Raw genomic sequence first — 72,089 nt, forward strand, 5'->3', positions numbered from 1 at the left:
GTCATGCTTGGGACAACTACAGTTAAGGACTTAAAGAGATGAACAGTGAATACACTGCTGAGGTCCATTTTTCTAAATATTCATACCACAATGTAATTACTACCTGGAAGATGACAGTGCTACTTGGGAACAGAAGTACTGTACAATTTTTACATTGTAAGGCACTTTTACTCAGCATTATGGTGGAAACGTGGAAAGACAATAGAAAGATTGAAAGTTTACAGCCAAAGGTGAGTTTTCATGTGACTTCATTTTACATGTTCATTTGTAAATGAATGACCGTTCAGCCAATCACACCACAGTGAGAAAAATAGGTAGCCAGCCACTTACCTAGCCAACCAAAGGTAAAGTGCTATTCTGGTTGCTAGTGGCAGAGAAAAGGTTGCAGAAACCCATACCAAAAAAAATCAGACACTTGTTTACATGTGAAACTCCAAAACTGACAATCTCTAGTATTTGATTCCTTGACATGCGCTATGGACTGGCCATTATTACCCCTGCACCTTCTATTTTTCCAAAAAATAAAATATATATACGTCATTACAGTAGTTGTCCAAAAAAGGAATGTGCGCTCCTGTTCCATGGGTAAGTCTGATGGCACAATGGAAAAATAATGAGAACACAGTGATTCAAAGAGTGAACAGAACTGGTTTCAAGCTATTGGAAGGAAGTCAAATGCAGATCCTTTGGGAAAAGTCAGAGCTTGGTAAACAAACATCTAGATCTGTCTTTGCACTTCAAGTCATGGTGAATTTTGAAAAAATCCATCTCACACACGCGCACACACACACAAACACACATACACACACCAATGGCAGACTTAGAGCAAAAGGAAGAAACATACAGGGTAACCAACTAGGATCACTAGTTTCCTTCTAAGAACAATCCAAGATGGTTAAAAGAAAGCAATCTTCACAGCTGTCCCTTAGGTCAAAGTGTGAAAACACACCGGGGGGTGGGGGGGAAACGTGATTTTCAGGGACTAGCATTTAAAAAATAAAATCAGTCATTAAGCATTAAGCACAGTGTAATTTTCCACCTGTTACATTTTTTTTAAAAAAATGCTTTTCCATCCGTCATAGAATTATCTTCATGTACAGTCAAGTTACTATGATCTTCCTGGTTTGCTAATTTGCTTTAATGCAGTAAGTTAACTAATAACTCAAGAAATCTCAATCCCTACCCTTGATATTGAGGTGCTATGGTAATATTAGGCAGACCACCAACTAAAGTTTTTCTTTTTTTTTCTTTTTTTGGTTTTGCAATTAAAGAAACATATTAACAAAAATGTGCTTCAGCAGGTAAGTGGAAGATCACTGGCTGGAAAGGCCAGTGTCCCGAAATCCTTTCCCCCAAAAGCTGGATTCTGAGATGTCCAGAGACCATTCTGACGGAGCAGTGACACAGCATACGGCCTCCCTGTGGAAGGGGAGAGGGCGTGAGAAGCTAGTGGACAGAGAAGCTAAGCAGTGAATGAGTGAAAACTATGCCCAAATAGTGGTCACGAAATCAGAAGGAAATACTGTTTGATGCAAAGATGGGTTTTACCGCCTACGTCACAGGAGACCCCCCTCCACCCCCGGCACACTCTGGGCCAATGGATGGCATGATCCACACCCCACTGCTGAGGGGAGAGCTGATTTCCGACGCGGTGGCTTGAAGTCCTTAGCGAGCCGGCAACCCTTTCCAGCCGCCAAAGGTGTCACTGCTGTGGCCGCAAGGGAGTGGAGCTTGGAAGGATCCGATCCTTTTGCATGAAGCTCTTTGCATGACAGGGACAGAGGTGTGTCAATAGAAGAGTTTTGGCATAAAGGACCGGAGCTCTGAGCTTAACGCTAATCACCAGATGTGGAGTCCATGCTGGTCAGTGAGAAATAAGTTGAACAGGAACTAAATGAAAAGCTTTAGCACACTTTTTGGAAGAGATTTTCTTTTCTTTCTTTTTCTTTTTCTTTTTAAAGCCAGGACTATCAAGACCAAGGAAGGGGAAAAAAAGAAGAAGGTTCTCTTCATGTCTGGCCTCCTTGACTTGAGTGTGGGAAGAAGAAGGACAAATAAAAATAAAAAAAAGGAAGAACATCACCAATCCCCATGCCTTGTCATGAGGCATGTTTGCACTGTCACGTGGAAATCGTGTCTGCGTTCCTTTGGGACCGAATCCACGACACAAACTCAGACACGCTAAACAGCACAAGTTTGTTCAGTCCCAAAATAGAGCTTAGTTCATTTCAACGTCTCCTTGAAGGGTTGACACTATACACAGGATTAATAGTGTTTCAATTGCTTCCCAGAAACTGCAAACTACAGCTATGTAATATTGACACGTCAAACTCTGCCATCTAGTGACGGGAGACGGTTTCAGGCAGTTCAATGAAGGATCTAAGAGCTGGGCAGTAAAAAGTTACAAACCCTTTTTGGAGTTTAGAAAACAGTGGAAAAAAAAAGAATAGTAGTTATGGATGTCAAAGTCATTCCCAGTTTTCTAACTCTGTCCCATGAACCTGTTTAAAAGATAAGAAACATGTGACATATGGTACTTAAAGGGAACACAGTAAAAATAATGCTAGCGAGGAACGAGGTTATCTGACTGGTTTGTTATATGAGTACATTCATTGATAAAGCACACAGGTTTGCTTTGGACTGTTGCAAAATGAGCGAGTTAAAGGTGAGCATGTCAGCCTTCACATCATTAGCATTCTAGGAACATACTTTAAAACGACATGCATTACAAAAGCATGCTCCACACCGTGACTTAAGCGTGCTGATGTCCTCAAACCGAGGCCAATGCCACGAACTTCCGTACCTAGTTTCCATTAAGTTGTTGTTGGTTTAGTTGCTGCTGATCAGTTTCTAATTTTCCTCGACTTTTGTTCTCTCGTTCCTCGTCTTCCTCATCTCGCTCGTCGTTCCCACTATGATTCTTACAATACAGCCTACGATGGAAGGAGAGACAGAATCTCAAGGTGTGTCAGTCATTGGCAGACGCTGTTCATTGACAAACGAAGTGAACAGTAGGAGCTTAACTCATCCCCTTCTCAAAACAATCACAGCCTTAAGTGTGGGTCTAGTTCTGTCCAAAAGAAAGAGAAGGCCAGTGCTCTATTCTGAAAATGACAGAGGTCACTGGGAATAAGACCTTTGTTGTAGGACAGTAGTCAGCATCCAAGGTCCCATCGAAGGAAAATACTTCATTTTGCCCAGTGAACTGAAAATTCGAGTTTGTGATTAATTTGCAAAACAGCAATGTGCCAGTAGAGAGCGGAAGTTGACAAATTAGTGGGAATATCTTTATTTATCTATTTATTTTTGGTTTGGGGGCACACCTGGTAGTGCTCAGAGGTTATTCCTGCCTCTGCACTCAAAATTGCTCCTGGCAGGCTTCAGGGACCATATGGGATACTGGGGATCAAATCCGGGTCAGCTGCAAACACCTTACCCACTGTGCTATAGTTCTGGCCCAAGGAATATCTTTATATACAATTGAAAAGCATATTTCAGAAAATAATAGTCATATGAACTGCTATTACCCTGTCACATATCATGCTATTCTAAAGGCCTTCTCATCAGAACACCGTTAAGATAGCCTAAGGCCTTTCTAGCCATTTTCCTGTCCACCTCCCACCCCATCTCTCTCTCTCTTTTTTGGTTTTTGGGCCACACCCAGTGACACTCAGGGGTCTCTCCTGGCTATGCACTCAGAAATCACTCCTGGCTTCGGGGACCATATGGGATGTCGGGAGATCGAAACGCGGTCTGTCCTAGGCTAGCGTGGGCAAGGCAGACACCTTACTGATTATGCCACCGCTCCGGCCCCATCATTTCTTTCTGATTTGGATTTTGACCCTTACCTACCTGTGCTTGGGAGGATTTTTTACTTAGGGGGTACCTGGGACACCACATGGTCCCTCCAGGTACTTTGCAAGTTATACTCTGCTTGTGTGCTTACAATGCTTTGCAAGAATTCAGTTCAGAGTTATAACTATGTCTCCCTCCCTTTGGGGAGGGAAAGGGTCGAATTTGGGCCACATGTTGTGGTGCTTAGAAGCTGCATTCTGTGGTAGCTGTATTCAGTGGTAGCTCTTGGTGGTGCTTGGGAGGAATACTGAGATGCGGAGTATCCAACCTGGGCCTCTGAAATGCTAAATATCATTCAGCCTGTTGAGTTATCGCTGCCTCTTGAACTGAGGGTCGAGGGCCAGGCCAGCGAGATAGGAGAACTGGAAAGGGTTTGCTTTACATTCACTTGGCCCAGGTTCAGTTCCTTCCATAGCAAATGGTTCCCTGAAAACTTCCACGAGTGATCACTGTACACAACTGAGTGTGGTCACCAAACAAAGCAAAACCTAAAATATGGGCCTAATGAATATGAGGTTATCAAAAAATGGTCTAAAATAGGGTCTGAGAAATACATATTACAGCAGGCGGGATTTTTTTGTATCACATAGGCCAACCTGGGTTTGATCCCTGGCATCCTGTTTGGTTGCCCAACCACCTCCAGGAGTAAGTCCTGAATGCAGAGCCAAGAGTAACACCTGCCGGAGAGATAGCACAGTGGTGTTTGCCTTGCAAGCAGCCCATCCAGGATCTAAGGTGGTTGGTTTGAATTCCGGTTTGAATTCCTGTGCCTGCCAGGAGCTATTTCTGAGCAGATAGCCAAGAGCAACCCCTGAGCACCGCCAGGTGTGGCCCAAAAACCAAAAACCAAAAAAAAAAAAAAAAAAGAGTAACACCTGAGAACTGTATATGTCCCCCACCAAAAAAAAAAAAACCCTAGAACAAACTTACTGAATATCAGTATTTGTTCTGAGTATCTATTTTATGTACCTGGAGTCACATAAAAATTCTTGGTTAGGGGCTGGAACTATAGTACAGTGGTAAGACTTGTGTTTATCTTGCATTTGGTAAACACAGCACAGATCCTGGTTCGAATCCCAGGATCCCATATGGTCCTCCCGAGCCTGCCAGGAGTGACTTCTGAGCACAGAGCCAGGAGTAATCCCTGAATGCCGCCAGGTGTGGGCCCCCCCAAAAATCTTGGTTAAAGGGAGTCATGAGTGGAAAACACTGAGGCAGCCTTAAGCTTGCTTCACTGTGGGTCTGTCTACCTTTACTGGTGGACATGCCCCCCACTTCCAATTTCCTAGATGAGGAAAATCTGGTCTTTGGGGAAGCATATTTAGTTCTCATGCTAGCTTTTGTTTTCTGCAAACTTGGGGTGGATGTCATTTCCAAAATCCCTGCTACTAGTGATGCTTCCTGGCTTTCTGTTGGTCTGCTGCTACATGCAGAACTAGTGGGAGCTACTCTTAATGGTGCTCAGAATTAAGTTAGGGCCTTCTACATGCAAAGCCTGCACTCCAGGCTCTGGGTTTCCACCCCCACCAAATTTGGGGGTCCAAGCCTAACAATGCTCAGGGGTTACTCCTGGCTCTGCACTCAGGAATTACTCCTGGTGGTACTCGGGGGACCATATGGAGTGTCGGGGATCCAACCCTAGTTAGCTACATACAAGCTCCTACCTAATGAACTAGTTCTCTGACCCTGCAAACTTTCTAAAAAATGCTGGCTAGTGATGTTGTTTGGTTATCTGGATAACACAGTGGTGATTGGCAGATTTCTCCATTTTCAAGGTAGGGAACTCCCCTCTTTAAAATTTACAAATTAGGGGCCAGAGAGTAGCACAGTGGTAGGGCATTTGCCTTACATGCAACTGACCAGGGAGAGACCTGGTTTGATTCCTAACATCCCATATGGTCCCCCAACCCGCCAGGGGCAATTTCTGAGTACAGAACCAGGGGTGACCCCTAAGCTCCACTGGGTGTGGCCCAGAAACAAATCAATCAATGAATAAATAAAATTTAAAAAAATAAACAAAATTCATAAATTAAAAATATCAAATCAAATTAGCAAATAACCCAGTATTCTGACATAGCGCTTTCCTGACCTTCTCTTGGTTGTATTAAACTGTGTACTTGAAAGCCACTTCATTGTTAAAAATGCAGGTGATTTTTTGACAAGGGCTCAGTCACTTTACTGTTTTACCACCAATATATGAATTTTAATTTTTTGAAGTGCTGGAGCTCAAATTGAGGACCTCACACATGCAAGGTAAGAGGTTCTACTGTGGAGCTACATTCCCGGTACCAGATTTTTTTTTTTGGTTTTTGGGTCACACCGGCAGTGCTCAGAGGCCACTCCTGGCTCTACACTCAGAAATCGGGCCCCGGCAGGCTCGGGGGACCATATGGGATGCCGGGATTTGAACCAATACCTTTTGCATGTAAGGCAAACACCTTATCTCCATGCTGTCTCTCTGGCCCCCTGGTATCAGATTAAAAAAAATAATTTACCACCACCCTCCCACAGTCAAAGAAGGGACACCTGATCTGAATTGTTTTAGGTAAATTATATACAAGATATAAGAAGGAACAAAGCAGATCCCAAAAATGTTCCGTGGGTGCCCCCTTGTGGCAGCTATGGATAAGAGCACAGAGAAACACATCTGTCTTAGGATCTAGAGTACTAAGTATAGGATGTATGTACAAAGGAGGGTTTTTTTTTTTTTTTTGCTATTGTTTGCTGGGGAAACAATCACAACAGTTTAACTCATAAAAAAGAAAATTGTTGGGGCCGGAGCGGTGGTGCAGGTGGAAAGGCGTTTCACTTGCATTTGCTAAACTAGGACCGACCATGGTTCGATCCCCCGGCATCCCATATGGTCCCCCAAGCCAGGAGAGATTTCTGAGCGCATAGCCAGGAGTAATCCCTGAACGTCATCAGGTGTGGCCCACAAAGCCAAAAAAAAAATAAATAAAATTGTTAAACTGGGGCCTGAGTGAGAGTACAGCAGGTAGGGCACTTGCCTTGCTCAGGGCCAACCCAGACTTGATCTCTCGCACCTCATAGAGTGCCCTGCACTCTAGAGTGATCCCAGAGCACAGAGCCAGGAGTAAGTGCTGAGCACTGCTGGGGTGGCCACTAAATCCACCCACCCAAATTTAATAAGTCATCTCGTATTTTCAATAACTATAGAGAAATTTTATCTGCACACACTGCACATTAAGAATCATTGAAAAAATTGCATTGGGCTGGAGCAGTGTTTCTCAAATAGTGGGGCATTCCCCCCAGGGGGGCGTGAAGCTCCATAAAGGGGGGTGCATTTGACCTCGGCAAACACTGTCCTAACAAGCTAAGCCCTGTGTTTATGTCTCTGTATGTCTCTGGAGCTGAGAGTTGCTGTGTCCTGCTTCAAACCCCTTTTCAAAAAGCTATGCACTGCAAAACGTGCTCATTGTAGCCATTTAATCTAGACATCACTCTGATTAAAAAATCAGCTCAAATTATTTTATATATTTTTGTTTTGCAGGTTAAATTTTTTAATAAAGATACTATTTACAGTCGTGTGGGGAGAGGGGCGCGAAAAATGTTTTCTTCTTCCTAGGGGGGGCATGACAGAAAATAATTGAGAAGCACTGGGCTGGAAAGACATAACACTGGCTATGCAAGTCAGGGTAGATCCCAGGCAGTGAATCTGGTTCCTAATTTTACCAGGGGGCGCTCATGAGCAGAAGAATAATCCCACCAGATGGAGCCCAGAAACAAAAATTTTTATAGTGACCCCCTGGTGCACCGCACAATTACTTAAGTGTCACAACCAAAGTTCACGACTTCTGTCAATCCAACAACTGCTTCTGGGAGTTAAAATCTTGAGTTCAATAGCAAGAGTTTTGCCTATACAAAGTATTTGCCCTCAGATTAGCACCTGGATCGAATTAATAAGGCTTTGAAATCAACCCTTAATGGAGCTGTTTCCCTCTTAACTCAGTCGGACTAAGGAAAAAAAAAAACAAAAGCCTCCACATGGCTCTAGTTCTTTCTTTAAGTGCAGTGTCTAGTATGCTACTGAATACATGCACCAAGTTAGGGCTCCCGAAAGATACTCTGGTTCTTGTTGCTATTGAGAACAGGGTTCCCCACCATTTTGTACGAGAATTTCTTTTTGCAGGCTATTTTGTGTTTGGCGGTCACACCTGGCATGCTCAGGGGTTACTCCTGGATCTGCATGTAGGAATCACTCCTCACGGGCTCAGGGGACCATATGGGATGCTGGGGGATAGAACTTGGGTTGGCTGTAAGGCTTCCCCACTGCTATTGCTCTAGTCCCTTGCATGATAATTTGACCTCTGCTAACAGTCTAGCTCTGGCAATTTAAAAATTGGCTTGTCAACTCTTTTTATAAAATTATATGCCTTAATTTGTTTCAGGGGGTGGGGGAGGGCACCTGGCTGTGCTCAGGGCTTACTCCTGATGACTCTGAGAACCATATGGGGTGCCAGGGATCAAACCCACTATTCTCTAATTTGAAGGCAATATTGCTTGGAATTGGGGGAAAAAAGAAATATTCTGTCAAGAAGCACTGTCTTTGATGCTTTCAGTGCAGTAAAAGTTGAACAGCATCCCTGCCTATGCTCTTCCCTTGAGTATCGGCCTCTGAGGCCACCAGGACAGGCCCAGGCCACCCCAGGCAAGTCACCCCTCAGGCGACTCATGTGAGTTAGTCTACTGACTGCTGTAGGGGCTCCCTGGATACTTGTTTAGTTAGTAGCAGGCTTGAGCTCTTGTCTCCAGCACTAGCAGATTTGAGGGGTTGGTTGGCCCCAGAACAGAATTTCCTAGAAAAAGAAACTCAGCCACCCAGCCAACTCCCAGTGTGGGGGCGGTGCTGAGAGCAGAAACCCCAAAGGGAGGGTGCTGCTCTCTTTTTGAGGGTGCACGGAAGTGACTCATTGCTTCCTCTTGGCTTTGTGCTCAAGGACCACTCCAGCTCAGGCCTCTGGATCGAGTTTCAGTGGGCCCTGTGCAGAGCAGGGGCTCGATCCACTGTGGACTTGTGTGGGCCCCATCTGTCATCTTTTGGTCCCTTTCCGCCCAGTGAGGTGACCCTGACACCCCTTATTGTCCACATCTCATGTTCAGCCCAAGGCCTGCAGGAAGTTCAAAGCCCTAACAAACAGGCAGGTCATGTCAGATGACTATCACAGTGGTGGTTTGCCCTGTGACATCTTTGGTTGTAGGGACAGGGCCCAAAGTTTCTTTTCTAGTTTTTTGGGGGCCACACCCAGTGGTGCTCAGAGGGTTATCCTGGATCTGCACTCAGAAATCACTCCTGACAGGCTCAGGGGACCACAGGTGATGCCAGGGAGCAAACCTAGGTAGGCCACGTGCAAAGCAAATGCCCACCTTGCTATGCTACTACTCTGCCCCCTCCCAAGTCTTGAGTTCCTACTTAGTTGTGGCCTATTGCCTGCTCCCTCCCTAGTTCTTTTTTCTTAGTTCCTGTCCCTCTTCTCTCTCTGGAACCTGGGACTTTGGCAGTACAGAGTAGAACTGAGCTTGGCAGTGCATCCAGGGCAGTAGTGCTCCTCAATCCTGTGGCGGGGGGTAGGATGGGGAGTGGGAAGAAGATGTGAGTCACTGGTAAAGACCTCCAGAGCCTATTAATGTCCTCTCATCTTTTTGTGGTTGTTTCATAGGTCACATTCAGCAGTGCTCAGGGGTTATTCCTGCCTCTACTCTCTATACTGTGTTCAGAGGATGCTGGGATTGAACCTGGGTCAGCAGCATGCAAGACTGTACTATGGCCCCAGCATTGGCCCTAGGCTTTGCCTTCCTAACAGCACAGTCACAGGGCTGCAGGAATCTTAGGGGGATTTCAGTGTGGAAAGACACAGAGAACAGCCACCCCAAGGCAGCCATCACTGCCAAAAATGCTCTGAAACCTTTCACAGGGACTTTTAGTATCTTTTGGGGAATTTACAGAGGGTCTGGATCAGAGGCCTCTTCTGGCAGTGCTCAGGGGATCATGAGGTATAGAAATTGAATTGGAGCACCTGCATGTGGAGGTCCAACTTGTGGCTCTCTCTGGTCCAGTATTTGCTTATACTCTAATAAAAAGGTACTTTTACAAGGCCAGAGAGACAGTACAGTGCACTTGTCTTGCATGAGGCAAACTCAGGCTTGATTTCTGGGACGCCATATAGTCCTCCACGCACCACCAGCATGATCCCTGAGTACAGAAACAAGAGGCAGCCCTGAGCACAGCCAGGTGTGACCCATTCCCTCCAAAAACCATATTTCTTGAGGCATGTGGAGCAATAGCACAGCAGGTAGGGCATTTACCTTGCAAACAGTCAACTTGAGTTTGATCCCTGGAACCCTATATGGTCCCCCAATCCTGCCAAAAATGACTTCTGAGGGCAGAGCCAGGAGGAAGCCCTGAGCACAGTGGATGGTTATGGTCCAAAAAACCAAAAAGAAAAGTATTTTCATTTTTGGATTGGAGAGATACAAGAGATAAGGTACTGGGTTGGCACTGTTCAATCCCCAGCACTGGATATGGCTCCTGAGTGCCATGGAATGCAGTCCTGGAGTTCCCTGAGCATGGCCTGAGCAGTTGGGGTAATTCTTGGCTTTGTAAACCCTCAGTTCTGATGTACCAGCTTAGCTGGCAGCTGAGACTATCTGGGAGGGACCCAGACCTGAGCACTGTGAGGGATGTTACTGATACATACATCGACAAGCCTAAGACTGGAAGCCACTGCACCAAGAGAGTTTGGCCATTTATTTTATTTTTTTGGTTCTGGGCCAGCCATGCTCAGGGCTTATTCCAGGTCTGTGCTCAGAGATCACTCTTGGCAGGCTCAGGGGACCATATGGGATGCTGGAGGTCGAATGTGGGTCAGCAGTGTGCAAGGCAAATGCCCTACTCACTGTGCTATCACTGTGGTCCTGAGTTTTGTAATATTTCAAAGAACCAACTCAAGAGGGCCAGAGAGCCAGTGAGCTCTGCTAGCTGATGTCATACTCTGGGGTGTAGGAGACCCAGGTTCCATCCTAAACACTGCTAGGAACAACTCCCCCAGCAACAAGCCAGAAGTAGCCCATGAACACTGCTGGTGTGGGGTGTCCCCCAACTCAAACACAAATGCTGAATGACATATTTTTCACCATGCCAGAGAACACAATGGGACTTTTATTAATTTGAATGGATAGCATCGGTATATGTCTTTTGAACTATCTGTAAATTGCTAACATAAAGCACTCATTAGATTGTCCTACTATCTAACATGAGGTTTTGGTCTCTATATTTCTAAAATATTTGCCTGGCAATTTAAAAAATGTTTGGTTTTAATTTGCTCTGAGCGTAATCACTGTCAGTTTATAACAAGTTTTATTGACTGAACCAAGAAGTTTTCCATCTTGATTTATCAAACCTCTTTATTTGGGGGCAGGGGAGTTGGAGGTCACACTTGGCAGCACTCGGGGGGCCATATGAGGTGCTGAAAATCTGACCTGTGTAGGATATATGCAAGGCAAGTATTATTCTCTCTCCAGCCCAAGCCCTGCTAATAATGTTTTCTGCTGACTGGAAATTGTGATATTTGAGATAATGCCTACCTATGGCGTATTTTAGTATTAACACTAATAGCATGCTCACAAATTTAATTTATTGCTTTTTAACTACTACACACATTCTTTACTTTAAGAATACATCTATTAGGGCCGGAACAGTGATGCAGTGATAAGGCGTTTGCCTTGCATGCGACGTCTGACCTAGGACGGATTGCGGTTCGATCCCCTGGCATCCCATTTGGTTCCCAAGCCAGGAGCAATTTCTGAGCACATAGCCAGGAGTAATCCCAGAGTGTCACAGGGCGTGGACCAAAAACCAAAAAAAAAAAAAAGAATACATCTATTATGGGGGTCAGAGCAATAATGCAGCGGTAGGGAGTTTGCTTTACACACGGCTGACCCAGGATGGATCTAGGTTCGATCCCCGACATGCCATATGGTCTCCCCAGCCAGGAACGATTTCTGAACACATAGCCCAGAGTAGCCCCTGAATGTCACTGGGTGTGGCCCAAAAACAAAAAATTAAGAAAGAATACATCTATTATGAAAAGTAAATACTAGCATCTTTTTTTTTTTGGTTTTTCGGGCCACACCCGTTTGATGCTCAGGGGGACCATATGGGAAGCCGGGGGATCGAACCGTGGTCCTGATCCTTTGCTAGTGCTCGCAAGGCAGACACCTTACCTCTAGCGCCACCTTGCTGGCCCCAAATACTAGCATCTTATGGTGTCTATTAACATGTCTTTATTTTACCTACTGTATCTCTCTACACCCAAATAAACTGAATCTGTTTTTTTTTTGTTTTTGGGCCACACCCTGCAATACTCAGGGATCCTTCCTGGCTCTGAACACATCAATTATTCCTGGCAGTGTTCAAGGTGCCATATGGGATGTTGGGGATCGAACCCTGGTTGGCTGTGTACAAGACAAGCTGTACTTTTGTTCAGACCCCAGGACTGAACTTCTTTAATGAACATGTATCATTTGTTCCTTGAAGGCTTGACAGAACTCAGTCACAAAAAACCTGTGTCTTTATATTGAAATTAGGCTGGCATTTTTCCCCACCCTTCATGCCTCTGTCTAAGGCCAGAGAGGTAACACAGGATTCAAACCTCGAACCACTTCTGGCTGATGCCAGGACTGCCAGGGCTCACTCTAGAGCACAGAGCCAGCAGTAGGTCCTGAGCACTACTGGGACTGGCCCCAAACCCCTCCTCAAAAAAAAACAAAAAAACATACTCCTTTGCCATTCCTCTGCTCAAACACTATTTCCTTAAAGAGATTTTTTTTTTCTTTTTTCTTTATTCTTTGTGGTGGGGGGACTCACACCCAGCAATGCTCAGGGATTACTCATGGCTCTGCACTCAGGAATCACTCAGGGAGAGTTTGGGGGACCATATGTGATGCAGGGGGTTGAACCTGAGTCAGTTGCATGCAAGTCAAACTAAAAACTGCTTAGCCACAGTACTATGGGCTCCAGGCCCTCAAAGGGATTTCTTTTCATCTTGCGATCAAAAAAATTTTTTTTAATGTTTTTTTTTTTTTTTTTTTTTTGATTTTTGGGCCACAGCCGGCAGCACTCAGGGATTACTCCTGGCAGGCTGGGGGGACTATATGGGATGCCCACTGTCAGTCCTTGATCGCCTGTGTGCAAGGTAAACACCCTAATGCTGTACTATCTCTCTGTCTCCACCCCCAATTTTTTTTAACTCAAGGAGATTTCTTGTTTTTTTTTTTGTTTTTGTTTCTGTTTTTTGTGGTTTTTGGGTCACACCCAGCAGTGCTCAGGGGTTATTCCTGACTCCAGGCTCAGAAATTGCTCCTGGCAGGCACAGGGGACCATATGGGACGTCGGGATTCGAACCGATGACCTCCTGCATGAAAGGCAAACGCCTTACCTCCATGCTATCTCTCCGGCCCCTCTCAAGGAGATTTCTAAACACATCCCTGCTACAGCCTGGGTCAGATCTTTCTTATTCTGCACTCTCATAGCACGCTGTCATGGACCCTATATAGTTTATATATATCTATATCTATAGATATATCGATATAGATATATATCTATATAGATAAGCAGGTAGCTTGCTTATCAAACATAAATACGTTTCTAACTTGTCATTTGTGGTGCCATTTAATAAATGTTTTTCTCACTAGACTGTGGGGTTCATAAGGTCACAATGTCTGTTTTGATCTCTGCTCCTTGCCCAGTTCCTAGCATGGTACCCTGCAAAGCATAAAGCATAAGCCTGTTCATAGAATACAGGTTCAGAGCTGGAGAGAGAGGTCAGGATGGTAAGGCGCTTGCCTTGCACACTAACGACCCTCGTTCTATCCCTAGCACTGTAAATGGTTTCTCCAGCCCCACCAGGAGTGATCCCTGAGGAGAGCTCTGCAGGACGGGGACCCATAACACCCCCTTTCCAAGTGGCAAACCTCATTTCCCGACTGAGCTCAGACTCTATACTTGACTAAATATGACCTGACAAAAGATCAGACTAAAATTTAGTTCAGGCTGCCCCTACTGACAAGTTTAGGGAAATGAACAAGTAGTTATTTTCTTACTTGTAAATCCCTCGTGACATGTTTTCAATGTACTTAGCTTTGTCTTGAACGCCACAGTGGTAATGGTAAGTCTTGACACAAGCTTTTATTTCACATCCGATGGTAGCACCGGGCTGACTGCAGAGTGTACATTTCTGTTTAAGGGAGGAGAGAACCATCATAAGCAGTATTTCAAGTTTACGCCAACTTATTTATTCTACTGTTAAGCTGTATTGCAGCCAAACATTTACAGCTGACAAAGAAAATTGCCAGTTTTCGATTGAAAAAGCTTGCTGATAGCATATATATATAATACTGCAATTTCCAGCACACTTGGATAAACTTTCTATTTGTCGTTCCCTGCTGTTTCCATAACTCAACCATCCAAACAATAGGTTCCCTGACACATACACATTCTGAACACCACAGTAGTGCCGAACACACACAAAAGAAGATACTGTTGACCTCTGATCCTCCCCAGGTTCTGTTCCTTACCTATTGTACAGAGGGGGGAAAAGAATGAGAAGACAGAAAAGCAACTCTGCCCCAGAAAGAGACTGCTACTGCGCAGGTGAAAGGGCAAAGAGAGACAACAGACCAAACTGGTAGAAATCTTTTCAAGGCTTTCCAATTCGCTCCAGATCCACCTCACCTGACAACAAGAATAGTCAGAGATTGAAAAGTGATTGCTTTTCACAGGGTGGCACAGTCAAATCTAGCCAAGCCTGAGCAAGGCTGCTTTCACCAGACAGAACTTCTCCACTTTTTCTCCAGGGAGGAGGAAATAGCAGACTGTGGCCAGCTTCAAGGAAATTGGTCCATCAAGATGCCCTTTGATTTTTAGGAGGGATGAGGTGAAGGATGAAACTCCTTTGGGACACCCTGGAAGTGCTCACTTAAGTGTTGACCCTAAGGGTCAACAGCATGAAAACAACTGGATCGTGAGAACTAGTTCTAGGATCTCTCTTGTCAGGGAAAGTGGATACAGGGAATTTTAACCTGTTATTTCCCCTCCCCTGGTCACCCATTAATATTTTAGTCATATGATAGGGTGAATAGAGCATTTGCGTTTTTTGTCTCTTTCCTGAGAGTAATCCATGTATCAATAAACAGAACAGATTCAATAGGGGAAGGGATCTGTCACTTAAGAAAATGCAGCTCCAGTGACTGCTCATGGACCCAGGCAAAACGCATCCCTGGTGGCAACCTCTAGAGCAGTATTTCCCCAACTGGGCGAACCCTATGGGGTGCCTTCCATTGGCTCGCTTCAAAGAGGTAGATTTTCCAGGGGAGTCGCTGAGTATTTGTCTGAAAAGGGGGTGGAATGTGTAGTTAGCCTGGGAAACTGCACTACACACAAGAGTGAATCTGAGGATCAGCCATGACAACTTGTCTTGGGGCTCAACTATGGGGCCACCTGGGAAGGATTAGTAGAGCTTCCCCAACCAGATGTGGAAGCTAAATCTCAGCAAGTCTTTACTGCTATCTCGCTTCCACCTGCAGAGAAAATCGGACGAATTGAAGGAAAAGTAAAAGGCCATTACAAAAAAAAGCAAGCAAAACATTTCTACATTTCTTCAAGAGACCAACGGCATACATAGAATGGAATAAAAATAGAGATAACAAAGGCAGGGAGAGGGAGTACCCAGCACAATTTAAGGGGTACAAAACCCCCACAAATGCAATGTGTGAACCTCCTCTAGAGTTGGAGTTACATAAGTAACCCTTAAAAAGCTTGCTGAGAGACAGCTGGGGAAGTACAAGTGCAAAGCAGGTGGAAAGGGCACTTTGGACTGACTTCGTTGTTAATGTGAAGTGACCTGCGTGTGGTTGGGTAAGAAAGTGGCCCGTTTTGAAGTGGCAATGTCCTGAAATTTGGCGAGATGAAGTGATATGAAGAATTAGCGCTGCTTTAAAATACTTCCAGCAGCCAGAATAAAAGGCACAGGCAGTCCGGACTGAAAGCTGCCAATTCTGGATAATAGATGAGTCAAGGTGATGGACTTATTGTTTTTCTAATTTTGATACTTTTGCAAATGTCACAAATAATTTTCTTAAATCATTTCTAGAGACAACTATTAACGTACCCAAAATTCTGCATTCGATCAACATTTCATAATACTGACAAACTGTCAAGGAATAAAACAGTGCTCCAAGAAGATGCTGATTTATGAAGCTAAGTACTAGTGATTCAGTGTGTTGAAGAACAGAAGATCCAGACCCATCTGTAGAAAGGAAACTAATGCTATGCTAAATGTGTTAAGAGACAAAATTGTCTCTGTGTCTTAACTGCACAAATTTGGGGAAATACTTTCTTTTATCAAAAAGATGGGGATATTCTTCATGCTCTATTAGTGTACAGAATCTTTCTTTAAGCAAGCTCATCTTCTTTAAGCAGTGCCATTTGAGACTTAATGGTGTGGCATTCGCATTGTTTTCATAAAAAGCTTCAAGTGTTCTGAAGCATAAGACTCAGTATCATCATTTTAAGCAATGAGGTCACAAAGAAAGAGGCATTAAGTTTTCAGCAATATCAAACATCTTTTTTGTCATTTGATTTTTGGGGGGACACACCTGGCTATGCTCATAGCACTTACTCAGGGTGGATTCCGGGGACCAAATGGGATGCCAGAGATTGAACTCGGGTCAGCTGAGAGCAAGGCCTTTTCACTGTACTAACATAACATCAGCATCTTTTTGCTTAACACAACTAAGTCAACGCTAGATACTCTGTAACACATAAACTACTTTATATTAATTGTTTGGTGACTGGATAAACTGAGATGTGTTCGAAATTTAAAACAGAAAAGGAAGAAAAATTTTGAGTAATAGAAAACCACAGACCATTCTTTTTCCCCGCTTAATCTCCTGAAGCACAGTTTTAATATCAAAATCTCCAAATTCTGCTCTTGATGTTGTTGTGAGCTGGACTGTACCAGAAGAAAATAACTAGGGAAGAAAAATGCAAGTATATTTAATATTCAGAACACTTGTGATAAAAAGATTAACTTAATAATAAATGTACTGTATTATGTGGCTATCTCCCAGAGTTAATTTTCTTAATAATCAAGAACTGACTCAAAGATTTTTTAAGGAGGCGGATTTTTTGTGTCACACTGACCCTGCTCAGGGGTCCCTCCTGGAGAGGCTCAAGGGACCAACCATATGTAAGACTGAGGACCAAACCAAAGCTGGCTGTGTTCAGGGCCAGAGCAATAGTACTCACCTTATACATGGCCGACCTGGGTTCGACCCCCATCATCCCATACTGACCCCTGAGCCCAACACGAGTAATCCCTGGGAAGAGTCAGGAATAAAACCTGAGCATTGCTGGGTGTGGCCCCCAAACAAAACCAAGCTGGCTGTGTGCAAGGGCAATACCTGAACCCCTGAATTATCCATCTCTCTTGACCCTGGATTCATAGATTTTAATGTCTGATAAATATACAATCCAGAAAGGAACAACAAAATGAAGGGGAACTGGTGTGGGGTCAAAATTAAATACTTCATTAAACAATGAAGATTTCAACGTCATCCTGTGATGATCTCGACTACTTTCATTTAGAGATTTTTTTTTATTTTTTTTTTTATTTTTTTTTTTTATTTTTTTTTCATTTAGAGATTTTTTAAAATTTAATCTTGGCTTTGGGGCCACAGCCATTGGTGCTTCTGGGCTTACTCCTAGCTCTGAGCTCAGTGATCACTCCTGGCAGCATTTGAAAGGTCATATAGGGAAAATCTACGAAACTATGCCTGCCCAGTGGGGTCCAACCCTGAGAAATTGTAAGTGCTGCCTGTGTGTGTCTGTCTCCTGTTCTGTCGCCTGAACCTCTTGGGAGTGGGCAGAAAAGTGGCTCCAGCAGAGTACTCCGCTTCGCTACACGGTTTTCTAAGGAAAGAACGCCATTGAAACAAGAAGAAAAAATCAGACCAAGAACTGTGCTGGATTACTGAAGCCCAGCATTTCTCCCCAGACTGGCTTCTCTGCTGTATGCTTGGGCCTAAGATATGATCCTGTGTGAGGCTTCATCCACAGAGGACACCCCTTCCTTGGAGGCAAGTCAACCCACCCATAAAGGGCGGAGCCAGAGGAGCATGTCCGCATATATCATTTAGCCAATGAATACCACCACAACACGTAGAAAAACCCACAATACAAGTGTGACAATAGGGAAACAACGCAGGCCATCATCAGACATAGAGAATGAAGATGACAGTTCTGATGACCAGAAAACAATCAACCAACTAATCAATCTCTCAGATAAGGAGTTTAGACAAGCAATATGGAAGATGCTCAAAGAACTCAAAGAAATCATGGATCGAGTTGAACAGAACACTAATAAGAACCAATAAAATATGAAGACAGAAATCACAAAACTCCAAACTGAAATAACAGGTCAAATAACAGGCCTGAAAAAATCAGTAAACGAATTGAATGACAAAATGGATAAGCTCTACACCAGGGTAACAGAAGCTGAGAATAGAATTGGTGCTGTGGAAGATGAGATAAATAGCATCTCCATACAGCGGGAGAGACTGGAAAAAAAACTTAAAGCAAATGAACAGACAATGGAAACATTAGTCAAAGAATGGGAACAGATGAAAATAGAAGTTTATGATAAGCTCAACAGAAACAACATAAGAATCATTGGAGTCCCAGAAACCCAGGAAGAAAACTTCCAGAGCTAAACAAATCCTGTATGCCTAAAGAGTACCAACCAAAAGAGACCCCAGAAAAAATACCCCAAGACACATCCTAGTCACAATGACGAATCCCACAGATAGAGACAGAATTCTGAAAACAGCAAGATCAAAAAGGAAAATTACATTCAAGGGAGCATCCTTGAGATTTACCGCAGACCTGTCACCAGTATCACTGAAGGCCAGAAAGCAGTGGTTGGACATAGTGACAAAACTCAATGAAATAAATGCTTCACCTAGAATACTGTACCCAGCAAAACTCACTTTCCGGTTTGATGGAAGAATACATGGTTTCACAGACAAAAAACAGCTCAGAAACTTTACAGACTCAAAACCAGTCTTAAGAGAAAAACTGAAAGACCTAATTTAAGACAAGACTAACTAAAAGACACACCAAATTTCGATACAAAGATGGCATTAAATCCCAAGACAATTCTTTCTCTCAATGTCAATGGACTAAATGCACCAGTTAAGAGATACAGATTGGCTAAGTGGATCAAAAAATTCAATCCAACCTTCAGCTGCCTACAAGAAACGCACCTGAATAGTCAGAACAAACAGACTCAAAATAAAAGGCTGGAGGAAAATTATCCAAGCAAACAACACCCATAAAAAAGCTGGAGTGGCCATACTAATACCAGATAATGCAAACTTTATACTCAGGAAGGTTGTAAGGGACAACAATGGACATTTTATATTAATCAAGGGGTATGTACAGCAGGAAGAAATCACTCTCCTAAACATATATGCACCGAATGAGGGTCCAGCAAAATATTTAATACAATTGTTGACAAATCTGAAAAATAATATCAATAACAACACAATAATTGTGGGCAACCTCAACACAGCTTTGACAACACTGGATAGGTCAACCAGACTGAAACCCAACAAGAATATACTAGACCTGAGGAGAGAAATGGAAGAAAGAGGCCTAGTGGATATATATAGAACACTCCATCCCCAGAAACCTGGATACACATTTTTCTCCAATGTACATGGGACATTCTCCAGGATAGACTACATGCTGACATATAAAACATACCTCCATAATATCAAGAGGATAGAAATCTTGCAGACTACCTTCGCTGACCACAAGGCTCTGAAATTATATGTGAATTCTAAAGGGACACAGAAGAAAAACTTTAACACCTGGAAGTTAAACAGACTCATACTTAATAACCAGTGAGTCCGAGATGAAATCAAAGAGGAAATCAAAACTTTCCTGGAAACAAATGATAATAAAGACACAAACTATCAGAACTTATGGGACACAGCAAAAGCACTACTGAGAGGAAAATTTATAGCTTTGCAAGCACACATCAGGAAGGAAGAAGGGGCTTACCTGAGTAGCTTAATAATGCAGCTCATGTAACTAGAAAGTGCTCAACAAAAGGATCCAAAAAATAGGAAGACAGAAGGAAAAAACAAAGCTGAGAGCAGAAATCAATGAAGTGGAAACCCAAAAAAACAATCCGAAAGATCAACGAAAGCAGAAGTTGGTTCTTTGAAAAAATAAACAAGATTGATAGACCACTGGCAAAATTAACAAAGAAAGAGAGAGAGAAACTTGATAACTCTTATTAGGAATGAAAAAGGAGAGATCACTACTGATATGGCAGAGATTCAAAGGGTAATCAGAAACTACTTTGAGAAACTCTATGCCACTAACAATGAGAACCTGGAAAAAATGGATAAATTCTTGGACTCTTATAATCTTCCACAGTTGAATGAAGAGGATGTAGCATATCTAAACACCCCCATCATTATTGATGAAATTAAAAGGGTAATCAAACATCTGCCCCAAAACAAAAGCCCAGGCCCAGATGGATTCACTAATGAATTCTTTCAAACTTTCCAAGAGGAACTACTACCAATCCTGGCAAGACTCTTTCATGAAATTGAAAAAAAACGGAAACACTTCCAAATAGCTTTTATGAAGTCAACATCACCTTGATACCTAAACCAGACAGAGATGCTACGAAAAAAGAAAATTACAGACCAATATCGCTGATGAACACAGATGCAAAGATCCAAGATACAAGAGCCACACACTGAGTGGGAGATACTATTCACCCAATACCCATAAGATAAGGGGCTAATCTCCAAAATATACAAGGAACTGACAAAACTTTACAAGAAAAAACATCAAAATGGGGGAGAAGAAATGAACAGACACTTTGACAAAGAAGAAATACAAATGGCCAAAAGACACATGAAAAAAATGCTCCACATCACTAATCATCAGGGAGATGCAAATCAAAACAACTATGAGGTACCACCTCACACCACAGAGATTGGCACACATCACAAAGAATGAGAACAGTGTTAGCGGGCATGTGGAGAGAAAGGAACTCTTATCCACTGCTGATGGGAATGCTGCCTAGTTCAACCTTTATGGAAAGCGATATGGAGATTCCTCCAAAAACTGGAAATCAAACTCCCATACGATCCAGCTATAACACTCCTAGGAATATACCCTAGGAACACCAAAATACAATACAAAAATCCCTTCCATACACCTATATTCATTGCAGCACTATTTACCATATCAAGACTCTGGAAACAACCAAGATGCCCTTCAACAGACAAATGGCTAAAGAAACTGTGGTACATATACACAATGGAATATTATGCAGCTGTCAGGAGAGATGAAGTCATGAAATGTTCCTATACATGGATGTACATGGAATCTATTATGCTGAGTGAAATAAGTCAGAGAGAGAGAGAAAGACGCAGAATGGTCTCACTCATTTTTGGGTTTTAAGAAACATGAAAGACATTCTTGCAATAATAATTTTCAGACACAAAAGAGAAAAGAGCTGAAAGTTCCAGCTCACCTCATCAAGCTCACCACAAAGAGTGATGAATTTAGTTAGAGAAATAACTATGTATGAGGGAAATGGAAAGCCTGTCTAGAGTACAGGCGGGGGTTGGGTGGGGAGGAGGGAGCTTTGGGATATCGGTGATGGGTTGCACTGGTGATGGGTGGTGTTCTTTACATGACTGAAACACAAACACAATCATATATGTAATCAAGGTGTTTAAATAAAATTAAATATATTAAAATATGGAAATAAAAAATAAAGGTCATATAGGGTGCTGGAGACCTAACCCAGGTCAAACAGGTGCAAGGCAAGTACCTTCCCCATGGCATTCTTTCCAGCCCTAGACACAGATTAGAATCACCTAAGGATTTTTAAAAACTAATTATTGTATTTATCATTTATGGATTTTGTTTTCAAACTTGGTAAGTTTGAGATCTAGTCCAGGAATGTACTAGGTGGACGCATTTTGCAAAAAGTTCCCCAGGTAAATCGGTCAAATTTTCTGGTTGGAAAACTCTGGGAAGGCAGGAAATGAGTTCAAAGGTGTATACATGTGGTTTTCAGGCAGTAAGCCTGGGTTCTTTCTCTGGTACTACCAACTCTCACAGGTGCATCCTCTGAGCCCCGCTGGATGGGACCCACTGCCCCTCCAAAAGAGAACCTCTGACATACATCGGATAAACAACTCACTATAATCAAATTCAGAGACATTTATGTAGTGGTGTACTAGACTTGGCTGTCATGTGGGAAACTAGGAGTCTACTGGGTGGGGTGGTTCAGTGGCAAAAGTGGTTCAGTGGCAAAGTGCATGTCTTGCATGCATGAGATCAGGGTTTGACCCCTGGCACTGTAAAAATGAAAACCCCCAAAACAACTGCTGGGGAACAGGAGTTCATCAATGAGTAAATGTCAGGCAGTTTGTAAGATAATGAAGACATTTTCTAGGCTATGAAACAATCTTCATTATAAACTTACACAGTTTAATTTTGGGTGACGGGCATAGCTTACACAGTCAGTGAAACCTGAACATTGGTCTGGATTTGGGACTAGAGGAAATACCATTTATAATTGTAAAAAGCGCAAAAGTGTTCTATTTGGTTATTAACAAAATGATTAACATATTAATGCGGGCACTGTAATTTGTGTTAATTAAGCCGCATTCAAGTTTGAGCCACAAGCAACAGGATGTTGAAAAAGAAACAAAAAGCCTTAGGTTGGTTACTTGGTTTGTGGGCAATACCTGGTAGTACTCAAGGCTTACTTCTGGCAGGCTCAAGGGACTTGGGGTGCTGGGGATTGAATCCAGGTCAGCCATGTGCATGGCAAGCACACTACTTGTTGTATGTACTATTGCTCCAGACCCAAGCTTTGGGATTTAAAGGCAAATAAAAAGAGCCACGGGGCCTTTCAAGAAATAGCAGGGGATAGTTCCTGCCTTGCTCTGGCCACCCTGGTTCACACACAGTCCCCCCCTTCCTGCCACCCCAGCACCATGTGCAGCAGCCCAGAAAGTCCTCTAACATCACTGGGCTAGGTCCCAGGGCTTCCTTAGCACTAACTGGGAGCCCCAGACAGAGACCTGCACTTACCATGCACTTATAATGCGCAGCTGCCTTCTTGGCGTTAAATATATGCAGTTTTCCTCTGGCTTCGTTCTCTTCCTCTCCTACGTGACAAAACCCACACTTTGGTCTGGTGTCATTTGGGCTGCTTCTGTGTGGAGACCTATCTCTCTGAAAACACAGGGAAAGAAACAAAGGGTCCTTTCAAAATCCAGGTACAGGTGCAGAGGGCCACAACCGCACCGGGCCCCAACTTCTGCAGCCGCAAATGCACAGGGTGCGCTGGGCTACATACATAGGAACTGCTCTCCGTCTCGTCCGTGCCATGGGAAGACGTGGAACGGCTGTCTTCCATCAGCCCTTTGAAATTGGTTTTTCGGGGTCGTCCTTTGCGGCTTTTCTTTCTACTCTTCGGTGACGCGGGATCCAGTTCATGCTCGTTGAAACTTTCTTCCAAATCGGCTGTTTAGAAAGGAAACAGAAGCTTTTACATGGTTCAATCTGAAAACGTGCGTAGATCTGGGGTTCATAGCCCCGGGCTTTCATGGGTATGCAGGCAGGCACCTTCTGAAATGAGTCGAAACGGTTAGCTTTATGATCAGCAAGAGCTACCTGGAGGATCCTCAAACTGCCACCAAATACATATACCACAATCACTCTTCTCATCTTTGAGGTTTTATTTTCCTTGTATTTAGAATGTTTTAGTTAGTTCTGGGATCTAGAGTATATATGCACATAATCCCAATCTCCAATGTCTAATGTCCTGCTTTTAGAATAGGCTCCTCTCTTATTGCTGTTTATTATTCTTATTACTGGGGGATTTTGGGGTTACATCGGTGGTGCTTAAAGGGTCATGGGTCACTCCTAGCTTGGCAGTTAGGAATCACTCCTGGAAGAGGTTAGGGAACCACATGAGATGCTGGGGATTGAGTCCGAGATGGCTGCACGCAAGGTACAATGGATCTGGTCCTATTTATTATTATTCCTTATATATACCCAAGGAGTCCCACAGTTGTACCTCAGAATGTTAGTGACAGCTGAAACAATTTCAAAAATAAACTGAAAATAAGGTCCCTGTACTGTCCAGGATAGAGAGCACAAATGTCTGGCATTAAATCCTAAGTCACTTTAAAGAAAAATGGAAGCCAAATCTTGTTTCTACATCAGAGACACATTTCTAATGACCTGGGACTAGTTACAATTGGATCATGGTCAAGAAAAGTTCAATTGGATAGCATGACTCTAGCGTCAGGAGTGGTGCAGAAAGGCTGAAAACCACTGCATTACTGTAGACCAGCAGGGTTCTAAGTGCAGGACAGGTGCTGAGCTGTGTGTATGTGAGTTTGTGTGTATGTGTTTTCAAGAGACTTCCCTACCACTCTTCAAATGATTGTAAAACTCAAGGGGTGGGGAACAGAGCAATAGCAGAGTGGGTAGGGCATTTGCTTGCCTTGTCTGTGGCCGACCTGGGTTCGATCCCGGTCACTCCATATGATTTCTGATGGTGGAACCTGGGGTGATCCCTGAGTGCAGAGCCAGAGTAAGCCCTGAACACTGTTGGCTATGGCTCCAAAACAGAAACCACCCCCAAAATGATAATGCTGTGACAGACCATGCTTCTGGATAAACAGAATCAGAACTGTTGAAATATTGGTTCTTCATTAACCTAAGTTAGGGATACTTTAGTAAAATGGAACTGAAAATCCAACTCATGGTTTTGTTTTTGTTTCGTGGAGTCATGGAGCAAATACAGGGGCTCACACAAGAAAAGGCATGTGCTCTGCCACTGAACCACATGAAAAAGAAGTTAAATATCGGCATGGGACATATTATTTGCCAATAAAAATACTCTGCACAGAAGAGAAAAGCAAGGCTGAGAACAGGTCAAGGGCATCTGGGAATTTAAAGTAACGTAGGCATTTCAAAAGAGGGAGGTATAAGATAAGTCACAATACTGGTTTTAAAATATTGATTGCTTTACTTTATTTGGTTCTTGGGTCACACCTGGCAGTGCTCAGGGTTTAAACCTGGCTCTCGAGACTGAAATACTCAAGGCAGTTCTCAAGGAAGCATATGGGATGCCAGGGATAGAATCTACGTCAGCCACACAAACATCCAACCCACTGTGCTATAGCTCTGCTCCTGATTCATTTTCTTATACCAGATTAAAATATGAAATGGGTCCAAAATCAAATAGGAATATCACAAGCTATAAATAGAAGAAAATGAGACCTTTTTATTTTAATTTCTGGTGGCTTTTTTTGTCTATTTTGGTGTGTTTGTGTGCCACACTTGACAATGCTCAGGACTTATTCCTGACTGTGCTCATGCAGGGAAAGTGCTCTACCTAGTGTAGTATCACTCTGGCCCCCAGACTTTTCCATAATCTCAAGTCTCAAGGTTGTAGACCACAGAAACAAAGTGAAAAGATTGAGACTGGACTAAAAGTGACCAAATTTTAGTTTGTAAAAGCCCATGTAGCAGTGCTCAGGACTGAATCTACTGTGCAAAGGACCATTGAACTATCCCTTCGGCCCCCAACTTGGGAACTTTTACATAACAAAGGCATCATAAATTAAGAGGCAAAGGATAAACTGGACACTCATTTGTTTAGTGACAATATTTACATTACAGAAAGCACTACACACTAAAAAGGCTTTATTTTCTTTTCGCTTTGGGGACACAGCTGGTGGTTCTTGGGGACTATTCCTAGCTCTGCTTGCTTGCGGCTTCCAGTAGGACGCAGGGAACCATGCAGTGCTGGAGATCAAACTGGGCCTGGCACACGCACAACCATCTCTCCAACCCTACAAATCAATTTTTAAAAGACAAACCTCAAGAGATAAGAATGACAATTAGCAGAAGAAACAGAAATGACTGCAAAACATGAAAACAGAAGCCCTAACTTACTAATGATAAAGTAAATTGAAATTAAATGAAACAAAGGGATGGCAAAAATTAAAGACTGATAAAACTGAGCTGCAGAACATTCGTGTACACTGTTGGTGAAAGTATTTGGTTCAAGTCACAGTACCTATTCCCAGTGCTATTTCTCTCTCTCTCTCTTTTTTTTTTTTTTTACTATTTTGGGGCCACATGTGAAGTGTTAGTTCGGGATGTATGTGCAGATAATGCTATGGATTAAATCTGGACCTCCCACTGTAAACAGGCCCTTTGAACAATCTGGCCTCATATTCCTGGTGTTAAATGTACACATTCTTTTACCTGGCCATCCCATTTCCAGAACTTTCTACTACAGAAAGTAAGTACACACCCACAGTATATAAAAGGAGAAACAATGCCGTTTTCTTTATATTCGTGTAAAAAATACAGGTATAACTGATTTGGAAGGGTGGAACTGGAGTCACTTTCAGCAGTGCTCAGAGCCAACTCATGGTTGGGGGCTAAAATGCAGTGGTGCCGGCAAGGATTGAACACAAGGCAAGTGCCCAATCCACTGTATCATCTCTCTGGCCCAATAAAGTTTATTTTGTTTTGGAGCCACACTTGATGGCATTCAATGGCTACTCCTGTCTCTGCACTCAGAAATCACTCCTGTCAGGCTTGAGGGACCATATTGGACACTGGGTTGGCAGCCTGCAACATGCAAATAAAATAAAAGCCCTACCTGGCTGAGCCATCACTCTGGTACTATATATATAGTAAAGAAATTCAAGTTTAAGCTAAATTAATCAATCCATAGTGGTCCACCTCAACAAGGCCCTCAACTTAATTGGGAAACTTTCCATTTATTTCTTGAGACTGTCTTCCTCTACCAGTCTTCAAAAACTATTCTTTCAAACGTTTTCCTTCACAGAGAAACAAAAGATCAGACATGCACATTAAAACACACACACACACACACAGACACACACAACTTCACAAAAAGCAATCCAGGGAACAGGGAGATAGAGTGGGTAAACTGTATATTATCAACCTAGGTTTGATCTCTGGCATCCCTTAGTGCTCTCTCAAGCATCCCTAGGACTAACCCGTGAGGATCACTATATGTGGTTTCCAAACGCAAACACCCCCCTAAAAAACCCACCTCTCTCTTCCTTCCCTCTATTCCTGGAAGTTCTCAGGTGTCAGGGATTAAAACATACGATGAAAGCACTTTACCTACCTACTGTACAATCTCTCTGATCCCTTAAGCTGTAATTTAAGTGAAACCTTTTTATAGGTCTCCCAAACACTCTCTTCAGGTACCCTGTATTCTCATGAATTTAATTAGTCACAATAAAAGCAAACTGTACAATTATTTACTTAATGTACATCTTAAATGAGACTTGATGCTCTTTGAGGACAGGGAACCATCTAGTTTAGCACTAATGCCACTGTCACCAGTTACTGCAACAGGCCCAAGCACATGGTACTTGAAGTAACATTTACTAACCTGTGTCTAACTCTAAAGGGATGTTCTCAGCTATAAACACCAATAGAGGGTGTGTGTGCATAGTTACATACATGTACACAAACATCCAGAGAAATCTGTGTATGTATATCAGAAATGCTTTATAGCATGTCTTAAATTGTCACACACAACCTACGTAAAGTCATATCCCAACAGGTAAATTGTATATGTAACAAATGTTAGCAACAGGCATTCTTGTAATCTAGCAGCATAACAAGAGCTATGGACAACTATTTTGGACTATAGATTTAAAGGTAAAAACTGCTTTGGCAAACTCAGTTTCTTCTTTTTGATTTTGGGTCACACTTGGTGGTGCTCAGGGGTTACTCCTGGCCCTGAGCACAGGAATTACTCCTGGCAGGCTTAGTAGACTAAGACTAGATGCCAGGGATGGAACTCAGGTCTGCTGTGTGCTAGGTAAATGCTCTAACCACTGTGCTATTATTGTTCCAGCCCCTCTTGGTCCCTTTTCTATTTTCTAAAATGAAACTAGTAGATTGGGCTGTATGCATTTAATAATCAGTAATTTTATTTGTTTTTGGTTTTTGGGTCACACCCGGCAGCACTCTGGGGTTATTCTTGGCAGGCTCGGGAGACCATATGGGATGTCAGGATTCGAACCATTGTCTGTCCTGGATCTGCTGTGTGCAAGGCATACGCCCTACCACTGTGCTATCTCTCCGGCCCCCTATAATCAGTAATATATTTTGGGTCACACCCGGCAGCACTCAGGGGTTACTCCTGGCTCTATGCTCAGAAATCGCTCCTGGCAGGCTTGGGGGACAATATGGGATGCTGGGATTTGAACCACCGTCCTTCTGTGTCTAAGGCAAATGCCTTACCGTTGTGCTATCTCTCCAGCTATCAGTAATATTTTTTTTTGTTTTTGTTTTTGGGCCACACCCGGTGACGCTCAGGGGTTACTCCTGGCTATGCGCTCAGAAGTCGCTCCTGGCTTGGGGGACCATATGGGATGCCGGGGGATCGAACCGCGGTCCTTCCATGGCTAGCACAGGTAAGGCAGGCACCTTACCTCCAGCGCCACCGCCCGGCCCCTCAGTAATATTTTTAAGGTAGAAAAGTTAAATCTCTGTCATGCATTCGTCCTCTAATGTGAGTATTTCAAAACAATTCTAATTTTATCAACCTAAAATGACAGGGTAAATTATATGTAACATTATTTTTTTTTTATTTATTTAATTTGGGGGTTGAAAGGAAACAGTTGATGCTTAGGGCTCCGCACTCAGGAATCACTTTTGGTGGTGCTCAGGGATGCCAGGGATTGAACTTGGGCTGGTTGTGTGCAAGGCAAGCACCCTATCTGCTGTACTATATTGTTCCAGCCCCAATCACACTGTGTTAATACAATTTTCTTTTAAGACAAGGTAAAAATACTTGTTTTTAGCCCTTCAGGAATGTTGCCCCTAGGGAATTTCTTAACTGTTAAGGAATCAGCTACTGATAACAGACTACAAGTGTGAAATTCTCAGTGGTTTGTGGTAATTGTAGTGTTTTAAACCTCTTAACATCTGTACTTTAAAATAAATAAAAGCTCTTAGGATTAAAAAAAAAGGCAAGGTAAAATAGTCTACTTTAAGTCGTCTGAAGTGACATTTCTCTACCACTAGATGGTAGTATCAGCTTCCGAAATCCAGGGACTAAAAGGGAACTTGTCTACATTAGTCCTTGTTCTAGCACTCAAACGCCTTGCACGCCAGTATGCGCAAACACTTGACTTTCAGACAAGTTTTCAAACTCTAACTTAACACATATGGTCATTTCAAGTCTTAGAAAGAATCAAGTAAGAACTCTGTTAATATCTGAATAATGAAACTTGGAAAAGCTTTAGTCTTCGTCATTCACAATGGTTTTTCAATTTTAGAATTAAATGAAGGAAAAAAAGGCAGGAAAGCACCTTAAAGACTTATCAGTTGTACCTTATCACCTCAAAAAATATTCTACTTTGGGGCTGGAGAGATAGTAGAGAGGGTAGGGTGCTTGCCTGGCATGCAGAGGACTCGAGTTCAATCCCCAATACCACATATGGTACTCCGAGTTGTGCCAGAAGTGATCCCCAAATGCAGAGCCAGGAGCCTTGACACCAATCAGCCAAAAAAATTCAATTCTTTTAATTTTTTTAGTTTGGTTACCTTATTAAAGCAAGTTTCGAGCCAAAATTGGCTGTGCTCAAGGTTTATTCCTGGTTCTGGGCTCAGGGATTCAGTCCTAGCGGGGCTTGGGGGACCATATGTGGTATTGGGGGCCATAGCAGGATTGGTCATGAGCAAGGCAAGCTCCTTACCCATGAAGGTTATTTTTAACCTGAACCTTTAAATATATTTAGATGACTCCAGAGTCCAGAGTGAAAACAAAAAGTACTTTTTTTCTTGTAAAAATCAAGATCTATGTATTGGGGAGACAGCTCAAAGGGCTAATGGACATGTTTTTTAGGCAGGGACTAGTTTAGATGCTCAGAACCCCAAAGGCCCCAACGAGCATGGTCCCCAGAGCACCACAAGGAACAACACTGGAGCACTGCACTTGGAGTAGCCCCTACACACCACATCAAAAGGAAAGGTCAAAATCTAAGGAACCAAAAGGGGCAACAAAACCTGAAAATTAGGTAAATCTTTATACATTGAAATGGCCTCAACCAACCAGAATGATGCCTGAGCACAGAGCTAAGGGTAAAGCCCTGGGTGTGGTCCCCAACACAAAACAAAACAAAATACAAAGGCTTAAAAAAACTGGATCAGATCATTCTAATTCTGCTACCAAAATCTTTCTCATCTATATGGAAGAAGAGAAGAAACTAGGTTTAACCATAGTCTTTTTTTATATTGCTAGTAAAAGTATCAAAACCATCTGTTTGAAAAGAATTGAAACAAGTCAAAATTCAATTTCAGAACTTTCCCAGGCCTTGGAAAGACCAGGAACAACTTGGCTAGCTATACATAAACATGACTAACCAGGTTTTGTACAAATTTAAGTGAAAACAAACCACAAAGTAATTTTCAAGATTATTTTTTAAAAGCTAACACTTTCCTATGAACGTGCCCATTTTAAAAGAAAAAGTCTACAATGCAAATAAAAAATGAAACAAAAGATGCCAATTATTCCCTTTACAATCTACCAACACACTTATATGGATACAGAAAGACGTAACAACCAGCATCCTTCCTTCTGAAGTATGCACGTATTTTTCAACATGCTTTCTTTACCATAAATTCGGGCAAATGTTTCTTAAAAAATTCCTATCAGGAGGACTAGAGCAATAGTACAGTGGGGAGAGCACTTGACTTGCATGCAGCTGACCCATGTTCAATCCATAGGACCCCACATCCCCCAAGGGAGGTCACCATGAGTGATCCTTGAGCACAGAGCCAAGAGTAAGTCCTGACACTGGCTGGGTGTAAATCCCCGGAATATTATTTCACATCAGGGGCCATAGAATGATAGTACAGTGGACAGGGTATTTGGTTTGCATAGTCTGGCCCAGGCTTGATCCCCAACATTCCATATGACTTGCCAAGAAATAATTTCTGAGTACAGAGCCAGGAGTAAAGCCTTAGCACTGCTGGGTGTGCCCCCCCAAAACCAAAAAATAAATAAATAAAAGATTTCAGATCAGTCAAAAAGAGAGGGACATAATAATCTCTTTCATATAGATTAGATTAAAAGGGATACAGATTTTTAAAATGTGAGGGAACAGCAAATGGACAAAGACAACACTAGAAGTGGTTTGCAGATCTTACTTTACCATGAAGGCAGGAATGTGAGTGCGAGTGTGTGTGTGCGCGCGCGTGCGTGCGTGTGTGTATACACGTATGTAGAGGTGAACACTAAGATAGTGATGGAGGGAAGCCAACATCCTGGTGGAATGTGTGGTGGAATGTGTGAATACTGTATGCATGAAACCCCATCATTAATAGTCTTGTAGGTCACAGTCCCTCAAATTAAAATACAAGTCAGATTGGGGCTGGAGACAATAGCACTGCTGGCTGGGTGTTTGCTTTGCAATGCAGCTGACCTGGGTTCAATCCTCAGCATGTCTTAAGGTTCTCCAGAATACCCAGAGTGATCCCTTAGTGCAGAGTCAGGAACCCCTGAGCATCGTTGGGAATGGCCCCAAAACAAAACAAAAAAAATTAAAGCAAATAAACTGTCTAATTATTTTTTAAAAAATTAGATCCTACTTTACTTGGCATATTATTTTATCATAATGCCTTTAAAATTCTGTAAAATGACTTCAATACTGAGAGACATTCTGTGGTAACAGAAAAAATGGAACGAGTGTGCTTTACTGAAATTTTACTTAATTTTTTTTGAAAATGCAAAGTGGCTGAAGGACGTACCTTCAGAATTATGTGCGGTTTTCTTGTGTTTTCGGCAATAAACCCTGGAAAAGAGGAAACGGAAACTTTAACCAGTAAACAAACCATTTAAACGGGTTTCAAATGATGACCACGCAAGGTCAACTCACAACCTTGATTTCCCAAATTGTATTAAACACCCTTATGCTATTTTTTTCTCTAAGCCTTAAATTCCTTTATAAACTCGATATTTTCCCACACAATGATGATGATGAAATGCTTGGAGATGGGGACATTATTTTTTTTAAATCCTAAAGGAAGTATGACCATTACCATAAAATTCAGGAAGTAAGATAATTACATGTAAATTCCTTGGGAAGGCTTCTCTCGAATCTGAGCTTTATCATGCAATGCACAGTGGTAGTGGTATGTCCTGTGACAGGTTTTCACATCACAACCGATCGTTGCCCCGGGACAGTGGCACAAAGAACACATCTGGAGCAAAACAAGAAAACAGTGTGATGAGTGTGTGACTGCCGAGGCTGAGTGGTTAAAGGCTTCTCATTGCAATTTCTGTCAAGGGAGTCAAATCCGTCATTGAAAAACTTAACAACGAATAATGCTATTTTTCCCCTTGTTTTCTCGCCTAGAAAGAACTTGAATGCAATACTACTGGGGGTATTATTTTCCCCATGTTGAAACCTGATGAAATGAGTGAAACATCATTAATGTCTATTGTTTCAGTGTGGTCAAGAGCATATCTGAAGTGGTGTCAGTCAGGAACGTAAGCTGTATATAATTTGCATCTTTTCAGAATACAGATGTTCTTAGAAATGAGTAGCTAGGAAAAATATCTCACACCAGGAAAAAATATAGTATTTCCTTTTGCATTTCCACTTCCTTAATAAATGAGAATCTCTAGGGGGAAAAAAATCGCTATTTGAAAACCTGGTAATATCCATTTCAAATGAGACCAAATAAAAGCACTGGGATATAACCTCCGTCTCTTAAAATATTTTGTGATGTCAATTTGATTGTGTAAATCTGTTTGCCTGTTTCAATTTAATATGTTACTTACCTCTCACATTATGAATTCAGGCAAACAGATAAGAGAACAGACTTTCGACATATTTTAATATACCTTACCTTATTACTTACTGGGTAATTCATACTGTTTCAATGGCTCATACTCGGAATTTAGAAAAAATAACTTTTTGAAAAACATACATAACAATGATTGTTAGTGGTTTGATTAACATGTAATAATCTACAGTACGAAATGGACTTTTAATGAGGCTATTACCTAAGTTAGAAATGCCAGATGAAAATTAATTCACAATAAGGCAAATCTTCAAAACCTGTTCATTTGTTGCCTGGCTGCCAGACACACGCTTCGTTGTGAACAGCTCTCATTCCCCTTTATTAATTTGAATATAAAGGACAGTTACCATAGTAACGCTGGGATTACATGGCCCCTAAGCAATTTTGATACACCAAGAGGTCAATATAAATTCCGGTAACATTTCTCTAGGCAAGTCAAACATTCCAGCTCTCATTCAAGCCACCATTGGAAAAAATATTCAGCTATAAGAAAGAAAACAGAAACATTCTCCATACAGGTGACTTCCCAGCAAAACATGAGGACAACTGTACAATATTAATGAAATACACAAGAAATACTGTGTCCTTAAATAACTATAGATACTTCCAAAGAGCACAGCAAAAACAAATATGATGCGCCAAGTTATCAAACAGGAAGGCTGTAAAGTTGAAAGCTTATAAATTCTTGAGGAGCCGGGGCTTTGGGGCTGCTATGAAATGACGAAGTTCTATTTAGGAAATTACATTTCTACTAAAACAAACAAAACAAAAACGAAAAACAGAAATTCTAGGAAAGACAAATAGGGGACAAAGCGAATGTAAGAATCAATTGTAGACAACCAGCAAAGACGTCCTTGTGCTGAGGCCGTGTTTACATGAAATCATTTCCCTATGCAATCCCTGTGTGCAGTTTTTCAACCTGACTTTTTATTACTTAATAAAATGAACATTACTCTACTTCATTTAGAACTCTACTACAAATTGTTCATCTCAAAAGTACATCTAAAATGGATTTGCTTAGGTACATGCTGGAGAAAAAAAATCATTGAAGTCAATTAGGAGCACGAGGGAAGGGAAGGCACCATTTAAACTACTGTACTGAGAATTCTAGCAATATGGTCAAGGACAGATTCTGTTTAAAATACTGGGACAGTGAGCAAACTAGGGGAAACTGTGGGGTTCCCTGAGAACTGCCCAGAGTAGATCCCAGAACAAAGGCAGGAGTAGCTCCTGTCTCCTCTCAGCGCCAATGAGTGTGTCCACCCCAAACAAAAAGCACAGTCAACTGGATTAAACACTGGGAAATATGCCGTAAGCCTGGTATTCTCATGTCCTGAAAATGGATACTCTCTCTGGACAGCGGTGGGCCTCATTTAACAAAAAGCTGTGACAAAGTTTACAGGCATTTTCAGTCATTTAACTTCTATAAACCTAGTCTTTAAAAGGATAGGAAGGAAGGAAGGGAGGGAGGGAGGGAGGGAGGGAGGGAGGGAGGAAGGAAGGAAGGAAGGAAGGAAGGAAGGAAGGAAGGAAGGAAGGAAGGAAGGAAGGAAGGGAGGGAGGGAGGGAGGGAGGGAGGGAGGGAGGGAGGGAGGGAGGAAAAGAGGAAGGGAGGGAGGAAAGGAAGAAAGAAGAAAAAGGCAAGAAGGTAAAAGGAAGGAAGGAAGGAAGGAAAGGAGGAAGGAAGGAAAGGAGGAAGGAAGGGAGGGAGGGAGGGAAGGAGGGAGGAAAGGGCTGAAATACAGCAAATAGATTTTTCTTGCATTGCATATGGGTGACAGTTCAATCCCCAGCATCTAAAATGGTCCTCATGCAAACTGACAGGAGTTGATTCTGGAGTAATCAGAATCAGCAGAGCCAGGAGTAAACCCTAAGGACAGCGAGTGTGACCCCAAAACCAAAAAATTTAACTAGAAATTTAAATTAATGGCTAAATTTGAGAGCCAAATACAGGAAGTATGGCTCTTACATGCCATTCACGAGGCTAACCTGAGATTGATGTCTAGCATGACATATGGTCTCCTAAGCCCTTCGGAGTGACCCTCAAGCAGAGCCAGGAGTAAGCCCTGAGCACAGCTGGCTTTGACCCAAGCCCCATACCCAGGTGGGTATGACCCCCCAAAATTAGAAGAAATAAAACAGATTTGGGCCAGATAGTACAGAAAATAAGGCACTTGTGTCTTGCATGCCACTGAATGTGATCCCGAGTTCAGTGATCTCTGAACACCTGGGTATGACACAAACACTGATCCCACCCCCATCCCCAAGGCAGGCTCACAGTCTAAAATGTAAAAATACTTAGAGAAATCACAAACTGAACATGTTTAATCAACCAACTAGCACACCCAGAGGAAGTCACTCTTTTTGGGGGGGCCACACCTGGCAGTGCTCAGGGGCTATTCCTAGCTCTGTACCTCAAGTCCAGTACTGTCTCTCCAGCCCACGAAGCCAGTCTTTTTAAAATAATTTTAATGGCATGGGAACGGGTTCGTGTATAATGCTAAGTGGAAAAATGGATACAAACCTGCAAATGACATCTAAATATGTATATAACAGATGGAAACAGAGAAAAATACTGAATAACTATCTATCTATGGGTGCTTAGTTTACTTCATAATTTCCCAAATTTTCTGATTTTCCCCCACAATGGAAAAACATACCTTTTTTTGGGTGGGGGACATAAGTGACTGAGCTCAGTGAGCATTCCTGGCAGTGCTCAGGGACCAGAGGAGGCCCCAGGAATTAAACCCTGGTTGGCCCCATGCAAGAGAAGCACCTTGCCTGCTGTATAGCTAGCCTCTCCAGCCCCACAATACTTTTACATTAAGAAACTGCGATTATTTAAGCAAATGCTTTCAATACTCATATAAAAGAATGAAAAGCAAACCAAATGTCCAGAAGGCATCAAAATGCTTTTTGCTTGATTTTAAACACAAATATGCCAAGTAACTGAATTAAATCACTATGCTGAAATAAATCAATTTTCCAAATACTTCATTTTATTAGAAGAAATTAAAGCAGATGAAATTTTTGTTTGGTTTGGTTTTATTCAGCCATACTTGGCAATGCTCAGGGAACACTCTCAGTGGTGCACAGGGGACCACATGGGATGCCTGGGATCAAACCCAGATCAGCTGCATGCAAGGCAAGTACCCTACTCCCTGTCCTTAGGTCTCAGGAAATAGGGCAGCTGCCTTGTACATGGCTGACGAGGGTTTGATCCCTGGAGCCCCTCCGCAAAGTAATCCCTGAGTACAGAGTCAAGAATAAGCCTTGAGCACCGCTGCCAGATGTGAACAAAAGGCAAAACAAAATGAAAAAGTCGAGTGTGCAGGACTAAGGATAAGTGACAAGGGCAAAGCCCTCATGTGTGAAGCCCTGTGTTTACTTCTGAGCTCTGTCAAGCTGAACAGAGTGGGGGCTCCTTGGGGGTCCTTGTCACTTCACTGGTTTTGTTTGTTTGTGCTTGACCATATCTGACCATGCTAAGGGAGCAGTCCTGGTGATGTTCAAGGGAACATATGAGATGCCAGGAATGAACCTGGGCGGCTTTGTGCAAAGCAAGTGCCCTCCCCGCTGTGCAATCAACCTGGCCCACAATTTCACTGATTATATGGCAAATTCTCGTTGGAAATGTCAAGCTTTTATGTAAGAACTGTTGCTAGCGTGAGTTGGGGGAGGAAAGGCACACTGTGCCCTACAAAGTGTTCAATAAATTCACGGATCTGCAAGTGGATTCTGTGGTTGGAGATGGCCTCTTAATGGCTTTTTTTTATATATTCAGATTTCTAATGCCTACAGATTTATAATATCCTGTCTTCAGGCACATCTAAAATATTGGTGACACAGGCAGCCTACACAACTACAGATGTAGGTCCTCTGGCCGACAATGTCCCATTTCCCCCACCTCCTGCACCTCCTAAGCCTGGCTCCCCAACAGCTCTGTGGGGCATAGCACCACATTGCAGAGTTTTGGGGAGTGGCCCTGCAGATGAGATAGGAACCAAGTCAAATGTGAGAGAGGAGCAACGGAAGTGCTATAGGCCAAGTCATGCATGAGGAGAGCAAAGGTAAAAAGTCAAGCACCTGCTCTGAATCAAAGGAACTGGGCCAGGACTGCAATTCAGTTTGCCAAGGGCAGCCTTGAAGAAGAAAAGGGAAAATCTTGTGTTTGCTGTGGCCGTGGGAGCAGTTCACATGGAAAACCCAATCAGGGTTACAGAAGGTTGTAGAGTGAACTGCAAACAGATCGCTAACTGCCAAATGGCAGAAAGCAAAGAAAGGGTCTCGGGGGCCAGCCAGTATCTGGTATGTGCGACCACATGGAACCTAGGAAGAAAGGGGGCTTGAAGACTTAGCTGTGCCCTACAGAAAGGAGGCAGAAGCTACTCCACATAGCAGTAGCTAACTTCCAGTATACAGGTACAAATCCTCACAGCCTAGTAGATATAACACTCCTAGTTCCAAGAAAAAGCCTTTGTGACATCCACAAATGCAAAGAAAAAATGTCTCTGGACCCTGGAATGGGGTACCTGTGCTGTTTGCATAGGAGATGAGACCAAATTAAGATGAGGGCAGTCAGTTCACCTGACACTGGTGCTTGCTTTCTTCTGCATGTTCCTGGCTATGGAAAACAGGACAGTAGAACAGAACTTGGGGGCAGAGTATGTTTTCAGGGTTACCTCAAAATTGCTCCAACTCCAGGCCTCTACTTCACTGATAATAATACATCAATTATCCAACATTACAAAACCACTGGTCTTGGAATTCTCTGGGGAAGGTACAGCCAGTCAGTTTATTAGCTAGACACTCCTAAAGGTAGGAGGGCTGGAAAGAGACTCGTGGGTTAGGCACAGGCCTTGCGAGCTGCCGTTCCTGGTCTGATCCCTGGCACCACCCCTGCAGAATAGCCCTAAGCATAGCCAGGTGCGGGGGGCCCAAAACCAAAACCAATAAAAACCTCCTCAGGGTAGAACGCTACTAACTCTGTTTCTGGCTAATCACAGCTACAAGTTTAAAGAACGTATTTTTTGGAGTGATAGTACAGTGGGTAGGGTGTGTCTTGCATGTGGCCCACCCAGGTTCGATCTCTGGCATCCCATATGGTCCCCCAAGCACTACCAGGACTAATTCCTAAATGGAGAACCAGTTAATCCCTGTGTGGGATTTTCAACCTATTTGGGATATTTGTTTTTTGCAATGTGCTTGTCCCTCCTGGGCTGGAAGAACCTCTGGATTGGCCCCCTACCTGTTCTCCACCCACGGGGATGGTCCCATTCTTCCTAATAAAGACCTCGGCTTAGAGAGACTACTTTTGGTTTTGGTTTCACAGCTAGCCTGTCTACTTGGTCGTATCTTTTGCCTGCTGGCAGATAGCTTGTGATGGAAGTTCCTGAACCTTTTTTTTTTTTTTTTTTTGCTTTTTGGGCCACACCCGGTGACTCTCAGGGGCTACTCCTGGCATGCGGCTTAGAAATCGCTCCTGGCTTAGGAGACCATATCGGATGCCGGGGGATCGAACCGTGGTCCGTCCTAGGTTAGCATGTGCAAGGCAAATGGTCCTACCGCTTGTGCCACTGCTCCAGCCCTGCCCTGAACCTGTTTTATCTCCCTAACCTGTGTAGATTATTTCCTGTGTCTCAGCATCGCTTCCAGACCTGCATTCCCTAAGCTTGGGATATGAGGCTTCCTCTATACTCCTGAGCATCGCCCAAACCCCAGAGAAAAAAAGGGAAAATACAGTACAGTGGTAGGGTACTTGCCTTGCATGTGGCTACCCAGGATGTATCTGGGTTCAATCCCCAGTGTCCCAGATGGTCCCCCAAGCCAGAAGTAATAGCTGAGCGCCTAGCCAGGAGTAACCCAAGTGTCACCAGGAGTAGCCCAAAAAGCAAAAAAAATGGGGGGACACAACAAAAATGTATTCTGAGGAAGTCTTGTTACAAATCTGACCATATCGTGATTCATAATACCAAGGTCTATAGAATGTGATTTACCTGAAATGCAAAGCCTCAAAAGCAAACATGAAATCTGAGGTCGGGGATTTAGCACCAGTGGCAGAGTACATGTGTCTCATGTGTGAGACTCTGAGTTTGGTCCCCAAGACTGTGGGGACCTTTAAGGACCACCAGGTATAGAATTAGCACCTGTGCACTTGCGCCACCGAGCAAAAATGCTGAGACAGTGGGTCTTGTCTAACATCTGGCTGACCATCTCCAAGAGTTATCCTGTACCTGTCCCAACCAGCACTGCTGGGTGAGGGCCTTACATTTAAAAAAATCCAAAATCTATCAAAAAATCACAGAAAAGGGATAAACCTGACCAACTCAAGAATTTAAAAATGTCAGTATTTCTAAAGCCCCCACCCCCACCCCAGTCAAGCACTTCTTCTTTACCAGGGTAAGAGCTGGAATCCAAGCAGTTACTAAATAGATCATTCCAGGCACCTTGGAAAGTGGAGGGTAATGAACTCAGTGCAGCAAATCCTGACCTTGGCACTGCCTAGCACAGATTTTCAACTTCATCCAACTTTCTGATTTATTCACTGATGGGAAAATAAAATTCTCTTCTGAGACGTTTTGAAGTATTTTTTATCTCTTCGCCTGAACAAGTCAGAAGGCCCCTTTCTAAGCACAATTTTTTGTGCAGGATCTTCTCAAGTGTGCGTAGTTCTGGCCAAGAACACTCAGAGTCAGGATAATGGGGGGGGGGGAGGGCAGGATGGTAGGGAGGCCACAGGAAGGAACAAAGGTGGGAAAGAGGAAAAGGGGTCAGCAACACGTCCTAAATTGACACACTCTATTTTAATCTATCAAGAAGACTGAACTCCCAATCCATACTCAGCCAAGTACCCCAAACCAGGCAGAAATTATATTCTGGTTTGGGTTCTCCACTGTCACAAATAACTGAGAGATAATCATATAATGACACAGACTTAGAGCCTTCTCAATTGTAAAAAAAAATTACAAGAAGGCCAGGAGTACATACAGTCACAAGTTGAATTAAAAAAAAAAGTTGTGGGCCCGGAGAGATAGCACAGCGGCGTTTGCCTTGCAAGCAGCCGATCCAGGACCAAAGGTGGTTGGTTCGAATCCCGGTGTCCCATATGGTCCCCCGTGCCTGCCAGGAGCTATTTCTGAGCAGACAGCCAGGAGGAACCCCTGAGCACTGCCGGGTGTGGCCCAAAAACCAAAAAAAAAAAAAAAGTTGTCTTCAGTAATAATCAAAGACCTAATTTTCTGCATCATAAAATTTGAAGTTTCCCTCTCTGGCTTAAGTTCATTCTCTTTAACAACTCCAAAGTAAAGCACAGTTCATTTTTAACACAAGTGACAAGCAAAATATTTGCACATATTAGAATTATTAGAATTAATGTGCAAGCAAAATACAATTTTTCAAAAAGAGTTCACATATAAATACATTTGTGATACAGGGTCACATGAACAAATTGTCAGGGAGAAATAAACCTGTTCTCACTCCCCCATACCGGAAAAGCAGCTTTTTGATCCAACCTACCATTTATTCATTTATTTATATTAAATAATAACTTTTTTTTTGTTTTTGGGTCACACCCGGCAGCACTCAGGGGTTACTCCTGACTCTACACTCAGAAATCGCCCCTGGCAGGCACAGGGGACCATATGGGATGCCCGGATTCGAACTGCCGTCCTTCTGCATGGAAGGCAAATGACTTACCTCCATGCTATCTCGCCGGCCCCTAAATAAAAACTTTTATAGTTGTTTTGGGGCCATACCAGGAGGTGCTCAGGGATTCCTCCTGGCTTAAGCACTCAGGAATCATTCCTGGCAGTGTTCTGGGGACCATATGGATTCAGGTTATCCCTATACCCTGAAGTCAGCCCTAACTGCTGCACTATCTCTGTGGCCACTTAAAATAATTTTATTTTTTAGTTTTTGGCCCATACCCAGCAATGCTTGGGGGATTACGTGGCCCAGTAGTCAGAAACCACTCCCAGCAGTTCTTGGGGGACCATACAGGATATCAGGAATTGAACCTAGGTCAACCCCATGCAAGGCAAGTACCCTAACCACTGAACCACCTCTCTGGCCTCTGAAAAATAACACATTTTTTATAAGGGTCGTGTCCAGTGAGGCTGTAGAACCACCAGGCATGGCCCCTGAGCACACAGCCAGGTGTGCCCCCACAAACAAAACAATGATAACCACAGAGATTTCTCTGGTCCTTTTCACGAAGTTTACTAATCTTGGCTATAACAACAGTGTTCACCAAACATGACCTGGGGACCTTTGACCTTCTTTGGTGCAGGGATGCAGTTTTATGTCACTTAACGCATACAAAGTCTGACTTTGACTCCTAGCACTGTAAACTGAAGTGATTTGGTGATGGGTATTCCCCTGATTCAATGTTAATATGTACCTAAAATACAACTGTGAAAGATATGTAAGCCATCATAAACAAAAAAAATTGTGTTTTAATCAGAAATGTTCTTTGACTTACATGTATTATTATATTAATTATATTATATGTTATGTTATGTTACTATATTATGTTTTGTTAGTTTACCTCAATATTTTAATCAATTTTGTCTCTTGAATAAATTCTTACAATAAAAAAAGATGCCTGTTTGCAGAGCACATCCTCCCCCATCTTTTCTGATTAGAAACTGCTGCCCACAAGTTCCCTGATACTTAGGCTTTGCTGCCTACTGTCAGTGCTGGGCACATTCTCCATACCCTGTTTAGCCTTTACTGAAAGCTCCATGAGCCACCCAGTCTATAGTGCATGGGTATTTGGTACTCAGACACGGCTGACTACTTCCTCCTTCAAATGCTTTCCTTTTACATCTCATTTCAGATGGCCTTTTTCTGAGAAACCTTCCGACTTCAGGGGGTACTAAGCAACTGCACCTCTTTCCTAGCTTTCCTGTGGTATTCTTTGTTTGCCCGGGGGCCACACTTGTCAGTGGTCAGGTCTTACTCCCAGTTCTGCGCTCAGGGATTCCTCCTGGAGGAGATTTATATATATATATATATAATGCTGGAATGGAACCCAGATCAGCTACATAAAAGGTAAACCACCCTACCTGCTGTACTGCTGCTAGCCCACTCTCCTATGGCATTATTCTTTTTTTTTAGTATAGATACTGCCATTTTATGGAAAATAAAACAACAAAAGCATCATAAACACATTTTTGCATGTTCTATTTGTACCTTATATAGTAAGTTATGTACATTTTTCAGATAAGAAAGTAAAAGTAAATTAGAGACATAGGAATGAAATTGTAATGTATAAAACAATAAAGTGTTCAGGGGCTGGAACAATAGCACAGCAGTAGAGTGTTTGCCTTGCACGTGGCTGCCCAGGAAAGACCTGGGTTCGATCCCCAGGTGGCCCATATGGTCCCCCTAAAAAAATAAATTTGTTCAAATGCAATTGACTTAGGAATTATGTAGAAGGTCCTGAGTTTCTATTTTCAAGAGACTACCCTGGACTTCATGGGTCTTCATGACCTCATGCGTCACTTTTTTTTTTTTTTATTTTGGGCCACACCCAGCGGTGCTCAGGGGTTATTCCTGGCTGTCTGCTCAGAAATAGTTCCTGGCAGGCTCGGGGGACCATATGGGATGCTGGGATTTGAACCAACCACCTTTGGTCCTGGGTCAGCTGCTTGCAAGGCAAATGCTGCTGTGCTATCTCTCCAGCTCCAATTAATTAATTTTTTTCATTTTTTATATTTTTATTTATTTAAACATCTTGATTACAAATATGATTGTGATTAGGTTTCAGTCATGTAAATAACACCACCCATCTCCAGTGCAACATTCCCACCACCAATGTCCCAAATCTCCCTCCATCCCACCCCCCAACCTGTACTCTAGACAGGTTTTCCAGTCCCCTCATTCATTCTTTTTTTTTAATATATTTTAAGTAACATGATCATATTTGGGTTACAGTCATAACCAGAACACCCCCCTTCACCAGTGTAACATTACCCCCTTCCCCTTTCCCATCCCCTGCCTGTATTCGAGACAGGCATTCTACTACAATTGTTTTTAAGTTCAGTAAGTTGTATTTTTTTTCCTTAAAGGAAAAAAGTAAAAAAAAAAGTAAAGGTGTGATAGTAGCCATCGCTTGGTCAGTGGTCACTGACAAGGTCCAGAAAAATGGGGAAAATGGAAAAAAATCCTTGACCTGATTACTAAAAAGGCCTCACCTCAGTTTATTGGCATAAGACAGACTCTGGGTTCCAGGCAAACCAGTCCGTCCAACTCCAGTCATTCTCAAGGTCCCGGTGAAACTTTTTCACACTTTAGCTGTTGTTTTTTGGTTTTTGGGCCACACCTGGCGTTGCTCAGGGGTTACTCCTGGCTGTCTGCTCAGAAATAGCTCCTGGCAGGCACGGGGAACCATATGGGATACTGGGATTCGAACCAATCACCTTTGGTCCTGGGTCGGCTGCTTGCAAGGCAAGCACCGCTGTGCTATCTCTCCAGGCCAGCATTATTCTTACTTTTTTTTTTCTTTTTGGTTATTGGGTCAGACCTAGGCACACTCAGGGATTACTCCGAGCTCTGTGCTCAGAAATTGGCTCAGGGAACCATATCGGATACTGGGAATCAAGCCGGAGTATATCCAGGGTTGTCCACGTACAAGGCAAAAATGCCCTACTGCTGCATTATCAATCCGGCCCCATACTTTTTTGTTGTTTTTGTTTTGGGGCTATACCTAGCTGTGCTCAGAGGTTACTCCTGGGTCTACCCTCAAGAAGTTACTCCTGGCAGGCTCAGGGGACCATATGGGATGCCGGAGATCAAACCCAAGTCAGCCGTGTGCAAAGTAAATGCCCTCCTGCTGTGCTTTCCCTATGGCATTCTTTTTTTTTTTTTTTTGATTTTTTGGGGGGAGCACACCTGGTGACGCTCAGGGATTACTCCTGGCTATGCGCTCAGAAATCACTCCTGGCTTGGGGGAATATATGGGATGCCGAGGGATCAAACCACGGTCTGTCCTAGGCTAGCACACGCAAAGACACCTTACCGCTCTGCACCAAAGCTCTGGCCCCCCTGTGGCATTCTTAACCTGTCCAGGGCACTACCAGTTAAGAAGGAGGCCTCCACCACCAAACATATCCTATATGGACAAATGCATCCCAGAGCCTACACAGAGGCCGTGACTTGGGAGAGGGAAGGGTCAAAAAACATGAATTAGGGTGCAGACAGCTTTTCCTTGTCCTGGCTCAACCAAGAAAACACTGTTCCCTCCAGGTTGCTTTTCATAGGCAAATACAACAACACACTCATAAAGCGACACAGGAAGGGGAAGCTAGCTCAGTACCTCCGTGGTCACTGTGTACCAAGCTCCTTGTGAAGTTGTCCCCCTCTTCTCCAACCAATCAAAGCGCCAACCATGTACCTCCAAATGCACTCAGCAATTAATGTGTGCCCACACATTTTAGAACACGATGGAGGAGTGGGCATCCAGAAAACACTGGGCATCATACTCAGGGCTTTTTGCAGGCATGCCCTTCCCTGATGCCAGGCCAAGAAACAATCCTGCCTCCTTCCCGAAAATTCCCTGCTGCAGCAAGGATGGCTTTGCACACTCCAGCACAAATCCGAGGTATCTCTGTGTTCAGCTCTCTTGATGGAGGGCTGGACTCAAAAACATTGTCAGCTAGAGATGAAGAAGAGCAGCACATGCAGGGAAAGGGGAAATGCTGGGAACCTGAGAAAAGAGGAGGTGAGAGAAGAGTGTGGGGCAGGTTAAAAGATAACCTTGGGGGCTGAAAAGGTAGTTCAGTAGGTAAGGCGCCTGTTGTGGCCATGGTGGGATCAGGTTTGATCCCTGGTACCCCATATGGTTCCCGTAAGCCTACAAGGAGTGATTCCTGAGTACAGAATCAGGAGTAAGCCCTGAGCACTGCTGGATGTGGACCCCACACAAAAAAAGAGACAACAACCTCTGGGGACTAGAGAAATGGTGCAGTGACAAGAGATAATGTACTCACCACATATGATCACCATATATGATCCCTGAACACCAAACTAGGCTCCCTCCAAAATAAAGGAGATGATTTCTGATGGGGAGGTAGAGCATTCTGTACTCTTTTTTGTGTGTACAGTGAAGGATCAATCAATCTTTGAAATCAGGAAGTGAAACTCGGTTTTAAAAGGCGAGCTGGAGCAACAATACCGTGGAGAGGACGCTTGCCTTGTACATAGCTGACACAGGTTCTATCCCCGGGATCCTGGTGGGTCCCACAAGGTAAGCACTGCCAGGAGTGATTTTTGAGTGCAGAGCCAGTTTGAGTGCAGAGCCAGAAGTCACTCACTCCCGCACCTTGCTGGTATGACCCCCAAACAAGCAAACCAACCAAATAAACTGAATTTGAACTTAAGTCCATACTAACAATACAGTAATAGTGACAGTATAGGAAGAGCTACAGAGTGTGTTCAAAAGGAGAAGCACCCCAGCAATGCCATCAAGGGTGACAAGCATGCAAGGAGCCAGAGTGCAGAGCCAAGGAAGATTCCGGAGGAGAAGGAAATTGCAGGGCAGGGTAAGGATGAATGCTGCCAGCCGGCCGGCTGCCCAGGAAACAGGCACAAGCAAACACGCTGCCAATCTTGGATTTCATTTGCCAGCATCTTAGCGGACTGTATTTCCCCCTGCAAGACTTGGCTCTGGCCTTCCCCATCCTCTCCCAAGTGTGGCTGCAATTCTGGTCCCGTGCTTCGAGGCCCTGCAGTGATCCCAGCTTACTCCACTCCGATCCAACCCATCATTGCTAGTTTCAGTGATGCACCATGGAATTACCGGCGGGTCTCCTGTACTCAATCCTGTTTTTTTCTTTTTCTGAAAGCTTGCCACTTTTCCTTTTACCTATCTCAACAAACAAGACTCCATCCTTCTACAGATAAAAATGCAAAGGTGTAGCTAACACACTGGTGTCTGTGCAGCCTTGTGGTGCACCCAATATCTAGATCAAACTCTCCAAACCCTACCTCCTGTTTCTCTGGAGTGCCGAGCGTGCCACTGAGTCAACAACAAAATGAAGAAGATGTTGACTTAGTCTTTGTATTGTCAGAGGCTGCAAAAATATCTTGAGACTAATAGAGCAGCGTCTTGCAATGCACCTACCTATCCAGAAGTTTTATTCTAATAAAACAATCCAAGGCCGGAGAGAAGGCATTTGCCTTGCAGGCAGCTGACCCAGGAGGAAGGTGGTTTGAATCCCGGCATCCCATATGGTTCCCCCAATGCCTGCCAGGAGCGATTTTTTTGATGCTCAGGGGTTACTCCTGGCTAAGTGCTCAGAAATTGCCCCTGGCTTGGGGGGACCATATGGGACGCCGGGGATCCAACGGTGGTCCTTCCTTGGCTAGTGCTTGCAAGGCAGACACTTTACCTCTAGCACCACCTCACTGGCCCCAACCAGGAGCGATTCTGAGCGCACAGCCAGGAGTAACCCAAGTGCCGCTGGGTGTGACCCAAAAACCAAAAAATAATAAAATTAAAAAAATAAAAACAACCGAGATAAGGGGCTCAATGAGTGGAGCAGATGCTTTTCCAAAGAAATGCCTGAGTTCAAGCCCTAAGTGACCCAAGGAGCTAAGCAAGAAGGAGCCCCCAAGCACTGAAGGCAAAACTGGAATTTAGTTTCTCACAGAAACTAACTAGTCAGAAAAAATTTTTTTTTGGTTTTTGGGCCACACTGAGTGGTCTTCATTGGTTATTCCTGACAGGCTCAGGGGGCCATATAGGATGCTGGTGACTGAACCTGGGTTGGCTGCATGCAAGGTAAACACCCTACTGACCGTGCTATCGCTCTGGCTCCACAAATCAGAATCATTAACCACAGAGTTATACTCAACTTTTTTTTGATCTGTTTTTGGGTGTCACACCTAAAACTCTTCAGGAGTTACTCCTGGCTCAGGGGTCAGTCTTAGGGTTCAGGTATATAGAGCTGGCAATCAAACCCAGATCCTCTGGATAAAGAGCATGCACCCAACTGTTGAACCATCACTCTAGCCCTACTAGACTGCCATTTAAGCTAGTCAACTGAAAATCAACATATTTAAAAATAAATTAGGGGTGTGTGTGCTGTAGGCACAGTACAGCAGGAAGCACGTTTGCTCTGACCAGGGTTTGATTCCCGGCATCCCAATATGACTCCTTCAGTATGACATAAGCCTAGAGCCAGAAATTAGCCCTGAACTTCGCTGGGTGTGACCCACAAAACAAACAAAATGAACCGGTTGAGCTTAGTTTTTGAATAAAGATAGAAATAGTACTTAATTTAGGACATAATCAGACTTAATTTTTTTGTTTGGTTTTTGGGTCACAAACCGGCAGCACTCAAGGGTTCCTCCTGGCTCTACGCTCAGAAATCACTCCTGGTAGGCTCAAGGGACCATATGAGATACCAGGATTTGAACCACCGTCCTTCTGCATGTAAGGCAAACGCTTTACCTCCATGTTATCTCTCTGGCCCCTAGATTTAGTATTAATATAGTCTGTTAATAGTTTTGTGGAGGCTTTCTTTGTTTCTGAGACACACCTGGCGATGCTGATAACTTATGCCAAACTATGCACTCTTCACTCATCGTGGGGTCCAGGGAATCCCATGTGTGGTACCAGGGTTCAGCTGAGTACAAGGTATAACCCTTCCCACTCCACTGTACTATCACTCTGGCCCCATGATTTTGTTCCTTTTTGATAAGAAAAACCCAAATGTTTCCTTTAATGAAAGAAGACATATAGAATGTATGGCTTTATAATGAATATTTGTATTATCCAGAAGGATGAAATTTGCGACTGAATCTTGGTCCTGTTTCAGTCCTTTGCACAGAATCACAGAAAGTACAATTTCTTGATATATTTAAGAATAGGTGAATCTACTTTCAGGCACAACTGCAGAGACCTGGATCAAGAAGCAGGGCCCTTAGATTGGTGGGGGCACACTTCTGCCATGAGAAATGAAGAAATTGCACATTAAGGCAAAATTGGGTGAATAAGAAGGTGACTGTCCTCTGTGAAATCAAGTTGGGGAGTGAATGACACCAGATGGCTTTACTCATATACTGAATATCTAAAAGAAAAAAAAGCAAAATCTAGCAAAACCACGTTCACATTAACAGTTTGGAACTAAGGTGGTTCCGATTCCAAGTCGAAAAGGTGTAAAGGGAAGGGTGGTGTTAATACCTGAAATCCCTTAAGATTGTAAACAAGTAAGTTCATTCTTTTTTTTTGGGGGGGGGCCACACCAGGCAGTGCTCAGGGGTTACTCCTGGCTATCTGCTCAGAAATAGCTCCTGGCAGGCATGGGGGACCATATGGGACACTGGGATTCGAACCAACCACCTTAGGTCCTGGATCGGCTGCCTGCAAGGCAAACGCCGCTGTGCTAACTCTCCGGCACCAAGTAAGTTCATTCTTAAAGAAAAAACTCAGATAAAACTGAAAATCTGTCTGTCGAAGATAGAGAAAAATGATCATCTCATTTTCATCAAGGTTGTCAGCTTCCTCTTACATAGCTGAGTCTGAGTCTTATCTTGAAATGTTTCATAATTTCAAATAAGCATTTTAGAGGCAGAGAGGTGGCTCAAGTGGGGCTACCTGCATGCTTTGGCGCGTGCGCACGTGTGGGGGGGGGGGGTCCTGGGTTTGATCCCTGGCACCACATGACTGGCAGTGACTCTGAGCTCTGCTGGGAGTGGCCTCCTCCCAAAGACAAAACACCTAAAATAAACGTTCTTAATTTTTCGTTTGGGGTCCATACCTGGCAATGTTCAGGGTTCACTCCTGACTCTGCAGTCAGGAGTTACTCCTAGCGGGGTTCAGAAAACCATATAGGGTGCTAGTGAATCAAATCTGGGTTGGCCACATGCAAGGCAATTATACCTACGGGCTATAATCTCTCCAGCCCCTAATATATATATTTGGATTTTGGGCCACACCCAGTGACGCTCAGGGGTTACTACTTGCTATGCGCTCAGAAATCGCTACTGGCTTGGTGGACTATATGGGATGCTGGGGGATTGTACCACAGTCAGTTCTAGGTGAGCCACGTGCAAGGCAAATGCCCTACCACTGTGCCACCGCTCTGGCCCCTAAAATATATATATATATATATATATTTTTTTTTGGTTTTTGGGCCACACCCGGTAACGCTCAGGGGTTACTCCTGGCTATGCGCTTAGAAGTTGCTACTGGCTTGGGGGACCATATGGGACACCGGGGGATCGAACCGCGGTCCGTCCAAGGCTAGCACAGGGAAGGCAGGCACCTTACCTTTAGCGCCACCACCCGGTCCCCCTAAAATATATTTTTAAAAGAAAAAATACTTAGAAGTTTCTAAATAGACTTTTATGGAATAACCAATGGCCACAAGAAGAGTGACTAAACTGTTCATGTGAATGATGAAATAAGCCACTTACATGCTTAATGAAATTAACCCTGTATTAATTATACGGTGACTTCTATGAATAAAAATAGGGCAGCAGACAAAACCTTCAGCCAGACATCTTGCAAGTAAATCTTGCCCAGGGGTAAAAAAGGTGAGCTCCTGTTCGAGTCTCTGAGTCAGCTGACACATGTAACCATTAATGCAAACAATAACTATCCTAAGTTGACATACACTTTTTTGTTTCTGGTGGTGCTCAGGGGTTAATCTTGGCTCTGTTTTCCTGGCAGGCTCAGGAGACTATTTGGGATGCTGGGGATTGAACCCAGATCAGTCATGTGCAAGACATATGCTCTACCTGCTGTACTATCGCTCTGGCCCCAACATATGCTTCTTTAGTTGGGGGACACTCAGATTACTCCTGACTCTGCATTCAGGAGTTACTCCTGGTGGGCCTGGGGGACCCTATGGGATGTCGTGGATTGGACCCAGGTTGACTTTGAGCAAGGCAATGCCCTGCCTGCTGTACTCAAACTCTGGCTCAGATGCCAGAGGTATTTTTTAAGTTATGTTTATTTCATACAACATATATTTTAAATTATTTTTGTGTGTGGTCTCATTTCATTTTTTCCAGTTACAAAGTTGTTCATGATTGAGTTTCAGTCATACAATACCCTTCACCAGTGCACATTTTCCCCCACCAACGTCCCCAGTTTCCCACCCACCCTAAGCTCTGCCTGATGCTGGCAGACATTTCTTCTCTCTCGCTTCCTTTTTTGTGTCTTCCCTTCTAGACACAGTGGTTACAATCCTATTACTGAAGGGGTACCATACTCTTAAGAATTTCCCCGCCTAGCTTCATTTAGAAAGAATTCTTTTTTTTTCAATGATCTCAATGTCTCCTGAAGCAAAATGCACACAGTCCTGAAAAATTCATCCTGTGACTTAGAAATCTTCTTTCTTGACTGCTGGGGCTGGAGAAAGAAGCCTAGACAGAGGACATGGTAGTTATACTGCCTCCATATGGCTCCAACAGGAAATCTAAATCATCAAGGGGAGGGAAACACACACACGTCAATTTTTCTGCTTCACCTTGATGCCCACATATTTCAAGGTGGTATCACAGAAGCAGTTCCTAGGCTGGGGCAGAATGCCTCTCCTTGGGACTGGCAGGAAAACCTTAGGGGAACAGGAGAGCAAGAACCACACAGCTGTATACCTGACCCTCAATGCAGATCTCCTGCAGTCCACACTAAGCACAGACTAACACTGGCCTTCAAAATACCCAGGGATGGACTTAGCTTTTTATGGTTGGCTATCTGGGCCACAAGTGGATGGGCTCAGGGCTAACTCCAGGCTCTGTGCTTAGGGGATCACAGGGGGTGCACTGAGGATCAAACTGGAGGTGGCTACATGCACGCCAAATATGCCTAACCCCTGCCCTATCTCTCTGGCCTGTCACAAGTCAGTGGTGTTGGCTTTCCCCAGTCATTTTCTAGAACTATTCATGACCTACTTTTCACTTCAAAAATCTAGATGAGCAGGACACAGGGCAAACAGTCCCATGTGGTAAAATTCCTTTCAAAAGACCATATGGATGGCCAGAGTGATAATACAGTGGACAAGGCACTTGCCGCCCAGTTTCAATCCCAGCATCCCATATGGTTCCACGAGCCTACCAGAAGTGATTCCTAAGTACAGAGGAGGCAGGAGTAAGTTCTGAGCACTGCCAAGTATGGCCCCAAAACAAAAGGACTATAAAATAGCTAATTATCTTATTTATATGTTGTTTATTTATATGAACCTCTTTACTTTCTTTTTGTCTCTTCCTATTTGATGTATGTCATTTTTATTACTCAGACAAATCTACACAGGGAAAAGTAAAAAAGAGAACATGAAATTTGGGTTACTACATAGCACTCTTGAGTAAAAATAATAGAAGGAGCAAAAGGAAAGGCAGAAAACGAAAACTGTCAATGTATTTCCAAGTTAAACACAGAAATATTACACTCATATTCCTTACATAAGTTATTTAAATTCTGACATTTGGGCAAGAGGAAAGGGAAACACAATTTCTATATCTAGGCTCAAAACACTCTCCTTCCACCACTGGTCTTCAATGCCATCCTGAGCTTGAAAATGGCTCCAAAATGCCACTCCTTGGTAATTGCTAATATATCCTCCATATCACACTTTTTAGGCTTAAGCCCTCACTATTTAGTAAGAAGTGATACAGCATTATCTATTTTATTCTGTAAGAGAGAATTTTTTCATGACCTGTCCAAAGTTAAGTGTCAGGGCATAATTTCAAAAAACAAAAACCAGCCCAGTGACGACCACTTCCTCCCAAAAGCTTTCCATTTGCCTAGGATGCCACTTCTTTTTTTTTTTTTTTTTTTTTTTTTTTTTTGTGGTTTTTGGGTCACACCCGGCAGTGCTCAGGGGTTATTCCTGGCTCCATGCTCAGAAATTGAGCCTGGCAGGCACAGGGAACCATATGGGACGCTGGGATTCGAACCGATGACCTTCTGCATGAAAGGCAAACGCCTTACCTCCATGCTATCTCTCCAGCCCCGGATGCCACTTCTTACCTCTCAAAGGTTTTTATTAGCATCACAAATAATAACCACAATGGTGGCTATGATTTCTATAGCCAATCATGTGTCAGGCACCGTGATGAAATCCAGTACAGCTTCACTTTCCTTCTCACTCTATTCTTGAGTGGGACAGATTGTCAGCATCTCCTTTTGGCGGGTGACAGAAGCCTGGGCATAGACAAGAACACCACTTGCCCCAGGTCATCCAGCCAGTTAAGTGACAGTGCTGAGATTCAAAAATCCACGTCTGGTACTACGGCTTATGGTCTGTAACCGCCAAGAGTATTCCACTCCCTAGGTCAGGGAACAGGCTTAGATATTTATAACGCATTCTCCTTGGGAATCAAAATTAACTCTCTACAACCTAACATTATAAATTAATCAAGACAATTTCTAATCTTTCACAATGTATGAAGTTTGGGTGCTTTCTTTCTCAGGCCACCGAGCAAATTAAAGTACCAAAATGAATTTAGCAATAGTGCCTGAATGGCCCGCTGACATGGGTCTGTGTCAAGCTGGTCATGTCACAAAATTCTGGAAACATTCAGGACCCCAAATGCTCCTTGTCCTGCCCAGACCAGCCATGTAGGGTAAACAAGTCAGATGGAGAGAAGTTATTTTCTGGAATATTCAGAATGCCAACAAATAAAAAAACACCTAACGTTTTCCAGCGCAAGCAATTTCAAGTAAATAATATCCATTCTTTGTAACTGCATTTGTGAATAAAGATGAGAAAATATAAACATACTAGCTCTAGTTCTCAAAAATCAAGCAGCTATATAGGAAAAACTCTAGCCACCAAGTAAAATTTGTGTTTCCTAAAAGTGGAACATTCTATTTTGATCATCAGGTGTGTTTTGTTTTTGTTTTTTATTTTTGTTTTGGAAGGGAGGGAGACATTTTCAGTTTGTGTCGCATCACGAAAACTGATCTGAATTCCCATTCAGGCCAATACTGATTATAGGTCTTGAACTTATCCTAAAGCAATTCCCAAAGGCTATTTCGGAATTTCTTTGTGCTACACTTTGGTCTCCTACTGTAAGATGGGCTATTTCTCAAAAAAGATTATTCCAGGTCATCAGAAGGGTGGGTCCTTCTCTCACCATCAGATGTTTGGTGAAATAGAAGATTAATCAGTAGTCAAGAACATAAGATCTATGTTCTGCCAAAGCCATCTTTAAAATAATGAAAAACTTGAAAGTGAGTGTGCATTTAGCTTTACTTTCAGTAAGGAGACCAAAGGAAAAAAGAACCAAATGAAATATTTCAATTAATGGTCTTAATCCATAACATCTCATAAATACCTACTGAGATACTTCTTTTCCAATAAAGCAATACAGTATCATAACTACAGAAATATTATTTGTTCACAGATTCAGAAAAATGGCAAAATTTACCAAAAGTTACCTAAAATAATAAATACTGTGTTTCATAGCTGAATGACAAGAACATATTTTGTTCAACCAGTGCTAAGCATTTTCTTGCTGAAAGGATAATGCCATCTTAATTTGTAATGACCACAATTACTCAATAATGGAAAAGGAAAACACCAGATTTTAATTATGAAATATACTTGAATGAAGACGTTAACACACAATACATTAGATTAAGCAAGTTGCTTCTTTTCTAAATCAATACAGCCTCCAAGACAATTTTTGTTCTTTTCAAAAAGGAAAAAAAAAACTGAAATAGTGATTCATTTTCTTTTTTTGGTGAGTGGTAAGTTAAATTCAGGCTTGAAATTTGCTGGCTTGAAAAGGACCAAAAAAAAAAAAAGGATTCCATTTAAAATTATACAGTTAATAATGCATTACACTCTAAAAATAAGCAATTTCCTCCTTAATGAGTTCAAAATAAGTTTCACTCTCAAGAGGCAGAAAACACAACTTACCAGCTTCGTGCCTCTTTTAATTTCCTTTTGGACATCTTCAATAGAAAATCCACCAAGACTTTCATTATCAGAGTGTGAAGATACCAAAGCGGATGAAAAGAGCTACAAAGTACATGAAAACAGTTTTTAATTTCATATAAAGAAACTAAAGTGAAACAGTGACTAAAATGTTACACTTAAAAGGAAATTTTTCTGGTTAAAAATAGCAGAAGGAGAAATCACTTCTTAAAAATGTGACAGTGGGTCTGCCCCTTCTTGACGCCCCTCCCCTTATTCCCCCCCTCCGCGTTCCCTCCCTCCCCCCCCAAATTCAAGAACAGTCATTGTTAGGGTTTCCTTGGGTTCATTTGGGTCTCTGGGGCTGCTGTTGGTACTTACCATGCACTTGTGATGTGCTGCCACCTTCTGGTTTTCGGATATCAGCAACTGTCCACATTCCTTGTCTCTATTTGACTTACAAAAGCCACATTTGCGCTGTCTTGTGGGCCCTTTTTTCTGTTCAGCTGAGCTGGACATGATTTTTAAATTGCCTTTAGAATGCCACTTTAAGCCTCAAGAACCTCTACAGGAAACAGGAAGGATAACAAAAGGGGTTAGTCTCATGCTCACGTCCCTTTGCATCATGTCAATTGGTTAGGGTCCACTGGTGCTCTAATATCTGTGCTTCAAGAGGGCTATGGAGTATAGACAAATTTATTTGAAAACGGCAGATGCCTCTGGGAGAAAAAAGAACACCAACGTGCGTAGGTGTCAAGATAAACTAATGAAGTAAGCGAAAATTAAATGATTCCCAGATTAGGGGGAATCTGAAAATTTTAGAACTCTCCTAGAGTGGAGAAGAAGGCAAAGTACAATGCGTGATAGTAAAATAATCATCTGCTGACATAACGAATGCCACGACCTTTCATGACCCTTCAAGGACACAGAGAATTACACATTTAAGAGGAGAGCAGCAACTAAGATCTCTCACAGGATATCTGAAATGAACCGAATTCCCTATTTGCAAAATTCCTGAAAAGTTCACCATTGCAAAACCTGAGAAAACTGAACTTATTTAACCATGCCTGTTGGTATCCTTCTAAACATTTGAATGATGAAAAAATAGAATGTTGTAATGAATTTTTTGCCATTGCATTCTTTTTTTTTCTCCCCCAAGGAAAAAAAATTAAGCTGCTTACAGTCTCCTCAGGAATTCAGACTTTGGAGGTCAATCCTTTATAAAAACTATACAGGAGCCTGATGTGCCTAATGTTGACCTCAAACTCTTCCTCTTACAAGTTGAGAATCTCTTCCAAGGCCGTAACTTTCCTGCTGAAATTAGTAACATGACATAACAAAATATTTCGCCAAGTAAGTGTTTGATTTAATCAAATTAGGCTTCTTGGTATGTCGACGGGGAAAAAGGAACCTTTTCACATGGAAGGTTTCAGATTTGAGCTCATCAATGTCGACATGGATTCTTGAAGAGACTGTAAGCATATGTCCCAAAATTTGGTGACTGTCATGTGATTTCTTTCTATTTTCCCAAACAGTTGAAGGCTCAGATTACCACAATCCATATCACAACATCCATCGTTGTGTCTCTGCATGTGTCCCAGTTTTGGTTACAGATGTGTCGGTTTTTCAAACAGCTGTTGAGAAATGTACTGTACCTAGTGCAGCATGCTCAGCGTCAAAAACAGCAACAGCTCTGAGCCAGCAAGGTGGTATTTTTTTTAACAAACCCTGCTGAGGTAAAAATGCAAATGATCGAAATGGAAGAGAGACCCCACAAAGAAAGCAGGTCTTTGCATCAATTTTTTCTCTAGGTTATTATTTGGTAAAGAAACTGAAAAGGGCCTGACAGATTTCTGCTTTCGTGGTTGGTCTTAAGTGCTATGTGCAATTTTAAAGACCTGAGTCTTTCCAATGGCCTCAGACACTTCACAATAGCTCTGCCTTCAGAGCACTAGCTGGAAAGCAATGAATCTGATGGAAAACCGGGCAGCATATACTTTTAGGATTAAAAGGGGGGGAGAGGACAGGACAGAACAGAAACAAAAGAAACAAAAGGGGAAGTGTTTGCATTGGCTCAGACAAATATGTATTTAGTTGCTTTATCAAGAATATACTGCAGGAGTCTTTCAAATTAACTATGCAAACCACCGAAAATCACAACTGGCTCCGTGGGCTCTAAATTAGCTTCCATTACTCGGCATGCAATGAATAGGAGGCACTTGAAGCTGCTGTAATGAATTCAGCATTTCTCGCGGTCATCCTTGGCCAGTTGAAAGGATGGCAATGTTATGAGTCTAATCTGCACAGGCATCTTTCATGTGTAATTTTACACAATCTTAGCACACGCTATAAGCCAGTTGCAGATAAAGAAAATTCCTGGAGTAGAAAATCACTTTTTATTCTTCGAATTCATTCTGAAGGTGATGAGTTCCCACCACCGCCCCTCAGATCCGAGCCCTACAGCATTCTGCCTCTTTCTATGTATATAAAAGGATAATTTTTCTCATTCTAAATTCAAGTACGTGCTTTTCTAGATAGCAAAGACCCTAAAATCTATGGGGGGCCCCTTTATTTTGTTTTCCAAAAATATTCGAATGCATTTCTCCCATGTAATCTGTTTCAATAGAATTTCTAAAGAGCAGAGCAGAGAGGCTCACGTAAAAAGTGCATCAAGGGGTCTGGAACGATAGTAGAGTGGATAGGATGCTTTGCCTTGCACATGGCCAATCGGGGTTCGAAAGAGAACCCCATACTGTCGCCTGCCTACCAGGAGTGATCTTGAAGTGTAGACCCAGGAATAATCCCTGAGCATCGCCAGGTGTGCCCCCCCAAATATGTACCAAACCCATGAAAAACTTTCCCCAATGTGCAATGACTAAATGGATTTTTCCACTAAAATTCAAATAGCGCATCTGTGCATATCTTGCTTGATTATTTTTACAGCCTCCTTGGGAAAGTCAAAGTGGAGACCACGAAAGGAAACAATGACTCCTGGCAAAAAAAGGGGGCTTTTCCATAAAACCAGATTTTTTTATCGAGTGGTGTCATATTTCTAGTTAACGCGAATATGGGCATCCTACGGACCAATATAAAGGGGTTCAGAATGAAACACACCACTCTATGGCCATTTCATTGGATCCTAAAGGCTTTTCACAGCATGCAGAGATCAAAGTTTGATGCTTTCGTCCAACAATGAAACCTTTCCCTTGATCAAAACAAGATCGATAGTGTTATGAAAGATACATAAAAAGGCAAAGCGAACAGCATGCCGAAAAATTAATGGAGGGGCGGGCGGGGTGGGGGGGTGGGAAAAAAAATCAGAGAAAACCGGGTGAATTAGGTTCAAGCCATCAACGCGTTTCTGATTTTCCAAGACGCTGTGAAGCCGACCAAGGGGAGAAAGAACCCGAACTAGCAAGAACATTCAAGAACCAACTCGAAAGTCCATTCAATCAATGTCTGGCATCAGAAAAAGCCCATTCTGAGCAGGGGGGGAACCCCCCAAAAATCAACCCCAAATTGCAGCTCCGGAAGATGAAACATTTCCACTCGGGCAGCGAGTGGAAACCCCAGGGATCAAAACCCCTCCCAGCTGCTCCCCAATAAGATGCAGCAGGATTTCGGCCGGCAAAGTTACGGTGGCAAGAAATCAACGCGGACGAGAGGAACCGGAAGGGCACCTGAATTTGGTTGCACGATATTATTACGGAGCTTCGCATGCCTTTTTTTCCTTCTTTTTTTTTTTTTTTTTTTTTTTGCGGTTATTCAAAAGGAAACTGAAGGAATTTTCCAGTTGTTTCAACCCCCGGGCTAGAAGAAGGCAGGCTGGGAACTGTAAGGATCAGATCCGATTGCGACTACGTAGGAAGCCCAGGCAAAGACCAGAAAAGAAAAAGGGCTTTCCAAAAATTAATTTTTAATCCCCCCTTTAGCAACTTCCACGCAGAATATCGAAACGAACCCAATTTGCAAAGAATAAAGAATGGTCCTGAGCGGAGCGCAACCTCTCCGTTATTTATTCCTCTCCACCACCATCCCCCCACCCAAGTGCATACACTAGGCTCCAGGAGCTCCAAGGAATCGGGCGCTCCCGAAAACTCGACCAAACTCTTCCGAAATTACTTGAGCAGGTTCCTTTCGGACCATCCAGCTCGGGTCCCCTAATTGTCCTTTTCCCAATCGGGCCCCCCGAAGCCCGCAAAAGAGCCGGCGATCACTTTCTTGCCACCTCCTTCCCCCCCTCCCGGAGTGCGCCCTCTCCTCCTCGTCTCCTTCTCAGAACTCCCTTTCACCCCCAAAACCCCCGTCACCCTGGAGTTCTTTTTTTTTCCCCTCCTTCTCTAAGGCTCCCCCCTTTTGCTCGCCATCCCCACAGTTCTTCCTCTTCCTCGCCCCCCAACCCGGGACTTCGCCCTCCTTGCCCAAAATCTCTCCCGAAAGGCGGCTAAAAGACTAGAAAAAAAAAACCGCTCCGGCTGATCTTAGGGTTTCTTTTTCTTTTTCTCCGGAAAAAAAAAATGTTGCGCCCCCTCCCCCGAAGTCTAGTCTCCCACCTCCCCGGCTCGCGGGGCGCCGGCAAAGCACTTTTCGCAACAGCCTCCCAGCCGGGGCGCCTCGGCGGAGCGGCGCTTCTGGGGTCCCTGACAATGAAGCCAGACCACCGAGGGTCCCCCTTTTAACAACGGGCAGGGGCGGCGGCCTTGCAACCGCCATCCTCCTCGTCTTCTCCCGCCGGGCAGAGAATGGGGGGCCCCCAGGTGCTGGGGGGACTCACCGGTGGGGCCCAGAAGCGAACGGTAGGCGAGCAGCGCCGCGGAGGGGGAAGAGAAAGCAGTCGGGCTGGGTTCCCCGGCAGCGCTGGGAGCGGGGCTGTGTCGCCGGAGGTTGTTTCCTTTCATTCGAGGAGAGACGGACTCGCCGAGCGCCCTGACGTCGCCCCCCTCGCACGCAACGACTCCAGGCGCGTTCAGACGTCCCCAGCGCGCCGCGGGCTCTGATTGGCTGCAGAGTAAGGGCAAGTGAAGCCGAGCGGCCCCTGCGCCTGCGTGGGCACCGCCCCCTCTCCCCCCCGGACAGATCCGGGAGATAGGCTCCGCCTCCTGCTCGCGCGCGGACCTTCTATTCTCCGCTCCGCTGCTCAGCCAAGTGTTGGGGGCTGGATCTGGGGGGAGGCAGAGAAAGCGATTCAAAGAGATCGCTGGAGATGGGGCGGAGAATGGGCAGGGTTGGGACCCGGAGCCGTTGGACGAGGGTCCTGGGAAAGCAGTTTGGCACAGGGATTCAAGTGGGTAGGCCTTAACCCTTGCACTTGTTCACCGAGGCCCTTTCACATCCATTCTTTTCATTGTACTCCCCCTGGCATCCCTTTGAGGTCTTCCGAGGTGCCTCCGTTCCCTCATTTTTTGGCCAGAAAAGACCGAGAGACGGCTCGTAGTTGGAGCGAGTCTGCCTGGATTTCAACCCGTTGCCGAGTCCTTTGCATCTCTACCTGATTTCGTTTTTTTTTTTTTTGTTTTTTTTTTTTTTTGGGGGGGGGGTTCCTTCGCCAGGGAATTAGAAATTGTATCTCCTTGGGTTTATTTATTGGCAGGGAAGAAATGAGAAAACGGGAGTCGAGGGGCTCTTAGCGTCCCTGGCATCACATAGACTTCCCTCCCTATAAATATGGAGATTGTCAGAATCAGAACTGAGAAGTGTTTTTCTTTCGAACTCACGCAGGTAAACCTAACACGTCAAAGAGATTTTCCTCTTTCATGCACGGAATCAGACAGTTTGGGTTTCAATACCAGCGCCCCAGGTCTAGCTCTCTGACCTTGAACACGTTGCCTTCCCTAGTCCCTTAGTTCCAGCACGTCCACGTAGACTGATAGGGTTAAGAAGCACGAACTCTGAATTCTAGCATATAGAATAACGCTTCTACAAAACTTGCCCTCTGTAAAGGTCACCCTTTGTTATTTCTACTGGATTCTATAACTCACTGTTTTATGTTTTTATTTAAAAAACATCCCTTGCATGACCCATAAAAAATTAAAGATGACCTTCAAGTAGCAATTTTTACTGGTGGGGCTATTATGTTGGGAATTTCCATTGTTTTCATCCAATGTTCTTTCCATGCTGTTTCATCATATTTCATTTTCTCGGCAATGCCTATCTTAAATTACTGGCCTCAGGAAAACAGTTAACTGTGCTGATATTACATTCTATCTATCCCCTGCAAACAGGTAGAATACAGGCGCCCTAGGGCGCTCACTCAGGATCCTTAACTCTTTGAAAGGCTGGGGAGTTAGAGTGTTACCTCAGTTTCACATTTGGTGGAAACATTTTCGGGTGTTTGTTTTTAAAGGTCTCTCTCAGCATGGTTTTCTATCCTTATACACCTCCTGGTATCAGGCTGAGACTGATGGTTGAGAGTGTAAATAGTCAAACAGAACTCATCTTTCTAGCCTCTTCCCCAACCCCCCACATGTTGCTCCCCTTTGCTTGTTCTTTTTATCTAGGTATTCCTGTCACCCGAATGTTTTTCTACAAACAACATCAAAACTACTACCAGACTCCAAATAAGAGAGATATAGATCAACTCCGGCCCTGACCTTAACTGTTGGTCTAATGGGGAAAAGATAAGCGAACAAACAGACCAGGATGAGAATAAACGGTGTATCACAGGCAGACTGCATGCGACAGCTACCCTCTGCCCATTAGAAAGCAAGTACTATGATTAGGTACCACCAACAGCGCCTCACACACAGCCTTTGCCCTCAATTATTTACAGCCTAACAAGGAAAAGACAAATAGCTGGGAGATGGGCTTCAGGGAGTTCCTTAAGAAGTGGGAAAGAGGTGGAGGGAGCATTTAGAAGAAATTGGGGACTCGAGTTCCTTTTAGGCTCCAGACCTACTCTCCAGAACCAATTAGCATGACTGATGGAGGCAGCCTGTTATTTCCAGGGCTGCAAAACCGAGGCAGGTTGTGATAAGACTTTTGGAACAAGGCCTGAGGATATAGCATATAGGATCTCTTAATCTCTTATTGATTTACCAGTCCACTCCCACCACCATTTCTAGTATTTTACCTCAGGCCTAGATCCCTGCTTTTTATACCTTTTTCTCAGCAAAAACCTCAACTTGTTGCCTTCTTATTTAGAGAAGGGTCATCGGAGCTAAACTCCTTTATCTTGTACACCCACTCTCTCTTACTTCCTTCGAGACAGAGGAGAGAATTGTTCTTCCTGCTTTGCACAGCTAAAGCTGTGGTTTTAATCACATCTACTCTGGAGGAACTGATTTCCCACTTAGTCCTTGATCACGAAGCACCAATTGCCGGCCTTTCATTTGCCTTCAAACACGGGACCCGGTTGCTTGCACTGCTAGCTATATTGCTCCTTTGCCTTGAGTCTATTTAACTCTCTAGTCACTTCTTGGGAGTTGCAGAAACTTTTTCTCTTTTTTAGCACACCGGCTCAAATATTTATTCGATGTACTGTTGCTCTTCTGCCACCCTTCCCAACACGTGAGTTGCCAGAACCTCTAAGAACAAGTAGCCAGAGCAGTGGCACAAGCAGTAGGGCGTTTGCTTTGCACACACTAACCTAGGACGGACTGCGGTTAGATCCCCTGGAGTCCCATCTGGTCCCCCAAGCCAGGAGCGATTTCTGAGCACATAACCAGGAGTAACCCCTGGGCATCACCAGGTGTAGCCCAAAAAGCAAAAAAAAAAAAAAAGGGTACGTTTAGAGTGAAGGCTGGAATACTTCACATAGCCAATCAACACACACACACACACACACACACACACACCCTTATTCTAGATTTTCTCCACTAGAAAACCTAAATACATTTTATTCCATTCTTTACTGGGTGCATTTTTGTGGCCTGTTTATATTCTATTTTTTCCGGGGTGCATTTTTTTTTTGCTAAGACCTAAACTGTTCGTTACCCCAGGGACTATCCTGACCTTGGGGGTCAAAAAGTAGGGAGATGATTTTTTTTATAGTATGTTATGTACATTTTTTTAAGTTTTAAAGTTAAGAAATAACTTACAGGTACTTTGTATTATGGCCTCAGGGTTTTATTCTTAGGTTGCGAATTTATGTTAGAGTTAAATGACTTTTCTTTTTGCTTCAAATTTTTCTTTTATTATATCAGCTTGATTTACCAAGTTGTTCCTAATGGTCATTTCAGGCATTAAATATTCAGACACCAATCCCAACACCAGTGTGACCTTCCCTTCACTAATGTCCCCAATCTTTCACCCATGACCTTAACCCTCCTTGTGGGCACAAATGTACTTCAAATTGTTACAACACAAAGGCAAACGGTATGATCAAAATTTAGATCAAAACCAGTCAATTTGAAATGATTGATCTATTTCTCCATGGTGTTACACATTCTACTCAACACCTAAGGGTTTACTGGGCTTCGATTGGGTTCAGTTGAGCCTTCTTGTTATTAGTTAGGCTCACTGAACTTGGTAGATTACTATGTAACTTTCCCATCAGATTTTCTGTGATACCATTGGGTTGACACTACTATCAAATATTGAGGTGTTGTGTGTGTGTGTGTGTGTGTGTGTGTGTGTGTGTGTGTGAGAGAGAGAGAGAGAGAGAGAGAGAGAGAGAGAGAGAGAGAGAGAGAGAGAGACTGCAGTCCAGGATTTATAAATCAAAACAAATTTGGTGGCTTGGAAGTTTTCTAAGGTTAAGTCACAGAGCTATGCTGTTTCTTTTGGAGGGTTAAGGATGTGATGCTGGGCTGCTGTAAGAGAAAGGGCAATCTGCATGCAGAAGGCAAAATCTGTACCAGCCCCACCACCCCTTTCTGAGAGTGCCACAGTGGTATCTGCTTGGACCAAAATACTTGTGAATTAGCAGTGGTCATCTTTCTATTTGCAAGTGCATATATATACATGTATATATACATACAAACACATACACACACACATATATAGGCTTTTGGGTCTTGCACGGTGATGCTCAGGGGTTACTCCTAGCTACACATTCAGAAATCGCCCCTGGCTTGGGGGACCATATGGGACATTGGGGGATCAAACTGCGGTCTGACCTAGGCTAGCGCATGCAAGGCAAATGCCCTACCACTTATGCCACTGCTCTGGCCTGATTTGAAAGTTGCAAATATTTTGAGTACGGAAATTTGTAGGGATTTGGTCTGGGTTTACTTGGGACAGGGATGGGCATACCCAGAGATGCCTGGGTACTGTTGTCAGTGTGGTGCCAGGGATGAAGTCCAAGCATAACACATGATGTGGAAGCATGCAGTTTAGCCCTTTGAGCCATTCCCGAACCCCCAGCCTCTTCTCATTTGTTATCATTCTTATTGTTGTGATTATTCCACATCAGAGGTTGTAAGCTTGATTGCTGCCTGCAGGAAATTGCCCGCTTATTGTGGCATGGGGAAACCCAATGGCAGGGTCATGGATGGTCACACTCAGATGTGGGATAGTGGATAATTGAACTCAAGTCCTCATGCCTCTAAAGTGAATACTTGACCACTGAGCCGCATCCCTTGAAATTTGAGAAGACACAGCACCTGCATTCAGAAATCTTTCATGAAGAAAAACAGATTTTAATTAGAGAGAAAATAATTTCTACTCAAGACCAAGAGGTGAAATGCAATAATAGAATCACATACTAACAAATTTGGTGAACACTTTCTAGTGGAGTTCTAAAAGAGATACATATTTAGGAGACAAAGTTTAGAGTTAATTATTTTTTTCTTTTCCCCTTTGATTGCTGTAGGAACATCACTATTCAGTGGTACTTAAATATCATCGGGTACCAGAGATCAAATCTAGGACCTTAAGCACGCAAGGCCTGTATTCAAGCACTTGAGTCACACCCCTAGCCATTATAGTTACATTTGTGTAGGGGCGTGTTGTACCACATCCAGTGATGCTCAGGGGTGACTCCTGGCTCTGAAGTCAGGAACTACTCCCTTGGTTGCCAGGAATTGAATCTTGTGCTCTACCCCAACTTTTTTTTTTTTGGTTTTTGGGTCATACCTGGCAGTGCTCAGGGGTTACTCCTGGCTCTACGCTCAGAAATCGCTCCTAGCAGGCTCAGGGGACGATATGGGATGTCGGGATTCGAACCACCTTCCTTCTGCATGAAAGGCAAATGCCTTGCCTCCATGCTATCTCTCAGGCCTCTCTATCCCAACTTTTGTATTTAGTTTGTTCTCTATATTAATCATTATCATCTTCATAGTTAAGGTGTTTCCAATGGTGTTGAAATGTAGTCTTGGTGTACATTATCTCCTCATCGTGCAACCAGCAAAGTGCCCGGGATAATTCCCAATCATGCCCCTGGGTCACCTCTAGCTCACTTACCTGCACCCCTACTCCATCCCACCCCCTCTCCATTTGATGTTCTCATTCCTTTATACTCCAGTACTGTGCATTTGTTTTTATCTGATATCCTCTATTTTATTGTTCTGTTTTTTTTTCTGTAGACCACAGATGAGTGCGATCATCTGGTGCGTGTAATTCTTATGGCAAAATTTACCTATCATGATGCCCATTGGTTCCATACAAGTTCCAGCACACTGTATGTAGCTAGATTTGGAGTAATGAGTTGCAGCCCAGACAACAAAACTCTGAATTCTGTCTTGTCGATTTATCTCCATCTACATTCTTGATGTGTTGTTACACAGGAGACTTTGGACTCTCGCTTTGTTCTTCAATTTTCACCTTCCCAGTCTGATAAAAAAGGATTCTGAAAATAACCACTCTAATTCTCTCTCTCTGGCTGCTCTTCTAGTCTCTCATATAGGATTTTTTTTGTTTAGTTGCTTTGGTCTGGGGGACACATTTGGTGGTGCTCAGGGGTTATTCCTGACTCTACACTTAGGGATCATTCTTAGTGGCTCAGAGGATGCAGGTGATCACAGTTGGATTGGCAGTGTGCAACATAAATGCCATACCCAACTATACTATCACTCTAGCCATCTATTAGGGTTTTTCCCTCAATTTGTAATACAGACTTCTTAGACATATAGTCTTCAACTTTCTACTGGCCTATTTGCTATTCCCTCAGTCACAAGGGTGGGGCAGACATAACCAGTGATGCTCAGAGGACCACATGGTGCACAGAATCAGATCCTGGCTTCTCACATATAAAGCACATATTCTAGAACTTCGACTCATCTTGCCTGACCCTCAGCATATCTTAAACTTCACATGTTAGAATTAGCTGGGAGAATTAATTGTAAGTGCGGATTCTGGGGCCAGAGTATTAATATAGCTAGTAGGGTGCTTGCCTGGCACGTGGCTGACCCAGGTTCAATCCCTGGCAGGAGTGACCACAGAGTGCAGAGCCAGGAGTAAGTCCTGAGCACTGCTAACTGTGGCCAAAAATATAGTTCATATTCTTAGGGCCTATGTACAGTGTATATAGGTATATATTGGTACAGTGTATAGTACAGGAGCCTTGCTTGCCAGTTAATCTCCTTTCAACCCCTTCATTGCATATGGTCTCTTGAGTGATGCCCAAGTAGAGAGAAACCTGTAGTAAACACTGAGCACTTCATGGTGAGACCCCATCTCCTTTCCAAATTTGAATTTTATGCCATTCCTTGAAGGTTTTGATTATCTGGGTCCAGAAGTATGCTTGTTTTTGTCTTTTCTTTTTTGTTTTTTTGGGTCACACCCTGAAGCGCTCAGGGGTTATTTCTGGCTCTATGCTAAGAAATCGCTCCTGGCAGGCTCGGGGAACCATATGGGATGCCAGGCTTCAAACCACAGTCCTGCATGTAAGGCAAATACTTTACCTCCATGCTATCTCTCTGGCCCCAGAAGTATACTTGTTTTAAAGTCCTAGATAGATAGTCTAATGCAAAATGCAAAATATTGAGGAATGCACATTAAGAAATTACCATAGATGGGCCAGAGCAATAGCACAGCAGGTAGGGCACTTGCCTTCCATGCAGTCAGCCGAGGTTCGATACTCAGCATCTCATATGGCCCTTGGGTTCTGCCAGGAGTGACTTCTGAGTGCACAGACACGAGACATCCCTGAGCATCATATTTTTTTTGTTGCTTTGGGGGGGGGTCATACATGGGGGACTGAGGGATTTAATACCTAAATGTACTCAGTGCTTTCTCCTCGATATTTGCTCAGAAATCATTCCTGGAAATGCTCAGTTAACCATCTTTGGTTCTAGGAATCAATCAGGTTGCAGGAAAGAAAATCATCTTAGCCTACCTATTGTACTATTGCATGCTTTTTTAAGAAAGTCATACACTGTCTTTCTTCGACTCCTCTGTAAACAACCGCAGAGCATCTGTTCAGCTAAGGTCAGCCTGTCCTGGAGCTCAAATCACTTCAGTCCAGAACAAGTAATCTCATCTGCAGTAGCTACAAAACAATTATTTTTCCTATGTCAAGTGGCTCCAAGTGAAATATCACTAGCATGTCTGCTTTTACCTTAATGGAAAGTTAAACCCACCTCCATAATTTTGAGCATTTCCTAGTGGTTCAGCAACATGCGGGTTCTGGGTTCCCATCTCTACAGCAGAGTGATGGGTGGATGCAGAGTATAGTGTGATATAGGTTGTTATCTCAGAGTCAATAGAGTCAATAGCCAGGCCTGAGGCCTCATGTGATGTGTATCCAATGTCAGTTCTGTAGGAAGAAAGTTATTTTTTTTTAATTTTCAAATAGTACATCGCTGAGATTTTAACACATCTTGACTCCATCCAAACTACTCAGAGACCAAATTGAGGAGTTGAGAGTCTTGGTAAACTGCCTTGATAGCCATTTAGCAATTTGAAACTGTCTCTGGTAGAGAATGTGCCCAGCAAACTTGCAACTCTCGAAGGAGGAAGTTCCATGGGAGGCTGTGCTTCTTCCTTCCCTCCCTCCCGCCCTCCCTCCCTCCTTCCTTCCTTCCTTCCTTCCTTCCTTCCTTCCTTCCTTCCTTCCTTCCTTCCTTCCTTCCTTCCTTCCTTCCTTCCTTCCTTCCTTCCTTCCTCCCCTCCCTCCCTCCCTCCCTCCCTCCCTCCTTCCTTCCTTCCTTCCTTCCTTCCTTCCTTCCTTCCTTCCTTCCTTCCTTCCTTCCTTCCTTCCTTCCTTCCTCCCTCCCTCCCTCCCTCCCTCCCTCCCTCCCTCCCTCCCTCCCTCCCTCCCTCAGACCCAGCAGCGCTCCGGGGTTACTCCTGACTCTATGCTCAGAAATAGCTCCTGGCAGGCCCGGGGGACCATATGGGATGCCAGGAATCGAATCACCTCCATCCTGGGTCGGCTTCATGCAATGCAAATGCCCTACTGCTGTGCTATCTCTCCTGCTGGGGCTGTGCACTTTCTATCAGTGCAGAAGGTGAAAGGAACACACATGCTAACCTTCACACGAGATAGATATCTGGGGCAATGTAGGAAAATTGGTCAACTGTACAAAGTTGACATCTACAAAATAAAGTGACTGACTTTGAGCCATATATCTACCAGGTACAGCTGCACTATTTTGTAGTTTTATGTAAACCTTCTTTGTGGTTTGTTTGTTTTTTTCTATTTGTTTGTTTTTGAGGTGCTAGCATTACCAGGGATTGAACCTCAGGCTTTAATTTGCAAAGTGAGTGTTCTATCAACTGAAGAGTAAGCTCTCAACACCCCCAGGTATGGGCACAAAACAACAAAAAAATTAGAGTAAGGGGGTCTTCGGGCTACACCCTGGATGTTCAGGGTTTGCTCCTGTTCCCAGAAAATTATATGTGATGCCAGCAATCAAACCATGGCCACCCTCCATGCAAGATAAGCACTGTACTATCTCTAACACTAACCCCTGTACTACATCTCTGGCCTCGAACCCAGACTCTTAATCACTAACCATTTCTTCATGCCTCACATGGTGTCCCACGTGCCACCTCTGACACTGTCACCTCAGCACGTTATATGGGTGAGCAGCACCAGGATTTAGCTGGCAGCCCTGCCCTCATCAGGTAAATTCTTTAAGCTAGTGTTTGCCAACTGGAGGCCTTCTGGTTATTCCAAGGGGACAACATGTGAAGATCCTGTCAAATGGGGTTTCATGGCCAGAGATAGGGAGGGCAACCAACAGGCCCATTGGAAGGAAACTATGCTAGAAGGAGGTATTGGTCACGAAGAAGTTGAGGGAGCTAGAGAGAGGCCAGTGTATAGGACATTTGCTTTGGTCCCTGACACCCCCATATGGGCCTCCTGAGCTCCACCAGGAGTAAACTCTAAGTACTTTGGCTTTTGAACTCTGTTGTGGCTCAAAAGCTAAAAAAATGTTGTCCAGAAACATTGTTTTAGTTACTGCATTGCCTCTTATTTAGTTTCTGTTTCTTCTTATTTGGTTTGGGGACCTCAGTCCACTGTGTTTAGGGCTGATACCTGGCTCTAAGCTCAGGGATCACTCCTTAAGGTGTTTAAGGGACCGTAGAAGCTGCTGGGGACTGAACTTGGGTGAACTGTAGGCAAGGCAAGCACCATACTTGCTGACTTAACTCTCTTGCCCTTCATTCATTAGTCTGTCTATATGAGGGACAGGACTTTGTTTGATCATTCTTACTACTCTCTGGTGATCCCATAGATAACTGTGTCAGGTCTCTAGAAGGCATGCAATAAATATTTAATAGGGAAAAGCCATGAGATGAAAACAGCAGTAGTGAATAGAGAAGGAGACTGTAATAAAAGAGAAATGAGAAGTGAATTTGGAATGAATGAAAGTCTCTCTGGAATTTGTTAATGTGACAGTCCAAACCTTACCCCAATTCCAATGATTCTGGTATAATAGAAAAATAGAGTCAAGAAAATGTATATCACCATAGAAATATTAACCCAAAGTGGAGCATGATGGAGAGATAGTACAGGAAGTAGGCTCTTTTGTTTATATGTGCTTTGTTTTTGTTTTAGGGCTACGCTTGGGGGTGCTCAGGAATTACTCCTGGCTCTGCATGCAGAAAGTACTCCTGGTGGTGCTCAGGAGACCATAGGTGATGTCAAGGATCAAACCCAGGTCAGCTGCAAGCATCTTATCTGTTTTACTATGGGTCTAGCCCGGAGACTATCTTGCCTGAATGCAGTGAACCCTGGTTCCATCACCAGCCCCACAAACGATCCCCTGAGCACTACCAGGGATCACTCTTGAGCACAGAGCCAGGAATTGCTCCTTAGAACCATTGGGTATGGTTCCAAGTGCCCCACAATCACCACAAAAAGAGTGGGGACAACACTTCAAGGTGTGTAGGAGAGGTGAACTGGAATCTAGTTGGCCCTCTTCCTTCCCTCAAAAGTCTGCCCCCATTGCTTGAGGGGCTACCTCCAACTGTACAGCTGTTCTGAGCATCACAGAAGTCCACAAAAAGAAAGAAAAAGAAAAAAAATAACTTTAGAGACTGTGAGATAACTCAATGGGACTGAGCGCAAACTTTCCATGTGGGAAGCCCTGTTTGATCCCCAGCACCACGTGCTTGCCCCAAGCACCACCAGGTGTGGCCCCTAAATTAAAGAAGTAAAAACAAGTTAACTTCAATTTTGGAGGAGAGTGGTATATTGATGGTGCTCAGAGACCACTAGACCATGGATTGAACCTGGGGCTTCTTCATGAGAAGCTTGTGTTCCAGCCTTTTGTCTCCCCATCCCAGCTACAAGAGCTAACTCTGTAGCCAATGCAATGGAATTTTTTTTTGGGGGGGCACACCCGGTGACACTCAGGGATTACTCCTGGCTATGTGCTCAGAAATCACCCCTGGCTTGGGGGACCATATGAGACGCCGGGGGGATCAAACTGTGGTCCGTCCTAGGCTAGCACATACAAGTCAAATGCCCTAACACTGCGCCACCAGTCCGGCCTCCAATGGAGTCATTTTTTATCTCCTTCCTGTTAAGAGTAACTATTTAATCATTGCTTCCAGCTTTTCTGAGAAGTGGGAGAGATTAAAAAATTGTTTCTTTTTTGTTCTGATTTGTTCGTGAAAGGCAAACTCCCTATGGCTGTGCTAACACTCCAAACTCAATACTTCGTTTCTTTATCCATGCTGTTATTTGCTTCCTAAAATTATTTTTACAACTGCACTTGCCTTGGCAGGATCCAGCAGACTTCATCATTCAGACAAGTTGTTGAAGCCAGAACCGTAGGACAGGAGTGAGGCACTGGCCGATCTTGGCTGGATCCCTCTGCCACTGTCTAGCATTCCCTGAGCACAGAGCCAGGAGTAATTCCTGAGCACTATTGGATGTGGCACCCAAACCCCAAACCCAAATCCCCTCACTTAGCTTCTCCGAAGCTTTCCTTTATGTTTTGATTACACTAACATGCTTCTGTTTTCATAGAGCCTTGGCCAAGCGTCTGCCTCATCATTTTAGCACATGTTATTGAAATGATATGCACGTCTGTCTCTCTCACTAACAGTGAGCTCACTGGACAAAGACACGGTGTCCCCATCTTTTCTGTACCCTTGACATACCATACGGCCTGCCTGATAAGTGTTTGCTAGACTTTCTCGATTGACTTTTGGGTTTTGGACCACATTCCACAATTCTCAGGACGTAACTGCTGGCTCTGTGTTCAGGAATCGCTTCTGGCAGGACTCAGACACCGTATGTTCTGCCAGGAATTGAGCCAGGATCAGAGGTGTGCAAGGCAAGCCCCCCTGCGGCTGATCTTATCTCTCTCTGACCCTTCAAACCTTACTCAAAGGAACCTTAGCAGCTGTCCATAGTCACTATTGCTGGAAGACGTGCTCCTCTCTCAAACTCCTGTCTTGGACTTCATCCCTCACACTTCGAGTTAGGCAGTGCTATTTAGCATTTAATTCTATACCACACAACCGTTTATTATTCTCTAATTGCCTCATATATTAATCTGCCACTTATTTCCTCTCTCTCAGGCAGGCAAAGAAAAAAATTATGATAAATTGAAAAGTGGATGATCCAGCTAGAAGCTACACCCAGTTGTCAGTCTAACAGCGATCAGATTTGCACCAAGAGAAGGACCTGTGCAGCTATCAGTGACCCCACAGGCTGATCATTTATTCTACACAGTGTTGCTCTAACACGGGAGTTATTTGTTGAAGCTGGCAGAGACATTAAGAACAGTAGTAAGCAAATCAAAATTCAATGGGCACATTTAGTCTTGAGACAAGACTATTTCGCATAGTCAATCAGTAGACACTCAACGTTCAGAGTAAGGTCAGGAAAATGTCCTCTTTTTGAGCTTGTTGCCCTCTATATCTAAAAAAATCCCTAAACTGTTTTATTTTTTCCTGGGTGCATTTTACTACCCATTTTTATTCTAATACCTAAGCTGATTTCCCTCCCTCCTTCCTTTCTTTCTTTTTCCTTCCTTCCTCCTTCCCTTCCTCTCTTCCTTCCTCTCTCTCTCCCTCCTCTAATCCTCCCTCCCACCCTTCCACCCCTCCCTCCAACCCTCCCTTCCTCTTTTCTTTCCTCCCTCCCTACTTTCCTTCTTCCTTCCTTCGTTCCTTCTTCTTTCCTTCCTTCCTCTTCTTTATCCTTCCTTCCTTCCTTTCTTTTCCTTCCTTCCTTCCTTCCTTCCTTCCTTCCTTCCTTCCTTCCTTCCTTCCTTCCTTCCTTCCTTCCTTCCTTCCTTCCTTTTTTCTCTTCCTTCCTTATTTTCTTGACAGAATTCAGGGTCTCACACATACAAAGCAAATGGAACAAAAGGAAAAATAAAAGAGAGAGAAGAAAAACGTGTCTGGAGGCAGGCTGGAGGGTAACAGGAGGGGACCTAGGAGAATTGGTGGCAGGAAAGATGCACTGGTAAAGGGATGAATGTTGGAACATTGTACGATGGAAACTCAATCATCACCAACTTTTAAACTCTCTATCTCACTGTGATACAATGAAAACATTTACAAGCAAATAAAGCAAGCAAGCAATCAGGGTTTACTCTTGGCTCTGTGTGCAGGGGTCACTCTCGGCAGTGATGAAGGATGCTTTGTGGTGCTGAGAATTAAACCATAGTCAACTGCATGCAGGGCAAGCACTTTAAGCCCTGTACTATCTCCATTGTAACTCCTTGTGCTTTTTAAATTTCTTCTTTTCTTGGGGGGGGGCACACCCAGTGGCGTTCAGGGTTTACACCTTAGGGACTACTCCTGGAAGATTCGTGGAATTGTACCTAGGTCAACCATTCTACCCACTGTACTATTTCTCCAGTCCTTCCTAGTGCATTTTTTTGTCACATCAGCAGTGCTCAGGGGTTACTCCTGGCTCTGCACTCAGAAATCACTCCTGGCAGGCACGGAGGACCATATGGGATGCCAGGATTCAAACCACCGTCTGTGCTGGATCGGCTGCATGCAAGGCAAACGCCCTACTGCTGTGCTATCATCTCTCCAGGCCCGACTAGTGC

General features: G+C 43.5%; 1 protein-coding gene across 2 annotated transcripts; it reads right to left on the reverse strand.

The window, feature by feature from the left end:
• Positions 1-1,975: 1,975 nt before the first annotated feature.
• Positions 1,976-58,661, reverse strand: PHF6 (PHD finger protein 6). 2 transcript variants are annotated; one of them, XM_049766681.1, is made up of 11 exons: positions 58,517-58,661; positions 54,124-54,307; positions 53,746-53,847; positions 32,130-32,263; positions 31,811-31,854; positions 23,337-23,503; positions 23,069-23,212; positions 16,798-16,902; positions 13,975-14,108; positions 2,804-2,933; positions 1,976-2,501 (listed from the first exon to the last, which is right to left on the reverse strand). In XM_049766681.1, exons 2-10 carry the CDS (start codon positions 54,259-54,261, stop codon positions 2,804-2,806), a joined length of 1,098 nt encoding a protein of 365 aa, XP_049622638.1. In that variant the 5' UTR covers positions 54,262-54,307; positions 58,517-58,661; the 3' UTR covers positions 1,976-2,501. The 2 variants fall into 2 exon arrangements, with proteins under 2 accessions (XP_049622638.1, XP_049622637.1); XM_049766680.1 differs by having other exon boundaries at positions 23,337-23,506.
• Between the last annotated feature and the right edge of the window lie 13,428 nt (positions 58,662-72,089).

This window comes from Suncus etruscus, chromosome X (genome assembly GCF_024139225.1).
Source record: "Suncus etruscus isolate mSunEtr1 chromosome X, mSunEtr1.pri.cur, whole genome shotgun sequence".
Classification (NCBI taxonomy): domain Eukaryota; kingdom Metazoa; phylum Chordata; class Mammalia; order Eulipotyphla; family Soricidae; genus Suncus; species Suncus etruscus.

Excerpts from the sequence above, each read along its gene's own strand:
- PHF6 (XM_049766680.1), bottom strand. The coding sequence starts at position 54,261 with ATGTCCAGCTCAGCTGAACAGAAAAAAGGGCCCACAAGACAGCGCAAA. Across the intron at positions 23,213-23,336 it reads AGACGGAGAGCAGTTCCTAT|AGAGATAGGTCTCCACACAG; the intron begins GTATGTAGCCCA and ends CTGTGTTTTCAG. Across the intron at positions 2,934-13,974 it reads ATGTCACGAGGGATTTACAA|GCTGTATTGTAAGAATCATA; the intron begins GTAAGAAAATAA and ends CTTCCATCGTAG.